Raw genomic sequence first — 72,089 nt, forward strand, 5'->3', positions numbered from 1 at the left:
TCTTTTTATATTATCAAAAATGTACAAATAAAAGGGAAGTTCTATAGTACGACATTCTTAATATATAATTTAAAAAAGTACTACCGGTTTTGTTATTATTTAAATAATAATAAAATTACCTAAAACATTATTATTTCTACCTAAAACGTTAATGTTTTTTAATATTTTCGGTAAAGTGCACAACAATAACAAAATCGGTAGAAAAAATAACAAAACCGATAGTACTTTACCGATAAATAATAATATTTTCAATAATTTTTTACTGATTTTATTATAACAAAATCGATAACGTATTTTTTTAACTGTACAAATATAAAAATTTGTAACTATATCTTATGATTTGATGCTTCGTAGCATGCTATGCTATAGGTTTCGCTACTATAGTGGACGAAACAACAAATGTTTGTTTAACATTTGTCAGATTATGGTTCCTCCATCTAATAGGTAGATATATAATAATATAGGTTTGTCGTTATCTTGATATCTAATAAAATTATATTCAGAATTAAAATATCTTATAAACGAGCATGTAATATTTCATTTTGAAGATACCTTGTAATCTTGTAAGTTACTATCCAATGATTTATTCTATGGCTGCTTAAATATATGTCTAACATGCTAGTAGTGTACACAATACCTAAACGTATACATTAGACTCTCAATAACTTAAGCATATAAAATCTTGTGTATTTTTCAAATTTTAGTGTTACTTGACACTAAATATGAGTATCTTTTTTCATTTAAGCAATATGTGTGTCATCTTGTCCATAATTTTGTATTGGGGAGTTCATTCGGTTAAAAATGTGATCGACCGAACCAAATTACCATTATTGAACTTATTTTTCTTTAACCTTTAACCGAATCAAATTTTTTTTTTGAAAATATTAACCGAACCGAATAAATTTCGGTTAATTTAGTTAATTTTTGAATTAACCGATTTTTTTTAAATTTTCTAATTTATATAAAAATTGAATATTTTTAATTCAAAAAAAGTTTACAATTAATTTAAATAATATATAATTATAAAATAAAAAATTATATGGATTTTTTAATTAATTAATATTGATTTAGGTTTAAAAATTATTTGATATTAAATTATTAATTAGGTTTTAAATAGTTTAGGTTAAGCCCATATGTTATATATAATATATTTAATATTTAAAATTTAATTTCGATAAATTCGGTTAATTAACCGATTTCGAACCGAATTAACCGTTAACCGAATTCTAAAAAATTTATTAACCGTTTCCCGATCGAACTAATTCAGTGACCGACCGAACTAACCGAATTAATTCAGTTCAGTCGGTTAATTCGGTTAAAACCGAAAAATGAACACCCCTAACTTTGTATGTCAAATATTTACATGTTTTATTGATATAACTTTTTAAGACAAAAAATATTCCAAAATTGATTTTAATTTATTTGAATTCCTAAAATCCCCAAAAAAATTTATCCTAAAATATTAAGAAAAAAATCTCTTAATTTCGTGTTATAATCCTTAAATAAACTTTAAAAAAAATACTATCATAAGTTGTAGTAGATCCCCTCATAATGTCCTTATAATGTCAATATTTATTGTAATGATCATTACAAGTAATTTTACAAAAAATGATCAAATTAATAAGTTGTTTGAATTTGATTCAGGGTGGATATTTTATTTTTATAATTTTTAATTTTTAAAATTAATTAATAAAACAGATTCCTTTTAGTTATGAAAAGCATTTAGGGTCTCTGTTTTTTTTAAAAGAATTCATTTTCTTGAAAACATTTTCTCCATTTTTAAGCATTTAGGCCTTACATTATTGTACTTTTTTTAGTATAGTCTATATGTTTGTCAAAAACCTTTGATGAATTTATCATTGCTTTCCATCTTTATAATATTGTATCTCGGTGAAAATTACCTATTTTATGACTCTAATTACAGTGAAACAAACATACCCTTATTATATTTGTTTAATTGAAATAATTTTTTGAACAATGACTCATTAATAAAAAACAATGTAAAGAATCAGAATTACAACACAACCAAATATAGAGAGAGAATTGGAGACGGAGTCACCCAAATACTCATACAAAAACAAAATATTAAACCTAAAGATAATGACGACCAACATTAAAAATACCACGTGGCCTACTTAAAAACTCATTGTCTCTGTCGAATGAGATGTTTTACGAAGTGAAAAAAGAGTGGTGAGTGAACTCACCGATGAACCTAACAAATAATAAATATCGTGATGATTTTTATGTAAGCACCAAAACGACCACAAAAGGTATGCAAAAAGTGTAAAAAAATTATAAGGATCGTGTCATAAGAGTAAAGAAAACACGTGTCATAAGAGTAAAGAAAACACGTGTCACAAGAACAAAAAAAGTATCACAAGAACAAAGACTTTTATTCAAAATTAAAAAAACTAAAAAAAAGTAAATAAAAAAAATAAGGGAATTGATAATCAATCAATAATTAACATTAAGATTTATGCCATTATCGATTAAAAATTTAAAAACAAAGACAAAGACAAAGACAAAGACGACAGGTAAATGTTAAGAGAAAACTAAGTTAGAAAGAATTATTTAACTGAAATAATTTTTATAAATAACGAATTAAAACTGTAAAATACGAAAATGACTAGGATAAAATGGAGTCGGATTAGTTTACCCTATAATAAAATTGTAAAAAACGAAAATGACTGGGATAAAAAGGAGGTAAATAAACAAAACGGTAAACTCACAAATGAAATCTCCACTTTGACCTCATAAAATCAAGAAAAAGAAAACACCGAAAAAAATCCTCATCTCTCTCTCCAACCTCATAAATTTTTCATACGATCCGCCCTCCACTTCTAAGCCCTTACCCTTCAAAACCCTAAATCATTTCCCCTTTCTTCACAATTCCCACCAAAAGTCAATCAAAATTCTTTTGGGGGAAAGACAAATGCCATGATCGTTGTAGATTCCAGAGACCAAGCCCTCTCTCTCCTCACCGCCGCTATCAACCACTCCGATTTGGCCGTGAAGCTTTCCTCTCTTAAACAGGCCAGGGACATTCTTTCCTCTCTCGATTCTTCATCCACCGCCGATCTCTTCCCCTACGTCGCCGACCTCCAGCGTTCTCCTCATACTCTCGTCAGGAAATTTCTTCTCGAGTGAGTTTCAAACCCTATTTCTTTATTTTTCTATATATAAAAGTGTATTTTAAATGTTTTATATTCTATCACTTTATGCTTAACTGCTTCTTAGTTTTGATATTTCGGTGATTAATGAGCCTGCATTTTTTTCGAAATGTTTAGTCTTAAGATTAAAAAAATTACTGATCCAATTGCGTAAGAAGAATTGCTTTTATTTGTTCTCTGATGTTACATTTATAATGTCTTTTGTAATTTTTTTGGTCAATGGTTTGCAGGATAATTGAAGATATTGCATTGAGGACGATAGAGCATTCTGCTGTACTTGTACCAGTTTTAGTAGCGTTCTTGAGGGATGTTGACTCAGATGTTGTTAAACAATCTATTGTTACTGGCACGCACTTCTTCTGCAGTGTTCTGGAAGAAATGACACTACAGGTTACTTTCTCCCTTTTTAAATAAACCTGTAGTCCAAACCTAATCAGATATCATTTTAGCGATTTTCCCTTCTGTGATTGGATTTTATGCCACCATGTACAATTGGAGCACAATACTTTTAAAATTTCAATGTATGTGCTATGAATCATTAAAGTTTGCTGCTGGTTTTTAGTTACTGTTCTATCTGATTGAGTGCTTGGTGATATTTTAACCACTTGATGATAGCTTCTTTGCATTAGTTTTGGACTACTATAGAAATTTATGATTCAGCCCTATTATCTTGCCTTTTCTTTTTTATGTCAAAATATTTGGTTTTCTTACCTAGGCTTAAATTTCTTTTCCTGGAAATTATCGTTTCAGCAGTATGGAAAAGTTGACCAGTGGGTTCAGGAACTATGGATGTGGATGATTAGGTTCAAGGAAGGTGTGTTTTCCATTGCATTGCAGGTATGGCATATTTACTTTGGCTTTCCAAACACTTAACAAATTTGGGCTAATTTTCAATGGTTGACTATTTTGACGAAGGTAGGTGCTGTTTGATAAATTAAAATACTAAATTAAATGCTGACCTTCTGCGATTGAGATAATTCTAGGAGATCTCGTTGGTTGATGGTTGAAAATGTATATACCAAATAGCTTTCGGTTGATTTTCTAAAAGAAAGAGATATATCTTTTAATAGAGTTTTCTCATCTAACAATAATTAAAAAATGTCATATAGGAAAAATTAGCTGAAGCATATGGCCATATAAAAAAAGTGATACTTAAAAAGTTGCAGATAGATGACACTGGTAGGTTTTAACTACTTAATATGTTTCATAAGTTTCATGTAGTACTTTTGAGGAAGTGGTGCGTTGAATGATTGACCAAACAAAGTTGAATTCTTAAAAGGCCAAAAACTAAAAAATTTCAATTAATTGAAAATTGTTACTGATTTATCAAGTCTTCTCTGTCTGTCTGTCTCTTCCTTCCTTCCTTTGGGGAAGGCTGGTTGATTGGTGGACATGTAAAAAGGAGTAGCTTCTTAATGTTAACTATAAGAAACATTTATGGGATATTAGGTTTCATTTATGTCCATCTTTACTCCATAGAGAAACTGTGTTACAAAGCTTTTTATTTCAATGTGATATGTGATCATAATAACACAGGATAAGTTTTGGGTAACTCTTTTATGACAATTATCAGATGAGATTTAAACAAATACTTGTCTTATCTTGAGGTGGTGATTGATCCTAGAGTAAAGTTTTGTGTGCTAAAATATATATCTGGGGCAACCTTTATGCACCAAAGTATCAGCGGTAAATGGATAAGGCTCTTAACTTGATACCTTGATGTGAGCAATTGGCTCTGAAAATTCTTGTGGGAGATTGTTCTTTTGAGACAGAAAAAAGTGAAAATTTGCTATTCTGGATCCCTTATTTTTTCCCTTAAAGAGGCGAGGTGCACGGTCTAATGTTGTATTGGGTAGTGGTATTTGTTTGATATTTTTTATACTTATTTATGTTCTTTTCTTCTCCGTCACTATTGTTACTCATAAATTATTTAGTTGTCTTTTGAGAATTATTTAATTTTACAGTGATTTGATATTATTAACTCGCTAATCATTTCTAATCTATGTTTTTTTTATCATATTTGTAGCCTGGTCCAGTTGGGATAAAGTTGCTGGCGCTGAAATTTTTGGAGACATACATCTTACTTTTTACACCCGACAACGTTTATTATGAAAAGTTTGAAGGTATTGCATTCCAATTGTGAAGGGCTCCACGAGGACATGGTTTGGTTTAAGGGTCATATAGCCATGTTTGGAAGTTTGACTTTTTTGGGTTTGCATAGGTCTTCTGTTTTGTTTGTCATTCACAGTATCTCTATATTTATATATTCTATAGTTACTGATATATATGGAAACTTATCCCTTTTAATGTTTCTATAGCTACCAGAGGAAGTAGACGGACTTTTAATATATCATGGCTAAGTGGTAGTCATCCTATTTTGGATCCAATTGCTCTAACATCAGATGCGAACAGGAATCTTTTTGTTTTACTTGAAATGTTGCAATCAGCCAGTAGTCTACCTGGAGCTGTAACAATCAATATTGTCAATTGGTGAGTTTTTTTGAAACTAGTAGTGAGTTGTTTTTATTTGAAATTTATGGTATTCTATCTTTTCCTCCTTCTTGTGTCATTTTTCTGGGCCATATCATCATAAAATCTAGACATGTGGAGTTTAAAATCATGAGGGGATTATAAAGCTGTACATGTTTGCTCCCCTCTCCTAATCTCCATATTAGGACTTATAATTGTTTGTGAGGATGTGGAAAAAGTTTTTTTTATTTTTTTTTATTTTGGGGTTGATCAGCGTTGGTGTTAAGTCTAACTTGTTCAAGAATGCTACACATTGCCCTTTGCTTTTCCCATTGTAGGCGTTTTATTTGCATCTTCACCTTTTCCCTTTTTATTCTAAGGAACTATATCCTGTCATAACTGAATAGTTCTTACTTTCAAGCTAGAAGATCAGTGTTTTGTAATGGTACTTCTACTTATGCATACTTATCAATTGTGTTTACTGTCCATATGATAAATCAATATTTAAATTTTATAATATGGGAACTGCACTGTGTGTAGCATTTCCCCTCTGTTTTACCATCTTTAAAACTTTTGGAGGGATTGATGAAAGCTTGGAAGCAGGTTATAGTGCAAGTTCAAGTGCATGTTTGTGATACCATTGCAGCATGTTGTTCAGCTCTCTTTTGAGGAGTTAATGGCCCTGGATGCTGCTGCATTGCTGGAGCAGATATTGGGAGTTACAGGGTTAGATAATGTTCACATTTATCTGTACTATGGAGCACCATTGGCCAATGATAGGAATGGTTAAGCAATGGACATAATCATCAGTCAACTCATGCTGAGAAACTTGGTGATCAGGCATTGAAGTAAATTATTAGGGGGATCATATAATATTTTTGGTATCTGCTGTATAATTGTACAGCTGAAAATATACAAGCTACCTTAAAATGTATTGGTTATTTTACAACAGTTGATGCACATCAAGTATTTTAATAATCAAAATTCTTTTTAACTGGGGATTATCCTGCTACTATGTGATGTTTCCATTCTATGATTTACAATTATTTTTATGATTATGTTTGCGATGCAACCACTGAAACCACTGGAACCGTCTGTTTAACAAACGGTAATAAATGATCAGATATATATATATATATATATTATCTCTTGGTTTGAGATGTACGTTTTTTTATACTTTGGCTGGCATTGTTGGGAGTTTTTTCCCTTCCAAAAGGGAGACTGCATCATCATAAACTTTGTACCATTATCATCAGAACTTCCTAGTTTCCTCCGAGTTTTTATCTTAGCAGCTTCTTTCCTTACTATTTTAATCGCCCGCCTTTATCGTATAAGTCCAAAATGTATAGTGTTTATCACAACTTGCAGTTAGATGGAATGTTTTTGGCCAGAAACAAAAGATTTCAGAATTTTTAAGATAATACTCAATCTTTTTGCAAGCATGTCTAGAAAATTGCTCAGAACTTTTGCATGATGAGATGGTGTGTACTTCAAGCTTGTTCATTGGTCCACTGTTAATAATATACAATTTATTTCTTTGGATGTAAATACCCATATTGCAAGAACAAAGTGAAGTTAAGTTTGCAGGTTGCACCATCTTTTGTATGTTTAGCAGGTTTGCCCACATGATTGGTGGTTGTGCTAGAAGTACATTCTCTGTTTTGTTTTCATAAAGGATAGTGATGCAGGAGCATTCTCTGTCAGATAGCATCTTCATTATAATTAAGATCAAAATTGTGTATACTATAGGATATCTAGCAGCAGGGAAAAATGGGTGGTATTGTCTTATATATTGGATATCTGGTGGAGTAAACTGTCCGGAATGGTAAAGAATAAACTGGGTTTAAAATGGTCAAAGAATATTGTTTGCAATATTAAAGCCTTTATCATGTTAATATTATTAATTATAAGTAACCAAATACTGTCATTTTAAATGTTAGAAAATATTATGTCCTGAAAAGATAAATTGCTTAAACTCCGTCACTTTGTAGGATTGTTCCCTGCATGATATGTACCTAGGTTCTATGATATACTTGGGCATGACTGTCAGACTGTGTGAACTTGAAAATTTTTAAAGGCATCTTATGTGATGTCTGTTGGTTGGCCATTGTATACAAAAGACAGGTGTTGTTGGTAGGCATGCCTAGTTGCTATATTGACTTGGGTTCATAAAGGCTATTCTTCCTGGTTTCAGTGGTTGCATTCATTGAGGAACCTTTTTCGTTAATCAGAGTAATACATACGGTTATCTGATTTCTTAGTAATACTTTTTTTATCTGACTCTCTTGAGGGAGTAGATGCAATGGTTCGCTGCATTCTTGACAGCTGTATGCATGATATTTTCCCCCCATAATATTGTGTATGTATGTTTCAACAGTGATCACTGCTGACCTGACATCATTTAGATTACTTTTATTTTGGTCATAGTTCAAGGTCTGAAGTTGCTTGAGTAACTGATGTTTTGAGTGGCATTCCATAAAAGATTTCTCTCTGGGAAGTGATTTTAACTATTGTACACTTGATCTATTTGAAAAATCAACAGTGCTCTTAAAATGTAAGCCTTGTTGAATATGTTGAACTGATCTCAATAACAAGATAGGAGCCATCCTTTAGTGATTGAAACATTCATATTATATTTGTTTTACTGCTAACGAAGGGTTGTTGTTTAAGGATTTAGTCTTATTTTTCTCACTTTAGAACTTCTTGAATAAATTCTTCCAGCAGGATCATATTGACTTTAGTTACCTGTAAAATATAGGGAACGTTTGTGAGGCAGATTTTGTTCAGAGTTTTATCTTCGCCTGCCTAGTTAGAGCATGTTTAATTTGAATTATTGGTTGGCATCTTTAGTTAACTTGAATTGTTTTCTCTCTATATACAGAATATATGGAGAAAAACTGAATGTGTTAATTTTTTTAAATCCATTTTTTTTGGAATTTGTAATTAAAAGGGCGTCTTGTGTGGAAGCACTTATATTACTTAATGTTCTTTTCTGGTAATACTGTTGGGTGGAGTATCACCTTCTTATGCATGTTATTTAATTGTCTTTAACGTGCATGTGTCTTGAGTCCTGCTATAGTTTCAATTGACCTAGAATGTGGATTTTGAATGGAGACATTTGACTAATTTTTATGAGATATAGGTGTGTCCATGAGTCATAAGATATTCTCAAGTTCTACTATTGAATTGTTTTATGTTTGAAACCAAAAGTGGTTGAAAGTGCAGCTTTCTTGTAGAGTCAAGTTTTCGCTGTTTATTGTTCCTGGGTATCCTGCTTAATAGTTAAGAAATTGTTGCCAAATTGTTGGTTCATTGATGATAGTTAAAAAGATTCTAGATAAATTTTGACTCTGCTTTTGGAATGTGGGAATTAGCTTGATCTATAGAAAGCTTCGTTGGAAATATTGGTAACATCTGTAGAAAGTTCGGTTTGACTACAGTGCCGAGCAAATTACAGAAGTCTTGGAGAGATAGGGAGCATTAGTTGATTTCAGGGAAGATTATTTTTCTCTTGGGTAAAAGCTAGTGATCAAACAGAGACTAATGTCAATGATGGATGGTTGATCTAGGGTTTTTCTCTTGTTTGCTTTGAAGGTCTTTGTATACTTGTTGAGTCCTTGCTTAGAAATATTGTTCTGGCATTTCAATGTGTTGCTTAAGTTTTGCTTATGCTATGCAACTGCATTTTTTGTTTTCTTTTGGGTTCATCTGATTACGTACTGCTTTAAAGCTTTATCAGTAATTGAGAAAGGGTGTTGGGTTGGGGGAGGGGGTCGCTAAATTATTTTGGGGCTGTTAGGATAAGGAATCAGAAATGAGCTTCTTCTAATTGTTCTATCGTGCCACTCTCATCTTTAGTATCTGAATGAAAAGCTAACCTTTATCTTTTTTTTTTTTATAAGAATAGGAGGCCTCATTAAAAACCTCCCTAATAGTTGCCTCTTGAACAGAGGCAGCTGACGAAGGAGGAAAAGAGTACCCCATTATATTAATAACCCAACTAACATAAGATTACATAAAACAAAACACCACCAGAAAAAAAACACCAAAGTAAAAGACTACTAAAACCTATCAACCAATCCCCTCCTTGGCTAATTTGTCAGCCTCCCAATTACAAGACCTAGGAATCTGCCTAACCAAAATATCTCTAACAGAAACTAAAGCACCAATCTCCCCAACTAGAGACGAAAAGAACGACGGGGCAACATCAATCCTCGAAATCCAGTCCACTGCTTTTTTGCAATCAGTCTCTAAAATTAATCTTCCCTTCAGGACCCATTCAGAAGAAAGGAATAAATCAATTCCTTGTTTAATAGCTTTCAATTCAGCATACACAGGAGGGCCTGGTCCCGTAGCATTAGAAAAGGAAATTAGAGTAGAGCCATGAGAATCTTTCAACAATCCACCGATTCCACCCTGCAGACCATCTCTTGTAACCGCCCCATCTACATTGAATTTAAAAAAGTCAGGAGGAGGTGGAACCCAACACTGACCCATCTGCTTGTTGAGAGGCTTAACTGAAACCCTATCTGCCAACACAGGATCCCCAATTAAAAGATCCACCTGAAAATTTACCTTCGGAAATTTGGCTAAGAACTATTTGGCCAGCCTGAACCTGCAAATGAAGAACAACAAAGAACTATCCACAGTCCCGTTATCAAACACCACTGAATTCCTCGCCTTCCAAACCGACCACAACACCACTCCCGGGATAAAATTCCAAATAGTAGAAAATGGCCGTAGAGAGGACCAAGAGGATAATAACGACCTGGGATCATTAGGCAAAACAAAAGACAGCTCCCAAATCCTAGCGAACCTATTCCACAAATCCCAAGCCACAGGACAAAGTAAAAAAGATGTTGAATTGTTTCATCCTCTTTAAGACAAAGAGGGCATAGTACACCCTCCAATGAAATGCCTCTTTTCTTCAATTCCACTATAACAGCCAACTTTAAGTGAGATACCTGCCATAGAAATGTCTCGACTTTTGGAGGTTCCAAACTAGACCAAACCCACTTGTTCCATGGAAAAGTCCCCCCTGAACTACACGATAGAGCTTCTCTACAAGATTTAACCGAGAAAATGCCATCACCCTTCCCTGACCAAGACAGAAAATCATCAACAGAATCCTTCAGATCAATGTTATCAATCAGTGACATCAAGGAGATCCATTGGTCCAATTCCCAGTCACATAAATTCCTCCTAAGATTAATATTCCAAATCCAACGACCGTTAACATAACTGCCAAACTCCGCAGCTCTACCCCATTTATTGGTCGATAAGGCAAAGATACTAGGGAACTGATCTTTTAAGGTAGAATTATTTACCCAAATATCATTCTAGAAAACAATGGATCTTCCATTCCCCACTTGTATCTTAGAATTCGACCTCAGACCGACCCCTATACCATCATTTTTCTCATAATTCTTCACAATTCCTCTCCAAATCCACGAATCTTGCGAATTGACAGCCTCATTAACCGATAAAGATAAGGTAGAGGTGCTATGTTTAGAACAAATCATCTTCTTCCACTGTGAGTCTTTTTCATTCACAAACTTCCAAACCCATTTCCCAAGTAACGCTCTATTCACCAAAGTCAAATCCAAGACTCCCAATCCGCCATTCTCATAAGGTTGACACACCGTTTTCCAATTAACCCAATGAATCTGTCTCTTAGTGAAACTATCTCCCCAAAGGAAATTAGCCATCATAGAGTTTAGTTTGTTACTTACCTTAAGTGGAATTTTGAACAAAGATAGGTAAAAGATCGGCAATGAAGACAGAACTGCCTTTACTAACACCAGCCTTCCTGCCATCGATAAAGTAGAAACCTTCCAGCCAGCTAATTTGGAGTAAAACTTCTGGATTACTGGTTCCCACAAAAGTTCAGAATTTTTGCTAGTGCCTATCGGTAAGCCGAGGTACGTCATTGGTAGAGACCCCACCCCATAGCCTGCAACGAAAGCCCAGTTCTTGAGAATATACTCCTCCAAATTGACACCAAACAGTTTGCTCTTAGATAAATTAAGATGCAACCCTGACATAAGACTGAAAACTCTCAAGACTCTCCTAATATTAAGGATCTGAGTAGAAGAGTCCTTGCAGAATAAAATTAAATCATCTGCAAACTGCAGGTGAGATAAACGAAAAGGATTTGCCTCCCTACCAACACTAAACCCTTTGAGAGGGAATCTGGTTTGAGGAGAGCAATTGATATGTTAAATGATTCACTGATAGATGGGAGAAGGATTTCAGTTGGTGTTGCAAAATACAATGAAGTTCGTCCAAGGAATGTGGCCAAGAATAGTCCAGTTCAGTTGGGTCCAGTTTCGATTACAGCAGGTCCTTCAAAGTTGAAAGAGGCTGATTTTTCCAGTAGGAGTGTTAGGGATGACAGATCATACAAAGAGGCTTTACTGACTGAGGATATGAGGAACAATACTTTGGGGTATAGGGAGACACATTCTGTTGGGAATCAAAGGGAGAAAGCATTGAAGAATGTTATGGAAATGCATATTCCCTCTGAGAATCGGAACTGGGTCAAAAGAACTTTAACAGGGATTTTTAAGCTCTCTTTAGATATTAAGTCAGTTCAGGAGTTCTTCATTACTAATGGTTACGAAGTTCAGATTGTTGGTTGGGGTTATGCCCATAATTCCTGTGTTATCATTTTCAAATCTCTCGAAGAAATGATGGAGGCATGGACAAAGAAGAGAGATGTAATAAACTTTTGTTTTGATAGATTAGCACCTTTACTGAATGAAGAAGGTGTTCCAATGGCTTATTGTCAGCTTGAGTTAAGTGGGGTTCCTCTGTTATGTTGGGATGAATCCTTCTTGGAACGAGCTGCTGGAAGATGGGGAAGTATGGTAGAAATCCATGAGTCCACTAAGAACAGGGAGGATCTCTCGTCTGTGAGGATTCTTTTGCGAGTTGCAAGTCCTTTCGATGTTCCAGAATTCACTAATTTTGGATCCTATGGCAGATCGTATCGGATCAAGATCAAAGTTGGAGAGGGCTGGGAAGATGCAAATCCTTTCTTCAAATTTTTTCCGGTGATCGGTGCAGATGGGAAACAGTATAGCGAGTTGGGGTCTGAGGAAGGTAGAGTCAGGGAGAAGTCAGAATATGAGGAAAGTTCAGTCAAATCAGCAGAGATGTTCAGACAGAAGGTTGACTTGTGGAATGATGATGGTGTCTCTTTCGGAACAGCACAGTCTGATGGGGAAATGCACTTTCCAAGACTTTCTAAACATGGGAAAGGCATTAAAAGAGGGTTGTCAGGTGTTCAGAATGGTGGGAATACCATAGTAGGTGAGTTTGCAGGTTTGGGCATCAGAAATTCAAATATTTCGGCTAATGGGCCGGAGGCCCTATCTGTTGACAATGAGCTGACTGGATCGGAGGCTTCAAAGTTTTTTCCTTCTGGGCCAGGATATACAATTAACAAGTTTGGTAAACTGGTTAAAAACAGGGGAATTATAGAGGCTAGCAGTGTTAAAAACAAGAATAAAGGGACCAGTTGCATTTCAGCTTCGTCTGCCAGTGTAGATATTGAGGTTCCTGATCCTAATTTTTCGCTGATAGTTCCTAACTCGAATTGTTTGAAGAGCCAGTTAAGAAAGAAAGCGATGGTGGTGCATAGAAGCTCGCTATCCACAAAAAGTGAGCCTCTACAGAGAAGGAGAATGGCCAGTTACAGCAAAGTTTATAGAAGGAGGGAGAGAAAACAATGGCATGGGGAGATTCATAAGGAAACTAATGGTACAGAGGTTGTTCCAGTTCAAAACAAAGTATGTGATCAGGTCTGCACGCCAATACAAAAGATTTCTATAGCAGCAGAGCTTAATTTTCCAGGCAGAGAGGAGACAAATTTAGTAGAGAAAGCTGGGAGTAGTAGTCTCGATGGAGAGCCAGAGGGTTGTGTTAAGGACAGTCATTTGATTAATTCCAAATCAGGATTATGCAAAAGAAGGGCAAGAAGATCATTGGTAAGAGAAGCTCTAGAACATGTAGATATTTCTACAGCCTCTTCTACAGAATTTTCAGAGCTTTTAGATGAAGCAGTAGCCACATGGCAAGTGAGTCAGATTTTGGGGGTCTCTTTTACTAAGGGGAAGGAAGCTTTTCTGGACAAAATAATTAAATTAGAACAGGGCTTGAATTTGGCCAGTTGAGTTGCCATAGTGGGGAAGTCAGGTTCTCAAGAAATTTTAATGAAAGACAAATTAGCAATAATTTCATGGAATGTTAGGGGCTTGGGGAAAATAGAGAAACATAAAGCAGTCCAGAGATTGGTCTCTACCTCATATCCTTCTTTTCTTTGGTTACAAGAAACTAAAGTAGAGAAGGTTCAAAGGTCTTTTCTGAGAAGGAATGGACTGAATAATCTTCAGAGTGTTATTGAATCTCCAGCTATTGGTTCTTCAGGGGGCTTATTATGTTGTTGGGATGACAATGTGTTTGAGATGGAAAATCACTACATTAACAGAAGATTCATTGCTGTTGTAGGGAAATTCAGGCTGCATCAATTCAGAAGTGTCCTCATTAATGTTTATGGGCCTTCAGTGGAGGAAGAAAAAGAGAGTTTTTTTGAAGAACTCAGTGTGTTCATCTCTGGACAGAACCTGCCGGTTTGTGTTGGAGGAGATTTTAATGTTTATTTGTGTGAAGATGAGAAGGTGGGTAAAGCACAGAATAGGTTCTCTATGAGGATTTTCTCTCAGTTTATTCAGTCTTTAGGTTTGATTAATCTGCCTTTGAATGGGGGAAGGTTCACTTGGTGTAATAACCAAGATGATCCAACTTTTGTTAGATTGGACAGATTTTTGGTGGATGGTCAATTTTTAGCTACTTTTCCTGAGATTTCTCAGTCTCTTATTCCTAAATCCCTTTCAGATCACAATGCTATTTTATTGAAAGATGAAGATATTGATTGGGGGAAAAGACCGTTTAGACTCTTTAATTATCTGATGGAGGAAGACGGCTTTGAGGATATGGTCAGACATTCTATCACAGATTGTAAGAAGACTGGGAGAAAAGGTGGGATCTTAAGTATTTTGAAGAACTCTAAAGCTGCCATCAAGAAATGGTCAGGGAAGAAGAATCAATTTCCGGGAGTAGAAATATCAGATTTGGAAAAGAAAATTCAGAAGCTTGAGGAAGACGCCCAGCAGCTGAATAACAACTCTGTTCAGGGGATTGTTAAAGAGCTTAGTGTTTGTAGAGCAGAGTTATGGAGACTTCACAGAATTGAGGAGCAGATTTGGCTTCAAAATTCTAGGAAGAAGTGGCTTAATGATGGGGACCGAAACACAAGATTCTTTCATACTTGTGCTTCAGTTAGGAGGAAACGAAATGCTCTGAATGCTTTAATTGTTGATGGGAATACTACTCACGATCCAACTGTTATCAAAGCCAAGGTCAAAGATTATTTTTTCAAAATTTATAATGATCGGTCTACTTTAGAAGTTGAAGATATTGGTTTGGTTTTCCCCAGAATTTCTTTCGAACAGAATATGCTTTTAGAGAAGGAGTTTTCCGAGGAGGAGGTTTGGGAAACTCTAAAGTCTTGTGATAGTAATAAAGCTCCGGGGCCCGATGGATTGAATTTGGGTTTTTTTAAAAGGTTTTGGTCTGTTCTTAAGGGGAATATTATGCAGTTTTTTCACAGATTTTTTGTGGGGAAAGAATGGGAACATGGTATTAACCATACTTTTATTACCCTTATTCCTAAGGAATCTAACATTGGAAGTCTTGATGATTATAGACCTATAAGCCTAGTAGGAGGAGTGTATAAGATATTATCCAAGTGTCTTTCAAGGAGGCTTAGAAGTTGTATAGGAGATCTTATAATCCCGACTCAATTCGCTTTTATTCCCGGTAGACAAATTTTGGACTGCTCACTCATTGCTAACGAGGGTGTTGATTATTGGAGGAAGAAAGGGCTAAAGGGTTGTGTGTTTAAAGTTGATTTCAAAAAGGCATACGATACGGTTGACTGGCCTATCTTGTTCAAGGTGATGGAAAAAATGGGTTTCGGTTTCACATGGATAAGTTGGATTAGGAGATGTGTTTCTACAGCTTCAATCTCAGTGTTAGTTAATGGGGTTCCATCCGAGGAGTTTCCAATGGCCAAGGGTCTTAGACAGGGATGTTCACTCTCGCCTTTACTTTTTAACCTAGTGGGGGAATTATTGAATCTTTTAATTCGAAGAGCTGTTTCGGAGGGTTTATTTGCTGGTTTGACAGTTGGCAAGGAGGAGGGGTCTTTTAATCTTTCACACTTGCAGTTTGCGGATGACCTAATTATTTTCTGTGGAGCTTCGAAGACTCAAATTATGAATGTGAAGAGGGTGCTTAGAGTATTCGAGGTTATGTCAGGGCTGCAACTAAACCTGAAGAAAAGCAGACTCTTCGGGATTAATATATCCCAACAGGAGGTTAAAACTTGGGCAGATTCTATTGGTTGTTTGGTGGGAAACTTCCCATCTAATTATCTAGGACTCCCTCTAGGTGCTACTAGGAATTCCTCTGTTATCTGGGAACCAGTGGTACAGAATTTTCACTCTAAATTAGCAGGTTGGAAGGCTGCTACTCTTTCTTTAGCAGGGAGACTGGTTTTGATCAAATCCGTTCTGTCCTCACTACCTACGTATTTTTTGTCTATTTTTAAGATTCCAGCTTCTATCCTCAAGACTCTCAATTCTATTATGTCTAATTTCTTATGGGGAGGGGGCAATGGTATTAAGAAGATACACTGGGTTAAATGGGATGATGTCTGCAAATCAAAGACTGAGGGAGGCTTGGGAGTTCGGAATCTGATTTTTATGAACAGAGCATTGCTAGGGAAATGGTCTTGGAGGTTTGCAAATGAGAGAAATTCTGTTTGGAGGAATTTTATTTGTAGCAAATACAACATTGACTCTTCTAGACTATTGTTTGATAGCAAGATTCCTTCTCAATCCTCCTGGTTGTGGAGATCAGTGGTTAATAACCATTTCAAACAAGACTCATTTGGTTGTAAGTTCCGTAGTTTGTGCAAGTTTTATGTCGGAAATGGTAAGCATGTTCGATTTTGGCAAGATAGTTGGGCTGCTGATTTTCCATTTCAGATTCTATTTCCTAGACTGTTTTCACTGTCAACTAATAAATTCGGTAAACTTTGTGAGTTCGGGGAATTTCTTTCTTCGGGTTGGATTTGGGATGTTAAAGTTCGAAGAAATTTAAACGATTGGGAGCTTGAACAATGGTGCAATTTGGTGAGCATCATTTCTTCTTTCTCTCTATCTATTGATTCTAGCGATGGATTGATCTGGAAAGGCAGTGGGGATGGGGTTTATACAGTCGGTTCTTGTGTTAAGAGTTGTGCTTCAATTTCAGAAGAGTCTCATTTCTGGAACAAGATTGTTTGGAGAGGATTGGTTCCCCCTAGAGTTGAAACATTAGTTTGGCAAATTGTGCTTCAAAAAATTGCAGTTAAATCTGAATTGGTTAAAAGAGGAGTTCAAGGTATTGAGGATGGCTTATGCCCTCTTTGTAAAATGGTTGAAGAATCTTCTTCGCATCTATTCTTCTCCTGTTCGGTTGCGTGGTCTTTGTGGAATAAATTTCTAAATTTTTGGAGATTTAGTTCTGTGTTTTCTGCAGAAGCAAAAAATTTTCTTCTTGCTTGGGATGAGTTGAAATCTAATTCGGTAATTTGGACTTTCATTCCTGGGGCTGTTATTTGGACAATCTGGAAATTCAGGAATTACATAGTTTTTGAAGGGGGGAAGCTCGATCAGACTGAATTATTCTTCTTAACAAGAGTTAGGCTGGCCTCTTGGTATTTAGCAAAGAATAAGGATGTTTCTATTCCTAAGGACTCCTTAATCTCTGATCCTTCTATAGGGGATTCTTACTCGTCCTACAATTTCTTGAAGTCTTCCATAACCCCTTGGTTACCTCCCCCTACGGGTTTCATCAAGTTGAATGTGGATGCAACAATTAGTTGTGATTGGGAAAAATCAGGTCTGGGTGGTCTTATGAGGGATCATTCTGGTGCAATCATTGGTTCTTTTCAGGAACCGGATGGTTCTGGACCTCCAACATTGAAGGAACTTAAAGCTATCCAAAGGGGTATCTCTTTCTTTACCTCTGTCCTAGGGAGGGTTAAAGATAGGTTGATCATAGAGAGTGATAGCAGAGTTGCAGTAGACTGGATTAATAAGGTTGTCCCATGTCCAGCTGTTTATGATTTCATTGTTAGAGATATTGTTGAGTGTCTTAAAACCGTCGGGGGGGTTGTTAGATGGATTGCAAGGACAGCTAATATGGATGCCGATGCTCTAGCAAAGGCTTGTATAGGATGATTATTATGTTGTTGACTTCTATAGTTCGGTTTTAAGGCTCAAGAATTGTTGTAAGGGTACTACTTGGATTTCTCTTTCCAAGGTTGTAATTTTTATTTTCTTCAATGAAATTATAAGGCACTCTTTTCCTCCTTCCCATGATTAAGAAGCTTCTTTACAAGCTCCATTAATCAAGAAGGAGGTTTTTAAAGAGACCTTCAAATCTTATAAAAAAAAAACAGACCACAATCCACAGCCTTAACAAGCATTAAGTTCAGTAACTCCCCTACTAAATTAAACAGCAAAGGAGACAGACTACAACCTTGTCTCAGCCCTTTGCCCAACTTAAATTCTGTTGAAGGAGAGCCATTCACAAGAACCGAGATAGAGGCAGAAGAGATGCACAAATTAATCCAAGAAATCCACTTATCTCCAAACCCCATCAGTTTCAACAGTCTCAATAAAATCGGCCATTCCACCGAGTCATAAGCTCTACGAAAGTCAACCTTGAAAACAACACCTTTCCTCTTCATTTTCCTCCAGAAATCAATGGCATCATTAGCTAAGAAAGCACAATCAATTAACTGCCTTCCAGGAACAAAGGCAAACTGCGATGGACTCACAATATCTTTAATGACAAAGCTCAACCTTCTAGAAAGCACCTTGGAAATTATTTTATACAAATTGCCTACAAGGCTAATGGGTCTGTAGTCTTCAATAACTTCCGGATTAACAACCTTAGGAATCAGCGTAATGAACGCATGATTGACTCCATGTTCCCAATTCCTTCCCTTGTGAAAGTCGTCAACAAATTTCCCTTCAAGGAACTTCCTTTGGTCATCAGTCAATTTAGCGAAATTGAGATTTATTTCGTCCACCTCTAACGTAGATTTAGAGTTGTAATTGACCTTGAAATATTAAAAAATAAAGCGTTTCAACTGCTCCGGGTCTGTAACAACATCATCATCCACCTTCAGAGCTGAAATGGAGTTGAATCTATTTCTATTAAGCGCACACAAATGAAAAAACTTAGTATTCCTATCCCCATCATTAATCCACTTCGCTCTTGACTTCTGAAACCAAACACTCTCCTCCTTCCTATATAAATCCCACAGTTCCTTCCTCGTCAAAACAAGAAGGTCCCTATCTTGACTAGAGAGGCCCCCAACTTGAGACTTCAACTCCAGGATATTTATTCTGGCTTCCAGATCAGCAATAGCCTCCGAAAACCCCCTCTGGTTGCTGCTTGGCCAGGACCGAATAGCCTTCTTAGTTCCTTAAAGAATGGAGAACAAGCCCCTACACCCCATACCATTACTAACATTTAATAAGGAATTCTCAACCACCCCAGAGAACCCTTCCTCCTCGAGCATGTAGTTAAAAAAACGAAACGGCTTAGGACCCCAATTATTGTAGTTAAAAGCTAACCTTTATCTGAACTTTAGTTTGATTGTGACAACTTATAAGATTGTCTCAAAAAAATTATTCTTTCTTTTTTTATCTTGTCCAGAAATAGGTGTAAGTTTCAGCAATTATTTTTTCATTCTTGTAGTTGTTTGATTGTGTGGACTTAGAATATTTTTCCCAATGCTAGAGATACTTTATGTTATCTTTCTGTAATTAATACCCTTTTTTGTTTGTCAGTCTTGCTGCCATAGCGAGGAAGAGACCCCAACACTATGCCACTGTTCTTTCTGCACTGCTTGATTTTAATCCAAACTTTGAGACGGTGAGGGAATTTCATAAAGCCAGTATTCAGTATTCCTTGAGAACTTCATTTTTGGGATTCCTGAGGTGTACTTATCCAGGCATTGTAGAGGTAACTTCTTTTTTTCTTTTGTGTGTGTGAGGTGGGGTGGGGTGCAATTCATATACCGAATCTAGAGTTAAATGATGTTTTTTGTTGTAACTAATATGTACATTAATCAGTTAGAATTTGGCTGCTGATTATCAATGTCTTCTAGTGCTTTTTAGCTTTTTATTTTTTAAATTTATCTTTATTATTCTCTCCCTAAATGACTGATGACTGATCGCTTTCTTGGTGGAATTATTATTCAAAGGCCGAAAGGTCAAAGGATTTATGTATCACAAATGCTTTGTTGACAACTCCTGGCTTGTTGAATGTAAAAATGGAACATAGCCCTTGCAACTAGTAATTTTGACTTTTAGGTGTTATTCAATGCTTTTCCACCTGACAAGTTGGGTATTTTATTTTAAATACCAGTCGAGAGAGAGATTGCTTAGAGCTCTACAAGCAATGAATGCAGGGGATGCTTCTGATCAAGTCATCAGACAGGTTGAAAAGATGATAAAAAATAGCGAGCGTGAGCGCGTTTCCAGGGAAATTCAGTCAGTCAGGGTAATGATTTTTGTTAAGAAAACTGTTCAGTACATAATTTGCGTAACATGTTTCAATGCTTGGTAGCTTTCTTACCAGTTTCTCATGGTAAATAGAACATGTTTTCAGGATGTTAAAGCATCAAGCCAAGCATATATTTTAGGGGATGTGTCAAAGAAAAGATCTATGCCTCAAGATAATGAAGAACTAACAAATAGTTTTGAGATAGCTTCCAAGCGTATTCGCTCTGGTCCCAATTCCCACTCGACACCACCCACTCAAATTAGCGATTCCGGGCAGGATTTTTCTTCTGTTAATGGAGCATCTCCTAGTTTTCCACTTTTGGATGATAATTTAACTCCCGTTGAGCAAATGATTGCAATGATTGGTGCTTTACTTGCAGAAGGAGAAAGAGCTGCTGAATCTCTTGAAATTCTTATTTCAAAAATCCATCCTGATCTGCTGGCTGAGATTGTCATCACAAATATGAGGCACTTGCCAAAAAGTCCTCCATTATCGAAGGTTGGGACATTGCCTACAACTCAGCAAGCCGTTAACATAAATAGTCGGGTTCAAGTTTTTCCACCTGTTCCAACAAATCCTTTGCACACTCCACTTTCAACTCCCCAATTGCCTGTTACTTCAGCTGCTACAACCGGTTCATCCATATCTGATACATCTACAGTCAATAATTTTGCTGCAGATTCAAAACGTGACCCAAGAAGGGTAACTGCCTTTGTCTGTCATCATATGTTTTTTCCAAAATGTTTAAACCTTCCCAGGTTAGGATCTTTATAAATGCATTTCGTCAAATGGAAGTTAACGCTAACTTTTTCAGGATCCCCGTCGCCTAGATCCACGACGGGCTGCTGTATCTGTTGGAATGTCATCCACACCTGTTCTGGAGGACAGTGTAACTGCAATATTTGAATTTGATGGTTCTATTTCTAATAAGCCTCTTTCAGTGCCAGTTGTCGAAACCCCTCCTGTGCATTCTATGCATAACATTCAAAGCAATGATAAGATAATAGAAGGTTCATCGATTGTTGGTGTTGAGCAACCATCTCCCGAAGGGGATGTTGTGGGAGGTGAGGAAGACATTGCTCCCATTCTAGAGGTCAATAGTCCTTCCAATCGCACAGTTTCTCCTTATATGGATGATGTAGAATCAGCTGAATTGAAAGCAGATGCCGAAGTGAAACATGATACCGATGAATCATTGTCTCCAGAGTCTGATCAGAATTTCCCAGGTTCCATAACCGTATCTTCTTTGGATGAGACTGGTCGTGATTTACCTGTGCTACCATTATATGTTGAGCTAACTGAAGAGCAGAAAAGAAGTGTGAGAAAATCAGCAGTTCAACAGATCGCTGAATCATACCTGCATCTTTATTGGTCAGACTGTAACGAAATGTGCATGGCATTATTTTCCCGGTTGGTTGGTCAGGTGACATGCTACATATATTTGTATATGTATACATTATGATTTGTCTTTATTCTCTGAATGTTTGCTGCTGCCTTTTCTCTTTCCTGACTTAACATTGTACTGTTTTAAATCTTGGCATTTGTTATCATGGAAAGTGCTGCCGATTGAATCAAGAGTAATGCCTTAACATCAGTTCAGAGCTTACATACCACATAATAGCTATAGATTTTTAGATGAATGCCAAAAGTTTTTTTTCTGAACTCACCCCGTTGGTTATGTGCCTTAAAAGCTCTTCTAGCACCATCTAATTGCTTGAGAACAGAGGCAACCACCTCTTTTAGAGCAATAGAGTCCAATATGAATGATAGTGTGTCGGTGGTTCTGCTGAAAAGCAGTCTGCTTCAAAGGCCAGTAGGCAAAATTTTTCAGGTTATAGTATAAGCTTTTTCATTTTTTTTAATGAATTGCTGTTGAAGTGCTTGGCAAATATGCTATGCACTGGGCATTGACAACTAATACATTGGACAGAGGGAAAATCTATCGGTGTTACTTTTTTTTTGGGGGGGGGGGGGGAGACAAACCACCATAGATCTGAGAAAATATGGTTGTGGATAAATGGGTTTGATTTAATCTATTTATGAAGGGGAAAAGGTAGACAGATCCATGTCTTGGTTACATGAAACAAATTTGTTTCATGTTTAAGAGTCTTCTTTAGAAGGTATAGCTTTTCTCAAACTGAAAGTCTTTAGTTTCCTTTATGGGTTACTGAAGTAATGTTCTATTCCTTTTCTCAATGTGTGGGAGTCTTCTTTTCCCCTTGCATATCCTGGACTTGACTAGTTTGCAAAATGGTTCTGCCTCGTATTTTACTAAATTGCATACTTAAATCTAGAATTATGTTGGATGATTTCTCAAATTTTTTGACCTTTAGACTATTAGCATTCAATTCTTTGTTCTATTAAGTGCCTATGCTAGATGACATTCAAATATCATGTGGTTATGTTTCCTATCAGATTGATGCCGATGATGACATTATCGTCATGTTGGGGAAACAAATTGTCGTGGATTACCAACAACAAAAGGTATTCAAGTTGTAATTTTTTCTTTGCTGCTTTTGATTTTTGACTCTCTTTTGTTTAGTTCTGCTCAGCTGTACTCTTCTGTTTATAACATGGTTTACATTTCATTTGGTCAATTCTAATGTTATGCTTCTTTGGTGTCTGCGACAATATTTTCTTTAGCCAAATAGTTTTCTTTTGATTAATTTGACAATGGTTTACAGTATGGCTTAATCTCAGGTCTTCATTACTTCCATTTGATTGTTTTTCTTGTTTATTTGGTCAAGAAGGGAAATGTGAAACCATTTTCTTGTTTATTCAATTTCTAACTTGATGGATTCCAGTGCCTACTGTAGTAGATGTTTTCTGTGTGACCTAATTTCATGGATTGTTGTTGACATTCAAAGATAGATTTGCAAGTTGTATAAAGTTGTGTTATATTGATGTTTCTCAGGGTCACGAGATTGTATTGCAAGTTCTCTACCATCTTTATTCTCACACAGTTACAAATTCAGTTGACAACTCTTCATATGCAGCTGTTCTTTATGAAAAATTCCTCCTAGAAGTGGTAAGCTAAGTATTTAAGTGAACTAACTTCATATTCAACCCCCCCCCCCAAAAAAAAAAAAGAAGAAAAAAATAATGGATTTATCTTGTTTACTTTTCTGCAGTCCAAATCATTGCTGGACACTCTTCCAGCCTCGGATAAGTCATTTAGCAGACTTCTTGGTGAAGTTCCTTTTCTGCCTGACTCTGCCTTGAAACTATTAGATGATCTCTGTTTTTCTGATGTGTTTGATATTACTGGGAAAGAGATTCGTGATGCTGAACGTGTGACACAGGGCCTTGGTGTGGTCTGGAGTTTAATTTTGGGACGTCCAAATAATCGGCAAGCCTGCTTAGGTATAGTACTGAAGGTAAGTTCGCTACGACAATTTTAATTAGGAATTGTTTGTTGGTATCATGCATAAATATACATTTGTTGAATTCTTGTCTAATAATTATCCCATAATATTATTGATGTTTAGTTTACCTGTGAGAAAGCCCATTGTTACATGACAAACATCTTTCAGTTTTCCTAGGCTATTATTTTCAACATGGGGTGGAGAAACATCATAATGCTTTTAGTCCCATTCTATCTTTCTTGTTGTGTTTTGTGCATGATTTATTTTTGTTACTCTTCCCGGACGGCAGTGTGCTGTTCATTCTCAAGATGATATTCGAGGGAAAGCTATCCGGCTGGTAATCAACTTGTTCCTTTATAACATCTTTTTCCGTTATCAAGCCATCAAAGATTTTGGCTCACTGTTGCAAAGACTTGGTCTTTTCTCACTTTCCTGAATTATACTGTACAGGTAGCAAACAAACTTTATCAACTAAACTACATATCTGGGGAAATTGAGAAATTTGCAACAAATATGATGCTGTCGGCTGTGGGTCAGCGTGCTGCAGGTGCTGAGTTTATGCAGTCTGTATCCATTGATGAAAGAGTTGAAAGGGAGGTTAGGGATATTTTCTAAAGGCCCCTGCTTGTTTGTTTTTAAAAGTTTGTCAAACGTCAATATTTAGGTTTGTTAGATTAATATATTTGGGCTTTTGTTGGTATTTGCATATGATTGAAAACTGTATTCACTGTATTTTGTCAAGTTTTATTGTGAGTTCTCTTGTATGCCTTGCCAGAGAACCCGAGCCATATTCAGTGTATATCACCTTTTGTCAGTCTAGTACAAGTAGCTACACAGCTTGCATTTCAGCATGTCCTGATTGATAAAAGTGAAGACTGTTGCCAGTCTTTAATTTGTTTCAAAATTTTATCTTAATTTTTCTTGCTGAAAATTCTTCAGGTTGGAAGTGGGGACACATCTACTAGTGGATCTCAACTTTCAGAGCCCAGAGCTTCTGGAATTGACCCCGAAAATACAGAATCAGCAAGTAGTAGTTCTTCAGTAGTGTCATTGCCTGAAGCTCAACGATTCCTTTCTCTGTTTTTTGCTTTATGCACAAAGGTTTGCTTCTGTTGGTTGTTCCTTTGTTTCTTTTTGTGTGTATTTGTGGCCTATAATTGATTGACTCTCCCTCCTTTTTCAGAAGCCTAGTCTTCTTCAACTCTTATTTGATATTTATGGGCGAGCACCAAAAGTTGTAAAGCAGGTATGTCTTGTCTGTTTCTGACTTTCTGTATTGTTCATCTTTTAATTATTAGGAATAGATTAGATTAGGCTGCATGTCCTTGTAACATGTTTTCTGGTGTATGGGAGGTTGATGTAGCTCCACAGAGATATTGCATGGTTTGCAACTTGTCATCTGTTCCAGTGATTGAAATAAAATAAGAGCATATGTTTCCTGGGAAAAAACACAAGTTGTAGAGTGATTTGGTTTTAATGATATACCTAACTTCTGAAAGCCTAAGGTCACTCTTGTCGGGTATTCATAATGTATGTGTTTTCTAAGCTGCCTGCGGTTAGGTTGATTTAAAGCTTGAATGTGATCTTCTAGTATGTATCATACATATATGAAAATAAATTGTGTAGATAAGAACAAGGTCTAAAGCTAATATTGGTTACTTGGTTTAGTTTATCTTATTTGACTAAACCACAAATCTTGATCGATCTGTTATCTATTACTTGTTTTCATTAGGTTAGCACTTTGGTTTTAAGTCAAGGCTGAGTTTAGTTTTGATCAAAGTTATCATGAGATTCTATCTTTTTGTTTATGGCCCTTGGTTGATGGAAGTTTTACATCCTTACCAAATATAGTCCCAATTCCCAGCCGAGTAAAATTGCAGGGTGCACTGTGGAATTCTCTTTTCTTTCAGCACATAATTGTGAACAATTTGTGAGAATCAATGGCTTCCTTTGCATGGGAATTGTGAGCCATTGATAATTACCAACCCATACGTGCAGTAATGTAAGAAAATTTGAGAAATTCTGCCAGATGACATCTAGATTGTCCCACTTCCACTTTTTAAACCTTTTTTGGATACAGTTCTTGACCAAGAACCTTCTTGTTGGATGCTTGAACTTTCATCTTTACTATTGTTGCTACTTGTTACCTTGTATTATCGTATATGTAACTTTTATTGGTACCTTGATACCTTCATTTTTACTCTATTTGTTGTTGGTGTAGGCTTTTCATCGCCATATACCTATTGTAATTAGAGCCTTGGGTCAGTCTTATTCTCAGTTGCTCCGAATAATATCTGACCCACCCCAAGGAAGTGAAAATCTGTTAACTCTGGTGGGCTCTATCTCCATTTGTATTCTTAAATTTATTTCAGCTTTGGAACTCTATTTCTTCTGTTTATTCTTGAACTACACTGATAGTGGTTTTGTTTTCTATCAAGGTGCTGCAAGTATTGACCCAAGAGGCAACTCCTTCTCCTGATTTAGTAGCCACTGTGAAGCATTTATATGAGACTAAGCTGAAGGTTTCTTTTTTAGCTCATATGATTTCTGCCTCTTACAATCTTTCCTAATGATTATGATTTTGCCTTATGAACACCCTTATCGCTGTTTACTTGCAGGATGCTACTATTCTCATTCCAATGCTATCTTCACTCTCCAAGAATGAGGTTTGTTCTGAATTTTCCTTTGTTAAATCTCTTAGCCTGACTATTTACATTCATTGCATTTAGAAAAACAAACAAACGGTGAATTATTAGTGGTGCTGATCTGATTTGAACCATTAACCGTTCTCAGGTGTTACCTATTTTTCCTCGGCTTGTTGACCTTCCATTGGAAAAGTTCCAGCTTGCACTTGCTCACATATTGCAGGTACATGTGAATGCTATTCTTTTTCAATTTTACGGTCCGTTTGTTTCCCTGTAATTGGTTTTCCGGAAAATGTTTTCCTCATTTTCCAGTGTTTGGTTGGCGGAAAAGAGATGGTCAATGTAATTCATTTTCCTTGTCAACTGAATTTCATTTGCATTTTCTGAAAAATGACTTGCAGACTGGTTTTTTTAAGTCATTTTACGAACTTTCCACTTCAAAGCATAAACATTCAAAACATTATTATTTTTATATATTTAATATTAATATATTATTTTTAATATCATTTTTTTTTTATTTTAATAATATATAATAAATTATTAACAAAACTAATATTATTTATTAATTTCATAAAAATAATATTATTGAATTGTTAAATATTTACAATATATTCCTTAAAATATAATATAATTTTTTATATTATTATTTTAATAAGTAATTAATATAATTAATAATATATTATTTTATTTTAATAAACATTTAATATATTTATAATGTTTTTATTTTAATAAAATATAATAATATTAGTCTTCTTATTTAAAATTGTAGATATAATATTCTAATAATAATATTAACATAAATAATATTAGTTAAATTATTCTAATATTTGAAAAATAATAAAAAATAATATTATTTATTGCATTTAATGTTTATAATAAAGATTTTTTAAAAAAATTACCAACCAATGGAAAATGAATTACACAAAATCATCGAAATACTGTAAAATGATTTCCAAAAAATATTTTTCAGGAAATGTAATTCATTTTACGAAATTCATTTTTCGGAATCTATTTTTTATGAAACAAATGGACCCTTAATATATATTTTTTTGCCTTGAATAGGATAATGTTTACCCTGAAACTCCTAGATATGAAATTTCGGGATGAGTTTGCTCTATTTATTTGTGTACTCTTAGAAGTTGCTTCATGTCACTACCCTACTTTATCATTCCGAAGGAAGAAACAAGGCACTTTTAGAATCAATAAATCCCGAGGATAGTGATTTTATGATCTTTGATTTATGGTCTTGCGGTTGTATTTTGCTTTGCCTTAACCAAATATTACAATAAATAAAATAAAATCATATTTCATTAATAAAAATGAGAAAGAATGTCAATACTGAAACATAATAGATGTGCATTAAAGAGAACCTATCCATACAAGTTAGTTCTAAAGTTAAAATATTTCACAATGTTGTTGCATCTGCACCCAGATGCCACTATTCAGTCTCTTCTTTAGATTGGAAGCAAAAGAACTTGTATAGGTAGCCTACAAGTTGTCTTGTTTTATGGCTGCTTTTTCAATGTATTTTCTTATCTTTAAAGAATTTTGATTGATGGAACAAAACTGTAATTCGAAGTGTTTCCCTTTCCTTTGTTCATGCAGGGTTCAGCCCACACTGGTCCTGCCTTGACCCCCGCTGAAGTATTGGTAGCCATCCATGACATCCTTCCTGAAAAAGGTGGTCCTCCACTCAAAAAGGTGCGTTGTTTATATAACTGAATCTTATAATTTCCCAGATCAAAGAAATCTATTCTCTCCTGCTGTACGAGCTATTTTGATTTTATTGTATGCTCCACCCGTTCCCATATAAATTAATTTAGTATTTAACCAAGTAGGATGTAATCAAACCTTGGGGCACCATTTTTCCCCTTTTGCTAAGCAAACTTTGGAGCACTACATTCTGCAAAGCAATTTTCATTTTGAGAGGTTAATAGCTGGTTGTATTTTCTTCTACACGGTCCCCCTCTAGCTGATATGTCTGTGGTTCTTTTAAAATTTTTCCAGATAACAGATGCTTGCTCAGCTTGTTTCGAGCAGCGCACAGTTTTCACCCAGCAGGTCTTAGCAAAGGCCTTGAATCAGTTGGTATGTTATGCTCTATTTTATATGGTGTTAATACCGTTCTTTGCATATGTAGTAATGCTTTCCTTTCCTTTTTTATTCAGGTTGACCAGGTCCCTCTTCCGTTACTTTTCATGAGAACTGTTATTCAGGCAATTGATGCTTTCCCTACCCTGGTAAGTAACCATATTTTCATCTCATTCACATTTTGCTGCTAAAGCTGTTTGACTTCTGGGTAACAAACTTGGCTGTCTGTTTCAATTGTTTTTGGATGTTCGTGCAAGTTTTACCTTCTTGACTTAATTGGAAACCATATCTTCTGAGCCCTATTTTCTGTTGTATCTAGGTCGATTTTGTCATGGAAATCCTATCCAAACTTGTGAGTAAACAGGTTAGTGACTCAACCCGTCTAATTAAGAACTTGCCTCCCGCACAAGAACTGCATACAGTACACATGCTGGTTGCCGGGCAAGACAACTAAAATTATTCTGTTTGTTGAGTGTAGATCTGGAGAATGCCGAAGTTGTGGGTTGGGTTCTTGAAGTGTGTGGTTCAGACACAACCGCATTCATTTCCTGTATTATTACAGGTAAAATAGGATCTACTACATATGAACTCCCTCTTTTCCCTGGCGCATTTGAAAGAACCTTTGGCTCTTTGGTCATAATGTTTAGGCTTACAGCTTTCATTTTGTGTTTGGGTGATTGCAGTTGCCGCCGCCACAACTCGAGAGCACGCTGAATAAATTTGGCAGTCTCAGGAGTTCCCTAGCTTCTTATGCAAGCCAACCAAATATAAAAGGTTCACTGCCTAGGTATAGTTCTCTGGATTCTAATCGAGAACCTTCCCTGTGCCGAAAACTGGGAAGGGGGGGGGGGGGGAAGAAAACACCAGCTTCTATTTTTCTTTTTGATTCAACTAGTATTTCAGAAATTCGATCTACTGTTAACAAGGCGTTGTGGACAATGCTTCAGTAAAAAATAAGAAACATAAGTATCTTTTGCATATAGTTCAAGCTTTTATAAAAGTATCTTTTATTTCCATAACATGAGTTCATATGTCTTTTTATGCTGGCATGCTTTAATGATTTATAATTTGCTTAATACATTTTGGTAGATCAACGCTTGCGATTCTCGGTCTTGCAAATGAGCAGCATATGCAGCCGCAGCAGCAACCGCATATGTCAAACTTGCATTCGTCAGATGCTTCTTCTGTTCAGGGAGCAACTACGACATAATATTTCAAAGTTGATCCGATTCTAATTGACCAGCTGAACACCGAGTCCAGATGCAATGGTTTTTGGGATGATCGTAACAATGAACCTCGCATGTGAGCTTTGCTTGATTCGGTATGAGAACACGTATACCTAGTTGGTCGTGAAATAAGCATTTCTAGAGAAGGCATAAGCAACGAAGAAGATTGATGAGTTACCTCCAGCTTTGTGCAATTTTCTGGCATCTGTAAATTGAATGTGTATCATATAAACCGCATAAGGTTTCTCTTATGTATCAAGGGGTTTACTTGTGTTGGCTCAGGGGTCCTGTTTCAATGAGTTTTAGGTCACGGGGCATTTTGATTTTAAAGGCAAAAGAGAATTAAATGTCAAATATATCAGTTGGCTCAAGCCTACATGGAAGCGTTGTGCCTTAAAGCTAATATTTTTAATCTTTGTTTGTTGTTTAATTTTTCAAAATACAAAAAAAAGTACTATGGGATATTGATTTTGATTTCCCTTGCAGTACATGAATGAAAATGAACTTCTCTGAAATTCAAAATATTTACTAGGGGATATACATTTTTAAATAGAAATATTAGAATTAATCATTACATTCATAGAATACGAACAACTAATTGAACTTAAAATAGCGAACTATGTAATACTTGAAAAATTAGTCAAACCAATTCAGTTTGAATTCGTGCATGATTCGTTGGAGACATGTAATATAAAAATCACATACATAGGTTTAATACTCTCAACATTCGAAATTGAAGGTGATGCCATTTGTCATGGAGTTGAAATGGATTTTCTAGTGTTATCGTGGAGAGTAGAGGTGTACAAAAAATCCGAATATTCGATTTTGTGAAAAAAATATCCAAAATCGGATTTGAGAAAAATAGGTTTTTTTAAAACCGGATCGGATATTTTAAAACTAGATAGTATAACATGTTTGAGAAAAAATTGGACGACCGGATTTTTTACCGGATTAAAAACTGGTTTGAAAAAAACCGGGTAAAAAACCAGTTTTTTATCCGGAAAAAAATCTGGTCTGGGGTTTAAAAAATTGGATGACCGGATTTTTTACTGGATTAAAAATCGGTTTTTTTAAAAAACCAGTTTTTTTAAACCGAAACCGGTTACATCGGTTACATCATCCGGCCCTCCAAATCGGTTATGATCCGAATCGATTTTTTTATAAACCGGTTTTTTAGCTCAATGAACTGGGGAATCATGATGCGGATCAAGTCGTGCTTACTTGAATTGCATCCACATAATGACATTATTGTTTCACTGATGGGGCATCTTTGTCTTTATTTTTTGTTAATGTTGTGCCTAATTGAATTGTTTCTGTAATAGCTACTGATGTTGATTTATGAAGACATCTGTAATTGCTATTGATGTTAATTTCGGTTGATGAAGGTATGGTTTCATTTCAATAATAATAATAATAATTGAAATGCTAATAGTTGATTAGTACGCTGTAAAGAATATATATATATATATATATATATATATAAAGATTTGGTTTGCCCCACCATAATAATTTTTTACAGTACTTAGAATTAAACAGCTAATAGGTTAAATAGTAGTAAAAACAAAAATTGACCAAAATAATATAGTTAATACACTTTTTAGTACCTAAATTATACTTTAAAATACGATTTGGTATCTAGAGATTTTTTTTACTAATAATAGGTGCTTAATGTTCTCTCCGTTACACTTTTATGTGCTTACCGTTATATATATATAACTTTTTAGTAATAAAAAAATTAAAAAAATTAAAAAAATCAAATCCTCTTGTGACGTCCCTCTCCCTCTCATCCCCCACTACTGACGGCAAAGGGTCACCACCGATCAGATTTTATTCGAAGTAGGATGAGGAACTCAATGGTGACGACCGTGTAACGTACGAACAGTTGTAGTCGTTGAATCATCGAAAAATGGCAACATAAAACCTAGAGGTTTAATTTTGCAATATCTATGGGCATACTTTTAAAATTCAATTTCTTTTCTAACATTCGATTGTTATTAAGATTCCAATTTTTTTAGTAACTTTTATTAGAGGTTTAATTTTTTTTCATAATCTGTTATTGTGAGTATACTATTAAAATTTACATTTTAGGGTAAATTGCTTATTTAGTACTTAAATTATTAGTTTTGATCCGTTTTAGTTTATAAACTTTCAAAATTTTTAAAATCATACCTAAAGTTTAGTTTTTATTTCATTTTACTACCCCCATTCAAAATTTAACGATAAGTTTTGAAAAACTTTTGAAAGTTTATGTACTAAAACGGGCTAAAACTGATAGTTTAGGTAATAAACGCATTAAGGTTTTAACAACATGGTACTAAAACGAAACAAAAGCTAAACATTAAGTATGATTTTGAAAACATTGAAAGTTTAAGACTAAAAAGGACCAAAATTGATAGTTTAGGTATTAAATGTGTAATTTACTCTCATTTTTTTAATATTTGTTATTAGGAACCTATTTTTTTTAATAATTGTTATTATAGAGTTGCTCTTAAAATTTATTTTTTTCAACACTTGTTATTAGGAAAAATACCGGATGAATCACCATAACCTAAACTTTTATTAGCCAAAAAAAAACTTAAATGACGGTATGTAACCACAATAATGACCGTAATAGAGTGATAACGTCATCTACAATAGTTATATCCACAATAACATATATTATTAAAATTTCACAATCACGATAGTTACAGTGATCACAATATCATCTGTTATATCCGCAATAACAATAAACGTAAAGTGACCGAAGATACAAATACAAAATTTTCAAACTCCTTTACTTTCCAACCACACTTCTTCCATCAAACTTTTAAAACTTCTATTTTTTAAAAATTCGATAGCATATTTAGATTCGTTAGATATAAAAGTTCAAATGCCAGGAATATTGCGAAGATGATTGAAACACATATGACTATTCAACCAAATAAACAAGAAAACGTGGATGTATTAAGTTCTATTCAATAAGGTTTACTTATCGTTGTCCCTAAATAATTTAAGCTCAAATAATTGTATCTACACAATACGTGCGTGAGTGTTGTCAAAACATATTAATAAAAGAACTTTGGTAGAGTGAAAGGGAGCATGATAACGTAAGCCTGGCGTACGTTTGCATATAAGAAAGCCAGCATATCACACTGCAAAAACCAGGTCACGATCTATAATGGTGAAATGTAAAAGCTGGGCATTATGAAAGAAGAAAGAAATGGAATATAATATAATTTAATATAATGTCCCATTATAAGCACGGTTCGCGGTGGTGATACAAGGTGGCCAAATTCCATGGCCACCTATGCCACTGCATATTTGGAGAAGAGACTTCAATCATAATATTAATGGAACAAAAGATATTGGATCCAATAAGTATGAAAAGGCACGCATCGTTTTCTCCTACAGCAGTAATAATACTAAGAATGCACCACTAAATATCACTTGTTTAAGTCGTTAGACTCCGTATTTTTGTTGTTGTTGGTAGTTGGAGAGAGACGCGTGGAATTTAATGATGATTGTATGGTTTTATTGCATTAAATTTTGGGTTTCTTACTGATCAATTTGAAGGTCAGATGAATCTTAAGTTGGAGGTGAAGGATGACAAAACATTCTCCTTAAAATAAGCTAATCTAGACCAACACATTGATTAAACTCTAGTTTTCGACAACTTTGTATGGTCGTGTAACACAGAAGCTTACTATAATTATCATCACCACATTACTTGGAAGTGAAAGGATTCACCAAAAGCCTCATCGAATCCAGGAGGACCATTACATTGAAAAATATTAGCCGACCCTTATTCCCATATGTAATGGGATAAGGGGAGGTAGGATAGTAGGCTGCCCCCAACACCAGGTTAACAGTAACTTCCGTGTGAAACCTCCGAATTATGAATTGCCCACCATGGGATTCGATCCCACGGCCACTATGTTAAGAGCTTTGTGAGCACTACTTAAAAGGCTATAAATAAAAAAAGAAGAGAGAAATTGATGTTTGTCTGCATTTGATACTCATCTCCAATTTCTCATGTGGAGGGCTCAATCAATTCTTTTTACTTAAGTGTTCCTGGGTGTCTTAAGGACAAAAAGATACCATTATCCCCAAGCCTTAATCAGGGAACGACTTACCAAGAAGTGGCTTAGTCAATGCCAGATTTACTGCGTTTTATTATTGATTATACAAATATAATTATTAAAGGTGATATTTAATATATGTTGGTGGAATGTTTTAGATTTACAAGAATATTTTGTTGTATTTCCTTTAAAATCTAAACTCTAAACATGTACCTCTAAAATACAATTCAATATTTTAAGTACATCCATGGAGCATCATTTCTCCGCGGGAAGGCCCATATAATATTCTTACAATTATGTATACTTTTGAGAGATATCACAATGGATGGTTCCTATGCGATACACAAAATGTGGGGACCCCTCGTATGAGAAGACCCCCCCACAAGCACAAACGACGACCATCGATTGTGCCCAAATCATTGTTAATAATTTCACTCCCCCAACCTCCAATCAACCCCTTTATATGCTTTGCAATCTCTTACACAAACCTCAAACCAAACCCCAGTTCTGTTCTTGCCTTTGCCTTTGTTTTTCCTCGTCTAAACATATCTCCATATCGCTCCATTTGGACACATAACTTGACACACACCCATTTCATCAAAGAGAAGCATAGTAGATGTCTAAAGTCTAAATATGCAAAAGAGCAGCATGTTCATCGAGCAAAACACCGGCGATTACGAGAATGGTGGTATCCAGAAGACTTGGATGATGATGGTCGACCCAAAAGAACGGTAAATGATAATTACTACTTTTGCTAATGATCCTATTATTTGTATGTCATTTTTGTTATTTGATATGGCTGTGGGTTGTTTCTGAAGGGACTTGGCTTACTGCGAGTGCTCATATTATCACTGCTGTGATCGGCTCGGCGTGTTATCTCTAGCATGGGGCTATCGCACACTGGGATGGGTGGCCGGACCGGCTGTTCTCATGGCCTTCTCCTTCATCACCTACTTCGCCTCCACTCTTCTTGCCGACTGCTATAGAGCTCCTGATCCTGTCCATGGAAAGAGAACTATCCGTACATGGAAGTATGCGAATATTGTTGGAATAACCATTGGATACACAATCACAGCATCAATCAGTATGGTGTAAGTATATACAGATAATCATATTATCATTGCTTTTAACAAATTAATCTCTTAATTACCTTGTAATACAGGGCCGTGAAACGGTCAAATTGCTTCCACAAGCATGGACATCGAGTGAAGTGCCAAACATCGAACTACCCATTCATGGTGATCTTCGCTTGCATTCAGCTCCTTCTGAGCCAAATCCCCAACTTCGACAAGCTTTCGTGGCTGTCCATTGTGGCCGCCGTCATGTCGTTCGCTTATCGTCCATCGGCCTTGGTCTCTCCATTGCCAAAGTTGCAGGTAATAAAATCATGAATATATTTCGTTCGAGTGGCTTGAATTAATACATATCTAGTTGTTTCATTTGATATCAAGGTGGGGGACATGCAAGGACAGCCTTAACGGTGTAACAGTAGGGTTGACGTGTCGGGATCGGAAAAAATTTGGAGGACCTTCCAAGCTATCGGTGACATTGCCTTTGCCTACGCTTACTCCACTGTCCTCATTGAGATTCAGGCAAGTATATATACTTCTACCTATACGTATACATTCATATAGATACATATACGTACGCAATTAGGGATAACAACAACTCGATTTAAATTAATTTTCTCAATTTTGTTATATTCGTATGTTGTGTTGGTAAATAGGTACGTATGAATTATGGGATACTTTGTTAAACCATATGAATGCATGTATGGTAGGTGAGGAAAAAAACCCTTAAATATAAGTGATTGGTAGGCCGTAATCCATGATATAAGTATGGTTTGAAATAATTACTCGTAAGAATATTAAAAAGAAACGGCAATGACTGTGAAAGAAAAACACACTTGAAAGTGGCTTTCGACGATGGTTATGAACTATGGGTCTGGGATTAGGTGTTAGGAAGAACATGTTGAATGGCTTTCGACGATGGTTATGAAACTATGGGTCAGTGGGATTAGGTGTTAGGAAGAACATGTTGAATTTTCTGAGCTGGGAAATTATTTATTATGTCTAATGATTTTATAGAGAGAAAATAAATCAAACCAGTTTGACAAATAATAACATACGTTATATTATGTTATAATATATATATATAATATATATTGCATAGATTTTACCAAGATTCCTACAGACTAAAAGCAAGTGGGCCGACCATAATATTGTAGAGTTTGAGCCACTCTTTTGAACTGAGAGCTCAAATTTGTACTCCTTTCTTTGTGGACCAAGCTGTTTCTTTCACGTGTTCTCAATTCACATGACTTTATTAGCGACGATTGTGACATCCATTTAAGATGGATTGAAAGATTCTAATTGATTCCATCAATTTTTTTATTTTAGAAATTTAAATTTAGATAAATGAATTTAGATTTAGAATAAAATTTTAACTCAACATAAATTATAATTATCTCTGACATATTAAAAATAATTATAATAATTTTTATATTATTTTTCAAATAATATTTTATTTTATTTAATAAAACAAACTAGATATGTTTCAGTCGAATCTGATTAGATTTAGGTTTAACCTAAAAATATAGTTAAATTTCAGGTCGCATGAGACATTCCTAAACTCGAATCGGATTGAATATGAATGGAGAGATTTAATCTTTGCATCAAGTTCGGGTGATCTAAAATCTAACTCGACCCGATGCATGACCAACTCTAAAATTCCACTCTACTTGTGCAGTGACAGAACTTCGTCTCATGGAGGAGACGTGTCATTCTGAAATTCGAATTTTCTTTGATTTCTTATTTATCGATTGTTTCCGCTCTAAAATTTTATTTATAGATATCCAATTCATATAAAATTTTATATTATTTATGAACGTATTTCCATCCTAAAAGAATATTTCCATATAATTACTGTTGTAGTGTGTTTTAACTTTTAATTGTCTTTTGCCTTGCACCAAAAGAAAGAATCAATTTCTAAGTGCAACCTCAGGAACAATCCGCCATGCCCCCCGCCCCTTCCTTCTAAGAAATATGATTTTTTAATTCCAGGACACGATCAAATCGAGCCCACCGGAGAACAAATCTATGAAAAGAGCAACCACCGTCGGTGTTTCAACGACCACTTTGTTTTATGTACTCTGTGGTCTGTTTGGATACGCGGCATTCGGCAACGATGCGCCTGGGAATTTTCTTACAGGCTTTGGTTTCTATGAACCCTTTTGGTTGATCGACTTTGCCAACATCTGCATTGCTATCCATCTCATCGGTGCATATCAGGTACAATCTCATATCCTCACAACACATAATGGACACAGTTTTATATTAAAAAATAAATTTACAAAATTATAAAAACTTACTGCAACATGATATATATTCAGGTTTTCGCGCAACCGTTATTTAGCTTCGTCGAGGGCTGGTGTTCCAGGAACTGGTCGGACAACAAGTTCATCACCGGCGAACACGCAGTTGACGTTCCGTTCTACGGTATTACTACGTCAATTTCTTCAGGTTGGTGTGGAGGACGGCATACGTTATTGTTACGGCGGTCATAGCCATGTATTTCCTTTCTTCAACGATTTCTTGGGTCTCATCGGAGCCGGCTCGTTTGGCCGTTAACGGTGTTTCCGATAGAGATGCACATAGCGCAAACCAAAATTCCTAAATACTCCTTCAGATGGATATGGCTAAAAATACTGAGCTGGGTTTGCTTGGTGGTTTCACTCATTGCGGCAGCGGGATCCGTTCAAGGATTGATTCAAAGCCTCAAGACATATAAACCCTTTCAGACTCAAGAATGATCATTTGCCAGCACTTTAATCTGAAACATTGTTCAATAAGTCCGATATTCGTAGAAACTGTAATTTGTTCCCTTTTTCTGTATTCGAAATCCGAATCTGCTTGTAGCGTGTTACCTTGTGAAAGACAGTTTCTGCAATGTTCTTCGCAACGAACAGACCAATTATAACCACCATACAATCACCAACTGTCAACGGCCGACATCATTTATTCCTATGGACATTTCTAAAAGAAAGAAGGAAAAAAGTCACTCACTCACTCACTCACCAAGATTTGAGATTCTGCAAATTCTACATCACTTGTTAACCAACAGAAAAATGATTTTTACAACGTCATGAATCAGAATATTCTTATCATCACTGCCTAAATAATAATAAAATTATAATTTAGGCATGTGTTTTAACAAAAAATAAATAAATACTTAAAAAGATAAAGATAATATAATTTAAAGATAATAATAAAATTATAATTTAGGCATTAATCTAACTGTGTTTGTAATTATTTTAATTTTTTTACATTAATCTAAGTGAAAAATCAAGCTAACATAATGGTCCTGGTGATTAAAGGTGGTATGTAATTTTTAGTAATCTGCATTTGAACAATTAATATATAAATGTATGCAATTTTTATATTTAAAATTAAACTCATACTATTTATAATTAGATTATAATAAAAAAAGTACTTAACCAACCCATTAGTTGGCGCAACTTCCCTCATTCGAGGTGTGTGAAAAGTATGAGTCTAAATGAATCGAGGTTAGACGAATGAAATTGTATTTATGTTTGGTTCGCATATAAATTTTTAATATTATATTTATGTTCATTTTTATATTTTAAAGTGCTTGTGTTTGATTCGTTTAACGTTCGCAAATATATTCATTTAGAATTGGTCAATATGTTGATTTAGCGTTCAAAAACATGTTTTAATTTGTTTGCTCTGTTTAGAATTTGCCAATATATTGGTTTATTTCATATGTTCATTACCATGTTCGTTTAGAATTCATCAATATATTGGTTTAGCGTTCGCGAACATGTTCAAAAAAACTATGGAATGATGTCACTAGTCCTTAAACTCTTGGGCTTCATGTTTGAACTCCAAAAATTTACTATGTATTCAACTTAGTCTCTATCTTTATTAATTTTTAAAATATAAAAAATAAAATAAAAATCGAATAAATGAGTTGATAAAATTCGTGAATATAAATGAATTTATTTTTATTTATTAAATAAACATAAAAAATTTATTTATTTTTATTTAACTTAATAATTAGTAATTTTATTTCGTTTTTTTTCTTTAGTTTTAAAGTTTTGTGAGTCTCCCAAAGGAGAATTTATGCATATATAAAAATAAATTTGAAATTTTATTTAAGTAATTTCAAGCTACTTATTATTTAAACAAATCCGTTGATAAAAAATTTATTTCATTATTGGACGCCATCATTGCCTTTATTACTTCACAATGTTTTGTTAAATAATGCAAAAAGGCGGGAGAACCTTCCAATATATTATTGACGGAATTTCAAATGTTTGTAGATTCTTTTTCCACCACATAATCTGAAAAGCCCATGAGTTGACCTGTATAATGTCTAGTTATTTTAAGATCTTAAAACGATGAAAAATGAAAATTAAAATGAAAAATGGCGTTTACTCTCGTCTATTTTTTTTCAAAAACGAACTTTTATTATTTCTGTATTAATTTAATCGATTTAATTTTTGCTTAATTAATCAATGGTAGTAAAATAACTAAAATTTCAGTAACATGAAGACCAAAATCTTCTCAGATTTTGCTAAGTATATACAAATGTCTGATTTTGTATATAATATGTTAATTAATAAACATGAAACGATATATATATATATATAGGTGATACGTAACCCATATTGAACAAAGTTGCAGCAGTGTTTTCATGGCCTCAACCGGTTTGCCTCAGCTGCAGGCAGCAGAAGGGTGAGTGAACAAGTGAGTTTTCGTTCTGATCTTAAAACCCGAACTGTCTTCGCCGCCGTTGGCAACTCTCTCGCAGGAAGGGCACACGGTGAGGACGGCCGCCCCAGGCGGCTGCATACAATAAGATGCTGTTTGTTTCCATAATTTAAGCTCTTGTAGTTCCTTGTGCAACCTCTTGTTCTCTTCTGTTAGCGTTTCACAACTTTTTTTCAGCAACTCACAATCCACTTCGGTCTGTTTCACCTTCGTCCTGTATAAAAATATGTTAAATCCATAGTTTAAAATTTTCAACACGTAAAATTTAAAAAATAAATAAAATCACCTGGCTCTCCTATTTTGGAACCACACTTCCACTTGTCGTGGCCTTAGATTCAACTGATCTGCTAAAGCTTCCTTTTTTCTGTTCAACACAAGAAAGAAAGAAGCATTGAATACTCTCTCTCTCTATCTCTCTCTCTCTATATATATATTGAATAGAATAAAGATAAATAAAATACAGGATTGAGAGTGGAGTGCTCTTTGAAGCTATCTTCTAAAATCGCAGACTGTCGTTTGCTAAGCCTAAGTTTCTTTCTATGGCTTCCTTCGTCATCTTCATAACTGAACCTTGAAGAAACCTTCTCGATTTCCACCTCCGCGCCACCACCAAAACCTCTCTTTTCTTGACACCGGAGTTTGGAAACGAAGATGCCGCGGAGACGGAAGATGGTTGCCGGTGCAAATCGATCAACTCGTTATTGGCATGTGCTTTACTAGCATCATCCGATGGACCTGATGTCAGGGACGGGCAGAAAAGGTCATTTCCCATCCACGATTTCTTCTTCCGTCGATGAGGAAAGTTTTCTTGCTTAACAAGGCAACCTAAACCTAGACTTAGACCAAGACCAAGGCCAGTGTTGCAAATATCATCAAACCCATTGTTGTTTTAAGCTTGATGTCGCTCCGAGCTGCTAGGGTTTTGTTTAAAGAGAAAGAGAGGAGATGAAGTGTTACTTCTAGGGGAGATTTGAACCAATTATATTATTAATCAAAGGGAAGGAGTAGATTAACGAATCTAGTTATGAATCATCTCCTCTTAGGTTCATAATATAATTAATAATAAAATCTACGGTTTGAAAATATCATTATTCGAACATAAAATGATATTCAAATGTGAGAATAAATTACAGTGATTAATTAAAGGGGAGAAGAGTGAGATGGACAAGCAATTATTAAGAGGCAATGGATGTTGATATTTAGGGAGGTTAAATGAAAGGTGACAACATTTTTCATAAGAATAGAAATGAAGATAAAGACATGTGATCAGATTGTGTGTTTGTTTATGTATACCTAGTCGCAGACCACACAATATGTCCCCACTATTTACATATGCCTTACTTCTCTAACAAGATTATGCACTCTCTCTAAACTAGACTTTGCCCCCTAATTCCCTATATTCTTCTATAATTTTCTTCGGGTTTAATTCATTTAGATAGATCGAAATTAAATTATAATTTTTATAAAAAAATCAAATAGTAATTTTATCAATATTTTAAAAGAGTCAAATAATATTTTTTATCAATATCTAAAGTAGTGCACGAATTAAGCGACTTCAACGATAAAAAAATTTGCTGTTATTTCTTGAGATCTTAGATTCGAGTATCACATATATAGGGATATAAACGCTTATTATTAAACAGTTGAAAGTTTTTAAACATATATTATTTTATATTTTCTCAGATTTATCTTAAAAAAATATATAAGGTAGTGTTTGAGTAGACGAGAGCCAACCCAATTGTTTTTTTTTCCTATAAAGGAGAATGGGAGGTCGTAATTGAACCTAGTTCCTAACATCAACCAAAACTTTATTTCAATGAAGATTTTGTTATTATTATGTCACATACTTAATTTACAATTAATATTTTTCAAAATCAAATATAAATATTTTATGATAAATGATCATCAATGTTAACTCAGGTCTTGTGCTGCAACACTTTTCAAAGGTGTTTATGGAATAAAAAGCATTTTTGAAATCAAAAGCATTGCAAAATAAATGTATTTTTACTCACATCTAGGTCATTATCGGCCAGAAGAAAGATAAAACGACATTTGGTACATGAACTTGAAAATTTTCTCTCAATTAGATCCATGAATTTGTATTTTTAATTATTTCAATGATACAACATTGAGATTATGTCATGTCACCACTTAAAAAAGAAAATTATATTTAAAATGGTCAAATAATGATGTGATATAATACCAGAGTATCACATTATTGAAAGGACTAAACGTCTAAATTCAAGATCAAATTTAAAAAAATAAAAAGTGATAAAACCATGTGACTAATGTGAAAAAGGAAAGATAATTAGAGACTAAATTAAGAGAAGTTATTAAGTTTAGGCAACAAGTGTTGATTTATCCCATATTAACTCAAGCTTAAAACTCCCTATCTGACCTCGTCCAATGTTTGATTATTTTTTCAATAATCAAAATGATGGAGGAAACATATTCTACACCTTTATTAATTGTAATAAGAAAATAATACACCAAATATAAGGGTGTTAATGGCAATTTAACACTTGGTATACGGATAGATAACCTATTTAAGATTCTATATTATAAATTTCAAAGATGATATAATTATACGAATATCTTTACTATTTTTCAAAGCCTTAGATTAAGATTATGTTAAATTAAAATTAATTGTGGTTCACCCTTTTTATTCGAGACGAAACTAATGATGTGAAATCCTACTTTATGATAACCATTTTCGTGTATGAAAGGAAGAAACAAGAAACGATTCCAAGGGATAGAAGATGCATACATCATTATGGAATTTTATGCAATTTGATGGTTACATTTTTATAGGTTTCAAACACACAATAGTTTCTTAATTTAATAAATCTATTGATTTGTTATTTTTAAGGTCTCGGGTTTAACCACCAAGAATACTATGAGTATGAGTGTTGAATGTCAAAAACATTGCCTTGTAATGTATAACCGCAACGAACTAGTTTCGTGAACGATTCTATGATTGAATTTTAATTTCTAGTTTAGTCTCTAATTTTTCGGATAGTGGTTAGGTATATAAAAAAGGGTTAGGCACCAAGTAATATAGGTTTCTCCCCAACCCCCCATTGATATGCATTGTGTCCAAACATTAAAAAAGGAATTTTTGATGAGATGATGTTAATCTCGCATAGTAATTACGTCTTAAATTTGTATCTCTCGCATGTTTAAAGAAAGATTTTGGAAATACAAAATTATTATATTGTGATATTTATCTTTAAAACGAATTTAAATGTCTTTTTCGTATTAATATATATGTTCATCCATAAAAATATATAAATATAGAAAAATTATTTTTTATTCAATCTAATTCAAAAAAATTATAAAGAGGGATATCGTAGCAATTATCTCTAAATATACAAGAAAAATATATTATTATTTTGAATTGAGTCTAAATTTTTTTAACTCTAAATCTGATCCAATCTCACCTTTAATAAATTCTAATTCAACAGACTTAGTTTTAATTTTTTAACACATAACCATATCAAATTAAAATTTAGTGTATTTTTTTTAACACATAATCATATCAAATTAAAATTTATCAGCTCTAAATTAAATTATAATTGAACCTATTAGTGATGGGTGGTCTATTTGGATTCTCTACCGACGACGAGAAATAAACAAGAAGGGCCCACAAATGATTTAGTAGGATGGAGCATTGGATTCTAAAAGGATATGATGATTGTAACTGTGGTGTTGGAGATAAGATGTTCCACCCTTTAGGGCTTTCCCCTTGTCTGCATGCATTTCTACAACTTTCTTTTATGTACAACCCACTTTTCTCATTGCTTTTTTTTATTTATTTATTAATCTAATGGTGGTTATAAAGTGATATTAATTAAAAGATTTTCAATTCATTAACGATTAATGTTCAAACACTTCTGATATACGATATGTTCAAACTATCATCCTTTAACCACATCTATAATTTATATTAACTCAACTCCTCAAACTTTATATCTTATATAGGTAGTTATTATCTTTTAAAAAAATTTATCCTTATACTCCTTTTATAATTTATGGTTAATGGATGCGATCAATTTTCTTTAATAATGTAATTTTTAAGATCTAAATTTAAATTATTTTCATCACACTTTACGTAAAAATTATAAAGTATATATTCATGTTTGTTCATATTTAAAACAATAATATTAAAAAACCATATATTAATAAAATTATAAATATAGTGTAATAATAATTCTTTGCCTCGATATTGTAATAGTCATTTACATTTCCGTCTCACTAATACTGCTATTTTTGGTTTCACATTATCCTTCCAAATAGGTCTTGACTAATATAAATAACTAAATTAACTAATTCGAAAAAAATTAAATTTTTACTTTTTAGTATTAATATACTTATGATTGTTTATTTCATTGTTAGGTATAATATATTTTTATTTAAATTGTCAAATAAAATTTAATTAAAATATTTTATGTTATCATCACTGATATTTAATTTATTGGCCGATTATTTCAAATTAATACTCTAAATATTCGCTATAAGAAAAAAATCTTCTAATTTGATTTGTTCCATTCACAATATCAATTCTCAAATATTTAATATTACTTAAGAGAACCATCTTACTAGACGAACTAATGATTAATAAAATAATTAAAATATTTGTTATATTTTGACATAAATTATAATTGATAATTAGGTTTATTTAATAAATTAAACATTTATTTTAGGTTTACTTGGAATAAGAATTCTTTGCCAACAAGAATTTTTTGTAAGTATTTGATTCTATAAATAGAGATTATGTCTTATTCTTTAGAATTATGTGAGAGAGAATTATTTTGGAGAGATGCAATCCTTTTGAAATCTCTAAACTTTTGGGGTTTATGTTACAAATATAGTTTTATAAGGATATTAAGAGCTTTTGGGATCCACCGGGTTATAATATATATACTAAGTTTTGAGATATATGTGATATCATGTACTTGTACTCTTTGTGTTCTCTACGTATATAGTGAATCATTGTTCATCTCAATGGTGGAGATAGGCAAGAACAAACCACGTTAAATATTCTCTTTTGTACGTTTCTTATTTTATGTTGATATCGATTTGGTTATTTTTTTGCTCTCAAATTCCTAACAAGGGATATCATGAGCTATGATTCGAGTTGTGGTGTTTTGAAGAAAATTATTATTGCAGATTTTGTTAGCGATTTTGGAGATAAATTTGCTACAATAAGTTTTCAATTGCAAAGGAGCAAAAATGAAGTTGTTGAAGACTTGAAGACCAATTTTTGATGAGATTTAGATTAAATGGAATATTTGTTATATTTTGGCCTAAATTATAATTGGTCATTAACCTGAGTTTTATTATAATTACTTGGTAATTAGATTTATTTAATAAATTAAATATTTATTTTAGGCATAAGAATTTTTGGTAATAAAGTTTTGACTCTATAAATAGAGATTATGTCTTAACCTTTAAAATTATGTGATAGAGAATTATTTTGGAGATGTGTAATTTCTTTCGGGGTCTTTACAATTTTTTGGGGTTTATGTTACAGAGATAGTTTTGTAAGCATATTGAGAGTTTTAGGGATCAACCAAGTTCTAGTAGATATCGTGTACTTGTATTCTTTGTGTTCTCTATGTTTATAGTGAATTATTGATCATATCAACTGTGGAGGTAGACAAGATCAAACCACGTTAAATATTGTCTCTTGTACATATCTTATTTTATGTTGATATCATTTTAGTTCTTTTTCACTCTCAAATTCCCAACAATATTATAAATCAGATAATTGAACAGAAAGATCATGAAAATCAAATAAATAACATGATTATACAAGTTTTGTTTTCTCACGGCCCTCTTCAATTAGTTGGCCCATCATTTCATAGGTCCATTGAGATTTGCTTATTGACAATATTAAATCTAAACTGCTTCTTTGGTCTGGAAAAATGCTCAGTTATGCTGGAAGATTTGAATTGATCAAATATGTTCTGTTTAATGTTTCAAACTATTGGTGCAGACAGTTCATGCTTCCTCAGTCTGTTATTAATAGAATTGACCAACTATGTACACGTTTTCTTTGGAGGGGATCTGATCAAGCGGCTGCTGGAGCTAGAATCAGTTGGAAAAATATTTGCTATCCCAAATCTGAAGGTGGTCTCGGTTTTAAAAATATCAAAATATGGAACAAGGCTTGCATGATTCAGTTAATTCGGAACATTCTTGCTAGAGAAGGTTCACTTTGGGTTGCTTGGATTAAGTTGTATGTGATCAAGAACAAAGATTTTATTAACTTAAGTGAAAGTCCTACTCACAGCTGGGGCATTAAAAACTGTTAAAGCTAAGGAAAGAAGCCATTCCCATTCTCAATGCAGGTGTTTTGAAGACTAAGGAAATATGGGAAGAAATTAGGGAAAACCATATCAAGGTCCCATGGCACAAAGTGGTTTGGTTTCCTCTCCATATTCCAAAAACAAGTATGATAACTTGGATGGCTATTCATGATAAACTTCCAACTCGTGCCCGATTATCTCGGATGGGAATTCAAACTGATGAGTTATGTGTCTTCTGTAAAGAGGAAATTGAAACTAGAAACCATTTGTTTGCTGACTGCCACTTTGCTAAAGCTCTCTGGAACTCCATATTGCAGCTCACTCACTTGCGTAAACCCCACATATCTTGGGAAACACGGCTTGATTGGTCTTGTAGAGAATGGAAAGGTAAATCCCTCATCTCCACTATTTTGAGGATTGCATGGAATGCTTACAGTTATTTCATTTGGGAAGAAAGGAATATAAGAATCTTTCAAAATATAAATAGAGAAATGGAGCAGCTTTTGAAGAACATCAAGGAGCAAGTTAGAATCCAACTAATGGACAAGAAAATCAATAGACTTGATGATGTTAATTCTATTCTCTGTAATTATTGGAGTATTGACTAATTTTTGTTGTAAATAACTGGTATACTCCCTCTTGGGATGTTTCTTGTTTCATGTAATGTTCCTTTGGATAATAAAATTCAATTTATCCAAAAAAAATATTTTTTACATTTTATGGAATTAATGAAATAATAATAATCTCATGAATGAAAATACATCTTTCAAAATACAGGGGACAATAAAGAAGCAAATTTTTACAGAAAGACTAAATACACAAGAAAAGTATAGTACAAGGACTTTTAATACAATTTAACCCAAAGAAACGATTAATTCAAAGTCGATTGGTGTCGATTGCATAACCAATGAGGTGGATATTCTATAACAAGGTGGGAAAAGAACTCGTCGGCTTTCGTAGGGCTCAGCCACTTTTAAAAGAGGCGAAACAGGCAAAAGAAAAGAAACATAAAGTTAAAAGGTTAAAGAGGAAGAAGAGAGCAAAGATGTGTTCTGAAGCGAAGTGCTCAACATGCGGGAAGACAACCTGGGCCGGTTGCGGAAGACATGTTCCGTCTGTTTATAATCGGGTGCCGGAAAATCAACGATGCAACTGCCGGGAATGGCCAGGTGTCAACTGTTCCGCCGCCGCCGCTCAAAATAATGAGCAGACTTCCAGTTATTGCACTGTTTTGTAACAAAATCTTGCACTTTTTTGTTTTTCATGTTGTCTTCCAGATCTATTTTAATGTTTCGTTTTGCTTATGTTGTTCGTTCTTGATTGATATCAGATGGGTTTGTTGTTGACTTGTTACAAGGGTAAATTACAAATTTAGTAACTAAATTTTCATAGAATTTCTACTTACTCACCGTATTTTTAAATTTTTTAATTTACTCATTCAACTTTTTTTTGTCACTATGATGTATCACTAACAGCTTGATGTGAAATATTTTAATATTAAACCTGTCAAATTGGATTTCGTCATAATAATAATAATTAAAATATCTAAAATACCTAAATCCCCATTCTAACCCCCAATTCTCACCCAGCTCCATTTAGCTTCTGGACTGAGTTGTGCCACTCCATTTTTCGACTATATGCAAGCCGAAAACCTTCCCTTGCCTCGCTCGTTTTGAAGCCGGTGAGAGAAACCGAAAAGCATGCCTTGGAAGCTCCTTGCTGTTGACAAAAGGCTGAATCATGGATAAAAATTAATCAATCGGCATCGGTGAACTCTTCGTCGAAGGCATTGTCGGTGGGAGCCATGAAATCGAAAATTAAAGAACTAAGATCTCTTATCACTTTTTTGAGTTTTCATGCGAATCAAATAACCCGAAACATATTTTGATTTTTTTTATCAATGCCAAATGTTTGATTTTATGCTGCTTTGGTCTTTAACAACTTGAAAATTGTTGTTGAAAGTTTATATATTTGTCAATCTCTATCAAAAAGCTCCATGGAAGACTCCGAACTCCCAAAAGCCAACAACATGTAAGAATACGAAGAAGAGATTTGGGGGAAAATAGGTTGAAGAAGGTAAAGGGTTGGAGCTGTGATTAGACCTGGGTATACAGGCTATCCGCCCGTTTAACCCGCGGGTTTTGATGGTGCGGGCTTAAACGGAGCGGTTTAAAAAGCCCGTAATCATAAACGGTCTTGAATTCTAAGACCCGCGGCCCGTACCAACCGCATTAATGGATATGATGAATTGAGTCTTCCAACCATATTTAGATCAGTTTGTTGTTGTCTTTATCGATGACATTTTGGTCTATTCTAAGTTTGAAATTAAGCATGAGGAACATCTGAGGATTGTGTTGCAAACATTAAGGAGAATCAGTTGTATGCAAAGTTCAACAAGTGCGAGTTCTGGCTTTCATATGTTGGGTCATATAGTCTTTGCAAAAGGTATTCAAGTGGATCCAAAGAAGATTGAGGCAATTATGGGTTAGAAGCAACTGAAGAATGTATCTGAGGTTCGGAGTTTCTTGGGTCTAACTAGTTACTATCAGAGGTTTGTGGAGGAATTTTCTATCATCGCTACCCCTCTAACTAAGCTTATTCCGGAGAACGTTCCTTTTGTCTGGACTAAGGACCAACAGTCCAATTTTGAGAGGTTGAAAATCGTGTTGACTAAAGCACCGATTTTGATTCAGCTCGAGTCTAGTAAGGCTTATATTGTGTACAGTGAAGTGTCTCATATCGTGTTGGGATATATACTTATGCAGGATGGGAAGGTTGTGGCATATCTATCTTGGTAGTTAAAGACGCATGTGTGTAACTACCCTACTCACGATCTCGAATTGACAGCTGTGATCTTTGCCCTTAAAATTTGGTGACACTATGTTTATGGTGAGAAGTGTTACATCTACATTGATCACAAGAGCTTGAAATATCTCCTCACTCAGAATGAACTTAACTTGAGACAATGCTAGTGGTTGGAATTGCTTAATTATTACGACTGTGAAATCGAATATCACCCGAGATAAGATAATGTGGTTACCGATACGTTGAATGAGAATGCTATTACGAATTTAAGGGCCTTATTTTCTTGGATGAGTTTATATGAGGATGGTGGTCTCTTGGCTGAGTTACGTGTGATACCTACTTTTGTTTTTGAGATTTGGGTGGAACAACATAAGATCCATTCTCAATTAATCGGATTAAAGAGGTTGAAAGTGGCGCATCATATGATTCTACAGTTGATCAAGACGGTGTTTTGTGTTTTAGAGGTCGATATTGTATTCCGAAGTATTCTGGTCTGAAGTAAGTAATTCTCCTTGAAGCTCACGACAACAAGTATTTTATGCATCATGGTGGGTACAAGATGTATAGGAATCTCCGAGAGAGGTATTTGTGGAATGGACTTGAGAGGGATATAATCGGTTAAGGTGAAAGCGGAGCATCAACGTCCATTGGGTTGATTTAGCGTATTGAGATTCCGTAATGGAAGTGGGAGAGTGTACTGCGGACATTGTTTCAGGTCTTCCTCAAACTCTTTTGAAGAAGGATTCTATATGGGTCATTGTTGATCGGCTTACTAAATCCGTTCACTTTATTCTAGTTCTGGTCGATTATTTCTTGAATAAGTTAGCACGACTTTATATTATTGAGATTGTCTGCTTTATAGAGTGTCGTTGCCTATCATCTCAGATTGTGATTCGAGGTTTACCTCAAAGTTATGGAAGTCTCTGCATAGTGCTCTTGATACTCGATTGAATTTCAATACTGCTTATCATCCTCACACCCGAAGGTCAATCTGAATGGATGATTTAGATTCTGGAAGAATGTTGAGAGGTTGTGTTGTTGACTATAGTGGCAGTTGGGAGGAGTTTCTACCGTTGGTGGAGTTTGCTTACAACAACAGCTTTCAGGCCAGTATTAAGATAGCTCCATATGAGGCTATGTACATGCGTAAGTGTCAGAATCCGATTGATTGGATTAAGTTGGTTGAGCATAGACTATTGGGTACGAATTTGGTTTTGGGGGTGTAGTAGACTGTCAGGATGATTCGGGATAAATTGAAGGCATCTTTCGATAGACATAAATCTTATGTTGATATGAAACGTCAGGATATTGAGTATGATGGGGATGATGAGGTTTTCTTGAAAGTATCTCCGTAGAATAAGGTACTTCGTTTCGATCGAAAAGGGAAGCTGAGTCATCGTTTCATTACGCCTTATCGGATTGTACTTCGTGTTGGACCAGTGACCTACCAACTTGAGTTACCACCTGAGCTTGCTCGCATCCATGATGTTTTCTATGTTTCTGTGTTGAGACGTTATCGAGCTGAAATGTCTCATGTGTTGGATGTGGATAAGGTAGATATTTGACCTAATTAGAGATAAAGAGGAGCCAGTTGAAATTCTCGAGAGAGATGATAAAGTTCTTCGGAAAAGGATCACTAATATAGTCAAAGTCTTATGGAATAAACAAGGTCATTACGAGTCCACGTGGGACACCGACGAGGCCATAAAGGCTTATTATCCGCATCTTTTTCCTCCAGGTAAATTTTGAGGCTGAAATTTTCTTTAAAGTAGGGAGAATTGTAACACCAAAAAATTTCCCAAATTAAAACCCTAAAGTTTAGAAAATTTTAACCTAAATTCCTAATTCGAAAATAAGGACTAAATTATAATTTTTGGAAACCCCGGGAGATAATTTCGTAAACCCTAAGAGAATTCAATGGCTTAACAACGCCTTTTTTCCCCCAAAAGCCCTAGCAGCCACCTTTATTTCTCTTTAGACTGCCGCTGCTAACCGTTCTGTCACCGTTCAAACGATCAGGTAAGCTCATCGGCCTTTTCCCTTGATTCTAATGTGACCACTTGCGAAGTCGACGTTTTTGGAGCATGCCATCGCAAAACTCGCAAGCCACGGCTCATTTTTAATCACTGTCGTGACCCGTGGTGGTCTTCCTAGGCTATAAGAAGGTTGGGTTCTCGCCGGGGAAGGCGTAGTTGGTCTGGGTCATGGTTGAACGACCTCGATTGGCTGTGAAAACGCCTCTTCGACTCTATTAATGATATTGTCGTTGCTCTGGCCTAATCCGACCTCTGTTTCCTACTATTGGAGGTCACGACTGGCATGGTCGTGAGGTTGCCCGACCCTTGTGACCACTGTCGTCAAGTTTAAATGCTAACAACCTTTATTTCCCATACTAGCAAATGATTTTATTCGAACCAAATATGCGTTACCAGTTCAATTTTCGAATTAGAAAATCATTTGTTGTCGTTAAAATTATTATGGAATGTTTGGGGTTATTTGAGTATTGATTTGAGCGACGAAAATCTTTGCAAGTGTAACAGAATCGAGAACCGAGTTACCGCCACCGCCTCCGTTACCCGCGAACTTCGAACTAACTCGGGTTGCTCATGTTGACTGTGAGCAAAAATATAGTAACTTTTATACGTTTAGTTATGTAGTTAACTTTAGAATATTTTAGTGATAATTTAAATTATTTTCGTAGGATTTGATACGGGTTGACCTACCGTTCGGGGTGACTGTGGTAGATAGTATTACAGACGATAGTTTGTTTGTAACACCCTTAACCCGTATATGTCTCGATATACAAGTTAACGATGTCACATCAACTTGAAAACATTACTGAACTGAAATTTTCCTAAAAAATTGTTTCCTTTTAAAACACTCTTGTTCTAAAAAAATCTATTTCAAAGTATATCTCAACTATAATTTATTTCTTTGTCACCGGAAAATAAATTCCTTTGTTAATCAGTAAATTTTACTAAACTATGTCTTTTCGTGAAATCTTTTAAAAACATAATAATGTAATATATTATTTTCAGGCATAGATACCGATAAAACTAGACTAAGTAAAATAAACTGAAATAGTTTTAGTTTACTATTACAGATTTTTTAAAATAAATACGATAAATAGAAATTACTGCCATAATTATACATGTCACTATAAGTCAAAAGAAACATCATATATGTCTTACTGATACTAAGATATGTATGCCTTTCCAAAAAGATGCTCCGATAGCTCCTTACTGAACGTACTTATCCTTATTAGAACCTACGCATGAAAATCATCACGCGCTAAATATAACTTAGTGAGGCAGTAATAATTTAAGGTGAGAAAAATCTGAAAATATCATAAACATAAATAAAATAATTCAACTTAAAACATTAAACTAGCAAACCAACTTATCCAAGTCGATTTCTTCACTGAGACCTGAATTTTTTTAAATCATGAACTCATGAAAATTCTTATAAATCATATCTGATAAAATAAGCATATCTTGCTTTCTGTCAACTAATAATCATTCACAACTTGCATATTCATTTTCATAGCCCAATGCATATTTACGAGAACATAAGATACATGAGTAAGGTACAAATCGTAACTGATATTGAGATATGATGGACTTCAGTGCCATCATAACCTGAATAAGCACCAACGGTGCTGGATATTGATACACGAATGTACCAAAGCTGATATGATAACATTGATACACGAATGTACCAAAGCTGATATGATAATATTGATACACGAATGTATCAAAGCTGATAATACTCAACTAATGGCATGCTAAGTGTACCAATAATTCTCATTACACATATAATGAGCTTATGTATCATAATTAAATTCATAATCAAAATATCATGCTTGGGCAGTTCATACCCTAAATCATTCATAAAACTAATATAAAATATTATAAAAATATTCTTTATAAATCATGCTATAAATTGGAATGAGGTTGACTTATCGCAAGTCGTCCTCGATCAAAATAATTAACTAAATAACTGCACTCACCTTTGCCTCACTATAGATTCTTTTAAATGATATTTCTAATCACGTGCTTTTTCTTTTCCTTTCCAATTGTCCCGATTGCTAGATTTGTCGTGGTCTCACAATACCAAATAATAACACAAAGATTGTTCTAACTACATATTAGTATCGTACTAATATAAGCTCATTTTAACATTTAAAAATCTATAAAATAAAATCGATAACTAAATCGATATCAACCAAACTCATAACTCCGTTATAACTTCAAACTTATCAAAACACTTATGCAATTCCATAAATAATTATTCCCAACATGATTCTTCAACTTTTACCAATTATAAATTCAAACCACATATTTTAAATTCTTTCTAGAATTCAACTCAACTTTTCCTTTAATTCATAATGGTCCTTCACCATTATGATAATTTTACATTAATTAATAAAATTCCAGCACTTGAATAAAATACTCAAATCAATTCTTCAATATTCAAAACATTATAAATTTCAACCCAACTTTCCTAAACTTTCGATTTTCAACACTTAACTTTATAAATTTGTAATTCAACCTCAAATCAATATTTAATTCAAAATTCAACACACTAATAAATTTTCCAGCATTCAATAATTTACTCAAATAATACTTCTCCATTTAAGAACTTGCAAACAAGTCCCCAAAGTTTTGGAACCTTTCGAATTCCACCATCTAACCATTAAAATGAATTCTTTTAGAATTCTTCTCAACATTTCCAATTTTTTCAAAATGGTCTCTTTCCATTTAACTTCAATTCCAAGCATCCAAAAATATACTCAACATTTAAACATTACTCTTCATCTCTAATCCATTTCAACTTAAATTCTAAAATTTCCATATTCACACAACTTGCACTACCTTTAAAGAATCCGTATTATGTATTGATACACACACTGGAATTTAATTCCGTTTCTTCCTTTGAAAACTAGGCTCGAATACGAATCTATCCATATAAAGAAATCCTTCTAATTAACTATGTACAATTTATGGTGAATTTTCAAAGTTGACCGACATAATCTGTTTTGTGCAGAATCTGCGGCCCATTTTTCTAACTTTTCCTCGGTTAAAAATTCATACTTTTTTATACACCTTTAAATTGATCCCTGTTTATTTTAAACAAAACTATATTGATATACGAACACAAATATATAAAAATCACCTCCAAATCATTTTTATATAATTTATGGTGAATTTTCAAACTCACCGCCAGATTCAAAATCTAAACTATTTTCCTTATTTTGTATCCGTAGGTTCTTCATCAATTCTTACAACCAATTCCTTAAATTTACTTAACTCTTCATAACCCCAAATAACATAGAATACTTCTAATATCATTTCTAGAGCATAGGAAATTTTCCAATATTTCCCCCTAATTTTCCTTGTTTGACCGAATATATCTAATAAAAAAGGGTAAAGATTCCATTCAATTTTGAGCATGAATTCATCTTACTTGAATCATTTTCATGCTATTTTAACCATAAAAACACCAAGTTGAATCCAAATCCTAACACTTCCATAACCCTAATTAAGCCAAACCTTATTTATTCATGTTCAATTAATTTTAATCATCATACATGCTTTGGAAATCATCACCAACATCAAAAACATAAAAATCCTTCATCAATTCTTTAAGATCACTAAATCTCCTTAAACCTTAATCATGAAATCTCATCACATAGTCATCTTCACCATGAAATATTGGTACCAAATGATAGAGAATTTCATGTAGATTAATTCTCTATCTAATAGTTAAATCCCAAAAATCAAGTATATTGCTTCAAAAATCAAAATAAAAGTCTTACCTTGAAGAACTTGGAGTTTTCAACAGCCTGCTGGAGGAGAGAAGAGTTCACGAAAATTCTCAAAAAAAAAATCTCCTGCTTTAACCTTTAAAATTCAATTAAAAACTAATTTTTATTCATTTTGGGCCAAAAGACTAAATTACCATTAATAAATTCCCAAAATTACCTCTATGCCACTCCTTTATCTCTATTTTAATATTATTAAAATAGCTGTAAAATTATCATCTCTTAATCTTTCTTTTTGACCCTTCAATTTTCCAAAATTTCATTTTAGTCACTAAAATTCCACTGTTCGGTAAAATATGAAAAATTGCACTGTTCTGAGCCAAATTTCTCTGATATGAAATATGAAAATAATACTATCAACAATTTTATAACATCCTTCAAATTTTTGTAAAATTCTGATTCGATCCGATTATCAGATTTCAATACCAACTTTACTGCTTTATAGCTTTCAACACAATTCTCGTACCAAAAATATGATTCCCACTAAAATCTCTGTTTAATCCAAATTGTTCATTTACAGGCTAAAATATATAACTTTTTAAAAATTACAAATTCTGGTCCCTAAACTTTTTCAAAGTTTATACTTTAGCCACTAAACTTTCAAAACTTATATTTTAATCACTGGTCAAAATTTGGGGAATTACAATTCCTCACCCCTTAAAGAAAATTCGTCCTCAAATTTTCTATACATATCCATATACCTGCATTAAATATATGAGGAAACGTTTTCTTCATATCTTCTTCTCGCTCCCAAGTTGCTTCATCAACTTTATGGTTTCGCCAGAGAACTTTTACTAATGGAATCGTCTTAGTTCTTAGTTCTTTGACTTCATGTGCTAAAATCTTAACTGGCTCCTCTTCGTATGATAAATCTGGCTGAATCTCAATTTCCTCTGGTGTAACTACATGTGAAATATCTGATTGATACCTTCGAAGCATCGATACATGAAATACATTATGAATCTTATTCATCTCTGGAGGTAACGCCAACTGATAAGCTACTGGTCCAACTCTCTTTTTAATCTCGTATGGCCCGATAAATCTTGGACTCAATTTCCCTTTTCGTCCAAATATCAGAATCTTTTTCCAAGGTAACACCTTAAGAAATACCTTATCACCTACTTGATATTCAATCTCTTTTCTTTTTAAATCAGCATAAGATTTCTGTCTATCTGCTGCTATCTTGAGATTATCTTGGATCACCTTCACTTTGTCTTTCACCTCTTTACTCAGATTTGGACCAATTATATCTCGATCTTTTAATTTATACCAATTCAGTGGCATTCGACATTTTCTTCCATATAATGCTTCAAAAGAAGCCCTTTTGATACTTGATTGATAGCTGTTGTTATAATCAGACTCTGATAAAGGCAAATACTTTTCTCATGATCCTTTTGAAATCAATAATACTCTCCCTTAACATGTTTCCAAGTATCTGAATAGTTCTCTCAGATTGACCATCTGTCTAAGAATGGTAAGTCGTGCTGAAATTTAGACTTGTTCCAAATGCTTTATGCAAAGACTTCCGAATTCTCGAAGTAAATCTCGGGTCTTTATCTGAAACTATCGAAATAGGTACTCCATGAAGTCATATAATTTCTCTGAAGTATAATTCATCATATTTGTTCATAGAATAATCTTCTTGAACTGGAATAAAGTGTATTGTCTTTGTCAATCTATTCACTATCACTCAGATCGAATCTTTCTTACTGGATGTCAAAGGTAAACCTGCTACGAAATCCATGGTAACTCGTTCCCATTTCCATTGTGGAATGGAGATAGGTTCCAACAATCCCGAAGGCACATGGTGTTTTACTTTTACCTGCTGACAGGTTAAACATTTAGAAACAAACTCAGTGATATCTCTTTTCATACCTTCCCACCAATACTGACTCTTTAAATCTTGATACATTTTATTTCCTCATGGATGCATAGTCAAAGGACTATAATGAGCTTCAAAAAGAATATCTTTCTTTAGTACTTCGACATCTGGTATGCAAATTCGATTGCGATAATACAAACATCCATCAGACTTAATTTCAAAATCTGTCATTTCTCCTTTCTTTGCTTGCTCCATTATATCTAGACACTTCTTATCTTTATTATGAAGATCCTTGATTCGATCTACTAGGACAGGTCTCAATCTCAGTTCTGCAACCAATGTATCATTTTCGTCTATTGATAGTCGTGCATCTAACGCTCTCATAGAAACAAAGATTTTTCAGCTAAGTGCGTCAGCTACCACATTAACCTTCCCAGGATGATAATCAATAATCACATCATAGTCTTTGAGAAGTTCAATCCATCTACTTTGCCTTAGATTTAACTATTTCTGAGTGAGCAAATATTTTAAACTCTTATGATCTGTATAAATGTCGTATCGCTCACCATATAAATAATGGCGACATATCTTCAAAGTAAACACTACAGCCGTTAGCTCTAAATCATACGTCAAATAATTTCGTTCATGCGCCTTTAACTGCCTTGAAGCATAGGCTACCACTTTACCTTCTTGCATTAAAACACATCCCAAACCATTATGGGTCGCATCACTGTAAATTACATAATCCTTTCATAACTCTGGTTGTACTAATACCAGTGCCTCTGTCGGAATCTTTTTAAGCGTCTCAAACCTTTCTTGACACTTTTCAGTCCAGACGAATGGTACATTCTTTCGAAGTAACTTAGTAAGTGGAAATGCAATTATTGAAAAAATCTTCACAAACCTCCGATAATATTCAGCTAATCTCAAGAAACTTCGAACTTCCGAAACATTTTACGGAGGTTTCCACTCCACTATCGCTTGCACCTTCTTGGGATCCACTCTAATTCCTTCTACTGAAATTACGTGGCCCAGAAAGGTGAACTCTGACAGTCAAAATTCACATTTTGATATTTAGCATATAACTTTTTATCTCGCAAAGTCTGTAGCATGATACGAAGATGTGTGTCATGCTCCTCCTTAGTCTTAGAATACACCAAAATATCATCAATGAACACAACCACAAATTAATCCAAATACGGTTAAAATACCCGATTCATCAAATCCATAAATGCTGCTGGAGCATTAGTTAGTCCAAACGGCATCATAACAAACTCATAATGACCATATCGGGTTCTAAAAGCCGTTTTTGGAATATCCTCTTCCTTTATCTTTAGTTGATGATACCCTGATCGAAGATCAATCTAGGAAAAAATTGAAGCGCCCTTGAGCTGATCAAACATATCATCGATCCTCGGAAGAGGATATTTATTCTTCACCGTCACCTTATTCAGTTTACGATAATCTATGCATAATCGCATCGATCCATCTTTCTTTTTAACAAAAAGTACAGGTGCACCCCACGGAGATACACTCGGTCTAATAAAACCTCGATCAAGTAGCTCCTGTAATTATGCCTTTAATTCTCTGAGTTCCGTTTGAGCCATCCAGTATGGAGCCATTGAAATAAGTGCAGTGCCCGGGAAAATATCAATTTTAAACTCCATTTCTCGATCAGGAGGTAATCCAGGTAATTCATCAGGAAATACATCTGGAAATTCTCGAACCGTCGGAATATCCTCCAATCGAATTTCAGATGTATGGGTATCAATCACATTTGCTAAGAAAGTTTTATAACCTTTTTCCATCATTTTCGTTGCCATCACTGCTGACATTACATTAGGCAAAGATCTCACTTTTTCTCCAATTACTATTATTTATTACTCTCCACATCCTTTATAAATAATCGCTTCATGCGAAAATCTACCCAACCATAATGCCGAGATAACCAATTCATGCCCAATATAATCTCAAACTCGTCAAACGGTAACTCCAAAAGATTCGTCGGAAATATATTCCCTTAAATCTTTAGCGGACAATTTCTACTGATCCGTGCAACTCTAGCATTATGACCTAGTGGATTTATAGCTATCATATCACCATTGATGGGTTCTAACGGAATATTCTTATTTTTTTACTAATTCCGAACTAGCATAGGAACACGTAGAACCCATATCAATCAAAACAAATGCAGGATCATTATAAAGATAGAAAGTACCTGCTATGATCTTTGGATTGTCACGATCATCATTAGTCTTGATGTTGTAAATTCTCGCTGGAGCACGAACATCAGACTGGGAGGCTATCTCTGAATATCATCTCTCTCTACCTCTGCCTCGACCACCTCTTTGAGGCATTACCACTGATCGCTCTGTCTGAACAGATCTCTCTCTTGTCATTGGGCAGTCTCTGATATAATGACCAGGGTCTCCACAACGAAAACAAACTCCTGATCCCGCTCTATATTCACTAGAATGATATTTTCCATAATGCGAACATAATAGGTGTTGTCCCTAAGACTGAGAAAATCTGCCAGCTCCTATAGCTATTGTCTGTACCTGACGCCCTTTTTCCTTAGTCTCATATCCTCTGCGTCTAGATGTACCGCCTTTTGATTTAATCTGGTACTGATATCCTGAACCTCGACCTCTTTTAGATTGACATGAGGATGATGCTCCTGATATTTTAAACAGTCGTCTCCACTCTATCTGAAAATTTTCATTTTGCGTCATTTTCAAATCTTTTGCTTTATTCACCACTTCCTGAAAAGTCATTAAGTTCACAACAACAAAAGTCCCCTGAGTCTTGGACGGAGACCTCAAATAAATTTATGACATATATCTATCTCGGTGGGAACCATATCTGAGGCATATCGAGCAAGTTTATTAAACTTACATTCATACTCGTACACAGATTTACCACCCTGGATCAAATTAAAGAAATCATGTTTCATCTGAGTAAAAGAATGCTTTCCAATATATTTCTTCTGAAACGCTTCTAAGAAAACTGCACGTGATCTGATCTGGAGGAACACGTGTCATCACGTTCGTCTACCATATACGAACCTGGCCTCATAACATTAAAACTAATCCATCTCATCTTTCATCCTCCGAACAGTGAAGACTGTCCAACATTATTTTACATCATTTAGCCACAAATCTGCCACTACTGGGCCTTCATTAGCTTCACCTTTAAATTATGCAGCTCTTAAACTTTTTAATTCTTTCAGAATCGATATTCTCGGAACTGGAGGAGGAGGTGGAGGCGGAGGAAGGGAAGGTGCTGCTACCGGCTGATATCGAGCTAAGATAGCCTCTAGAGCTTGTAAGAACGTTCCTTGATCTGGAGCAGGTACTTCCTGAGGTACATGCTCTCCCTGACGTTGGGGTACGTGTTCTACCTCGTTACTACTCCCATTACCGGTTCCCTCAGAAACCTCTTGTTCGGTGGCCCGTCTTATGCCTTTCGAACCCCACATCTAAACAAAAGTACAAATTTACGTTAGTAAGGAGCAACATCATAAATAAAATCATCAAACCATACCAGATCAGTAATTTCGACATCCTAGTGGCATGTACATATTTATGATATAATATAGGCTCAGTTTAGGTCAAGAATCGGCTAAATCTGTAGCTTTGATACCAATATATGTAACACCCTTAACCCGTATACGTCTCGATCTATGAGTCAAAAATGTCACATCAACTTAAAAATATTTACTTAACTGAAATTGGCCTAAAAATTTGTTTCATTTGAAAACAATCGTATTCTAACTTAAAAAAATCTATTTCAAAGTATATCTCAACTATAATTTATTTTTTTGTCATCGGAAAATAAATTCCTTTGTTAATCAGTAAATTTTACTAAACCATGTCTTTTCGTGAAATCTTTTAAAAACATAATAACATAATATATTCTTTTCAGGCATAGATACCGATAAAACTAGACTAAGTAAAATAAACTAAAATAGTTCTAGTTTACTATTACAAATTATTTAAAATAAATACAATAAATAGAAATTACTGACATAATTATACATGCCACTATAAGTCAAAAGAAACATCATAGATGTCTTACTGATATTGAGATATGTATGCCTATTCAAAAAGATTCTCTGATATCTCCTTACTTATCGTACTTATCCTTATTAGAACATACGCTTGAAAATCATCACACGCTAAGTATAACTTAATGAGGCAGTAATAATTTAAGGTGAGAAAAATCTGAAAATATCATAAACATAAATAAAATAATTCAATTTAAAACATTAAACTGGCAAACCAACTTATCCAAGTTGATTTCTTCACTGAAACCTGAAATTTCTTTTTAAACCATGAACTCATAAAAATTCTTATAAATCATATATGATAAAATAAGCATATCATGCTTTCTGTCAACTGATAATCATTCACAACTTGCATATTCATTTTCATAGCCCAATGCATATTAATGAGAATAAAAGATACATGAGTAAGGTGCGCACTTTGCACAACACGGTGCAAATCGTAACTGATATTGAGATATGATGCACTTCAGTGCCATCATAACCTGAATAAGCATCAACGGTGCTGGGCAGTGATACACGAATGTACCAATGTTGATATGATAACATTGATACACGAATGTACCAAAGATGATATGATAACATTAATACATGAATATATCAAAGCTTATAATACTCAACTAATGGCATGCCAAGTGTACCAATAATTATCATTACACATACAATAGGCTTATGTATCATAATTAAATTCATAATCAAAATATCATGCTTGAGCAGTTCATACCCTAAATCATTCATAAAACTGATATAGAATATTATAAAAATATTCTTTATAAACTTTATAAATCATGCTGTAAATTGGAATGAGGTTGACTTATCACAAGTCGTCCTCGATCAAAATAATTACCTAAATAACAACACTCACCTTTGCTTCACTATAGATTCCTTTAAACGATATTTCTAATCATGTGCTTTTTCTTTTCCTTTCCAATTGTCCCGATTGCTAGATTTTTCGTGGTCTGACAATACCAAATAATAACATAAAGATTGTTCGAACTACATATTAGTATTGTACTAATATAAGCTCATTTTAACATTTAAATATATATAAAATAAAATCAATAACTAAATCGATATCAACCAAACTCATAACTCCGTTATAACTTCAAACTTATCAAAACACTTATGCAATTCCATAAATAATTATTCCCAACATGATTCTTCAACTTTTACCAATTATAAATTCAAACCACATATTTTAAATTCTTTCTAGAATTCAACTCAACTTTTCCTTTAATTCATAATGGTCCTTCACCATTATGATAATTGTACATCAATTAATAAAATTCCAGCACTTGAATAAAATACTCAAATCAATTCTTCAATATTCAAATCATTATAAATTTCAACCCAACTTTCCTAAACTTTCGATTTTCAACACTTAACTTTATAAATTTGTAATTCAACCTCAACTCAATATTTAATTCAAAATTCAGCACACTAATAAATTTTCCAGCATTCGATAATTTACTCAAATAATACTTCTCCATTTAAGAACTTGCAAACAAGTCCCCAAAGTTTTGGAACCTTTCGAATTCCATCATCTAACCATTAAAATGAATTCTTTTAGAATTCTTCTCAACATTTCCAACTTATTCAAAATGGTCTCTTGACGTTTAACTTCAATTCCAAGCATCCAAAAACATACTCAGCATTTAAACATTACTCTTCATCTCTAATCCATTTCAACTTAAATTCTAAAATTTTCATATTAACACAACTTGCACTACCTTTAAAGAATCCGTATTCTGTATTGATACACACACTGGAATTTAATTCCATTTCTTCCTTTGAAAACTAGACTCGAATACGAATATATCCATATAAAGAACCCATTCTAATTAATTCTGTACAATTTATGGTGAATTTTCAAAGTTGACTGACATAATCTGTTTTGTTCAGAATTTGCGGCCCGTTTTTCTGACCTTTCCTCAGTTAAAAATTTGTACATTTTTTATACACCTTTAAATTGATCCCTGTTGGTTTTAAAAAAAAATAGATTTATATACGAACACAAATATATAAAAATTACCTCCAAATCATTTTTATATAATTTCTGGTGAATTTTTAAACTCAGCGCCAGATTCAAAATCTAAACTATTTTCCTTAATTTGTATCATTAGGTTCTTCATCAATTCTTACAACCAATTCCTTAAATTCACTTAACTCTTCATATCCCCAAATCACATAGAATACTTCTAATATCATTTATAGACCATAGGAAATTTTCCAATATTTTCTCCTAATTTTCCTTGTTTAACCGAATATATCTAATGAAAAAGGGTAAAGATTCCATTCAATTTCAAGCATGAATTCATCTTCCTTCCATCATTTTCATGCTATTTTAACCATAAAAACACCAAGTTGAATCCAAATCCTAACACTTCCATAACCCTAATTAAGCCAAACCTTATTTATGCATGTACAATTAATTTTAATCATCATACATGCTTTAGAAATCATCACCAACATCAAAAACATAAAATTCCTTCATCAATTCTTTAAGATCACTAAACCTCCTTAAACCTTAATCATAAAATCTCATCACATAATCATCTTCACCATGAAATATTGGTACCAAATGATAGAGAATTTCATTTAAATTAATTCTCTATCTAATAGCAAAATCCCAAAAATCAAGTATATTGCTTCAAAAATCAAAATAAAAATCTTACCTTGAAGAACTTGGAGTTTTCAGCAGCCTGCTGGAGGAGAGAAGAGTTCACGAAAATTCTCAAAAAAAAATTATCATACTTTAACCTTTAAAAATCAATTAAAAACTAATTTTTTATTCATTTTGGGCCAAAAGACTAAATTACCAATAATCAATTCCCAAAATTACCTCCATGCCACTCCTTTATCTCTATTTTAATATTATTAAAATAGCTGTAAAATTCTCATCTCTTAATCTTTCTCTTTAACCCTTCAATTTTCCAAAATTTCATTTTAGTCACTAAAATGACACTATTTGGTAAAATCTGAAAAAATTGCATTGTTCTGAGCGAAATTTCTCTGATATGAAATATGAAAATAATACTATCAACCATTTTATAACATCCTTCAAATTTTTGTAAAATTCTAATTTGATCCGATTATCAGATTTCAATACCAACTTTACTGCTTTATAGCTTTCAACACAATTCTCGTACCAAAAATCTGATTCCCACTAAAATCTCTGTTTTAATCCAAATTGTTCATTTACCTGCTAAAATATATAACTTTTAAAAATTACAAATTCTGGTCCCTAAACTTTTTAGAAGTTTATACTTTAGCCACTAAACTTTCAAAACTTATATTTTAGTCACTGGTCAAAATTTGGGGTATTACAATTCCTCCCCCTTAAAGAAAATTCGTCCTCAAATTTGCTATACGTATCTATATACCTGCATTAAATAGATGAGGAAACTTTTCCTTCATATCTTCTTCTCGCTCCCAGGTTGCTTCGTCAACTTTATGGTTTCGCCAGAGAACTTTTACTAATGGAATCGTCTTAGTTATTAGTTCTTTGACTTCATGTGCTAAAATCTTTACTGGCTCCTCTTCGTATGATAAATCTGGCTGAATCTCAATTTCCTCTGGTGTAACTACATGTGAAGGATCTGATTAATACCTTCGAAGCATCGATACATGAAATACATTATGGAATGTTTGGGGTTATTTGAGCATTGATTCGAGCGACGAAAATCTTTGCAGGTGTAACAGAATCGAGAACCGAGTTACCGCCACCACCTCCGTTACCCGCGAACTTCGAACTAACTCGGGTTTCTCATGTTGATTGTGAGCAAAAATTTAGTAACTTTTATACGTTTAGTTATGTCGTTAACTTTAGAATATTTTAGTGATCATTTAAATTATTTTCGTAGGATTTGATACGGGTTGACCTACCGTTCAGGGTGACTGTGGTAGATAGTGTTACAGACGATAGCTTTTCTGTAACACCCTTAATCCGTATATGTCTCGATATACAAGTCAAAGATGTCATATCAACTTGAAAACATTACTGAACTGAAATTTCCCTAAAAATTTGTTTCGTTTGAAAACACTCTTGTTCTAAAAATAATCTATTTCAAAGTATATCTCAACTATAATTTATTTCTTTGTCACCGGAAAATAAATTCCTTTGTTAATCAGTAAATTTTACTAAACCATGTCTTTTCGTGAAATCTTTTAAAAACATAATAACGTAATATATTCTTTTCAGGCATAGATATCGATAAAACTAGACTAAGTAAAATAAACTAAAATAGTTCTAGTTTACTATTACAGATTATTTAAAATAAATACGATAAATAGAAATTACTGCCATAATTATACATGCCACTATAAGTCAAAAGAAACATCATAGATGTCTTACTGATACTAAGATATGTATGACATTCCAAAAAGATGCTCCGATAGCTCATTACTGATCGTACTTATCTTTATTAGAACCTATGCATAAAAATCATCACGCGCTATGTATAACTTAATGAGGCAATAATAATTTAAGGTGAGAAAAATCTGAAAATATCATAAACATAAATAAAATAATTCAACTTAAAACATTAAACTGGCAAACCAACTTATCCAAGTCGATTTCTTCACTGAGACCTGAATTTTTTTTTAAATCATGAACTCACGAAAATTCTGATAAATCATATTTGATAAAATAAGCATATCATGCTTTTTGTCAACTGATAATCATTCACAACTTGCATATTCATTTTCATAGCCCAATGCATATTTACGAGAACATAAGATACATGAGTAAGGTGCACACACTACACAACACGGTGCAAATCGTAACTGATATTGAGATATGATGCACTTCAGTGCCATCATAACCTGAATAAGCACCAACGATGCTGGACATTGATACACAAATGTACCAAAGCTGATATGATAACATCGATACACGAATGTACCAAAGCTGATATGATAACATTGATACACGAATGTACCAAAGATGATATGATAACATTGATACACGAATGTATCAAAGGTGATAATACTCAACTAATGGCATGCCAAGTGTACCAATAATTCTCATTACACATACAATGGGCTTATGTATCATAATTAAATTCATAATCAAAATATCATGCTTGGACAGTTCATACCCTGAATCATTCATAAAACTGATATATAATATTATAAAAATATTCTTTATAAACTTTATAAATCATGCTATAAATTGGAATGAGGTTGACTTATCGCAAGTCGTCCTCGATCAAAATAATTAACTAAATAACTGCACTCACCTTTGCCTCACTATAGATTCCTTTAAATGATATTTCTAATCACATGCTTTTTCTTTTCCTTTCCAATTGTCCCGATTTCTAGATTTGTCGTGGTTTTACAATACCAAATAATAACACAAAGATTGTTCGAACTACATATTAGTATCGTACTAATATAAGCTCATTTTAACATTTAAAAATCTATAAAATAAAATCGATAACTAAATCGATATCAACCAAACTCATAACTCCGTTATAACTTCAAACTTATCAAAACACTTATGCAATTCCATAAATAATTATTCCCAACATGATTCTTCAACTTTTACCAATTATAAATTCAAACCACATATTTTAAATTCTTTCTAGAATTCAACTCAACTTTTCCTTTAATTCATAATGGTCCTTCACCATTATGATAATTTTACATTAATTAATAAAATTCCAGCACTTGAATAAAATACTCAAATCAATTCTTCAATATTCAAAACGTTATAAATTTCAACCCAACTTTCCTAAACTTTCGATTTTCAACACTTAACTTTATAAATTTGTAATTCAACCTCAACTCAATATTTAATTCAAAATTCAACACACTAATAAATTTTCCAGCATTCGATAATTTACTCAAATAATACTTCTCCATTTAAGAACTTGCAAACAAGTCCCCAAAGTTTTGGAACCTTTCGAATTCCACCATCTAACCATTAAAATGAATTCTTTTAGAATTCTTCTCAACATTTCCAATTTTTTCAAAATGGTCTCTTTCCATTTAACTTCAATTCCAAGCATCCAAAAATATACTCAACATTTAAACATTACTCTTCATCTCTAATCCATTTCAACTTAAATTCTAAAATTTCCATATTCACACAACTTGCACTACCTTTAAAGAATCCATATTATGTATTGATACACACACTGGAATTTAATTCCGTTTCTTCCTTTGAAAACTAGGCTCGAATACGAATCTATCCATATAAAGAAATACTTCTAATTAACTATGTACAATTTATGGTGAATTTTCAAAGTTGACCGACATAATCTGTTTTGTGCAGAATCTGCGGCCCATTTTTCTAACTTTTCCTCGGTTAAAAATTCATACTTTTTTATACACCTTTAAATTGATCCCCATTTATTTTAAACAAAACTATATTGATATACGAACACAAATATATAAAAATCACCTCCAAATCATTTTTATATAATTTATGGTGAATTTTCAAACTCACCGCCAGATTCAAAATCTAAACTATTTTCCTTATTTTGTATCTGTAGGTTCTTCATCAATTCTTACAACCAATTCCTTAAATTTACTTAACTCTTCATAACCCCAAATCACATAGAATACTTCTAATATCATTTCTAGAGCATAGGAAATTTTCCAATATTTCCCCCTAATTTTCCTTGTTTGACCGAATATATCTAATAAAAAAGGGTAAAGATTCCATTCAGTTTTGAGCATGAATTCATCTTACTTGAATCATTTTCATGCTATTTTAACCATAAAAACACCAAGTTGAATCCAAATCCTAACACTTCCATAACCCTAATTAAGCCAAACCTTATTTATTCATGTTCAATTAATTTTAATCATCATACATGCTTTGGAAATCATCACCAACATCAAAAACATAAAAATCCTTCATCAATTCTTTAAGATCACTAAATCTCCTTAAACCTTAATCATGAAATCTCATCGCATAATCATCTTCACCATGAAATATTGGTACCAAATGATAGAGAATTTCATGTAGATTAATTCTCTATAAAATTAGCTGACCCTCTTATTCCTATATGTAATGGGGTGAGGGGGAGGTAAGATAGTAGGCTGCCCCCTACACCAGGTTGAGAGCAACTATCGTGGAAGACCTCCAAATTATGAAATGCCCTCCGTGGGACTCGATCCCATGACCTCAAGGTTAAGAACCTTATGCTCTACCAACTGAGCTGGATGGTTATTTGGTATATTGCTTCAAAAATCAAAATAAAAATCTTACCTTGAAAAACTTGGAGTTTTCAACTGCCTGCTGGAGGAGAGAAGAGTTCAAGAAAATTCTCAAAAAAAAATCTCCTACTTTAACCTTTAAAAAACAATTAAAAAATATTTTTTTATTCATATTGGGCCAAAAGACTAAATTACCATTAAATTCCTAAAATTACCTCCATGCCACTCTTTTATCTCTATTTTAATATTATTAAAATAACTGTAAAATTTTCATCTCTTAATATTTCTTTTTGACTCTTCAATTTTCCAAAATTTCATTTTAGTCACTAAAATTCCACTGTTCGGTAAAATCTGAAAAATTGCACTGTTCTGAGCCAAATTTCTCTGATATGAAATATGAAAATAATACTTTCAACCGTTTTATAACATCCTTCAAATTTTTGTAAAATTATGATTCGATCTGATTATCAGATTTCAATACCAACTTTACTGCTTTATAACTTTCAACACAATTCCCGTACCAAAAATCTAATCTTACTAAAATCTCTGTTTTAATCCAAATTGTTCAGGCTAAAATATATAACTTTTAAAATTACAAATTCTGGTCTCTAAACTTTTTTAAAGTTTATACTTTAGCCACTAAACTTTCAAAACTTACATTGTTGAATTGCTTGCTTTGTTTGGATGATTGAAAATTTATTTGTGAACATGTATGACTGTGAATTTTTTAGTGTAACCGTATTCAGGGAATAGTGTCGTTTGATTCATGTGAATCGGTCAGGTTTGAATTATATGCTGTGCTTACTAATTATGTGTTTGCGTTGGATTATTGTAATTGGAATACATGTTTCGAAATATATATATATATATATATGCTTCGGAATAAATACATGTTTTAGGATAAATACATTTTTTTAGAAATATTACTATTCAGATCAGATCAAATATCAGATGTCATGTTATTTTGCATATCATGTTGGGACGATTTCTGATAGTGGAAGTTCAGTGCATACACTCGACGGGGTGAATGACAATTTTTCAGATTCAGTGGTCTTTGCCTTTATGGCGGACTCCACTTACATGGTGTGTGAGTTGGATTTAATGTAGTTTTGGGGAAGAGAAAATAACCTCACTGACCGAAAATTCCTTATAATATACGATTTTGACCAACTTTTTTTCGATTTGCCAAAATACAAAATCGCAATGCGATCTCTAAATCGCAACGCGATCTCCAGTATCGCAAATCAGTTTCCAAATTCGCAACGCGATTTTGACTATCGCATTGCGATTTTCCAAATTCGCGTTGCGATTTTAGAAAATTGCAATGCGAATATGTAAATCGCAACGCGATAATACATAATCGCAACGCGATTCTGACTATCGCGTTACGATAATAAAAAATCGCAATGCGATTTTCAAAGCGCCATTAGTATCGCAACGAATATTTTATTTTCAAATTCCAAACATGAATATTAATACATCCCGTAATCGCAACTCTTAACCTAAAACCCTAAATCACAACTCAGTCCCATCTCCAGTCTCACTCTCTACGGTGACATCCGTCCCCATCTCCGGCGAAATCCGTCTATCTCCATCTCTTAGAGCCACCCTCACAATCATTCACGATCAGAAATGGAAAATCAACCAAATCAACCACCGAGGGTTAGTTTTTTTTTAATTTTTTTTTAATTTGAAAATTTTGCATTATTATTAGGTTTTTCATATTGAAATTGATGATAAGTTTACTGGTAATTTCAATAATAGATTAACCATTTCACTTAGATTGCTTATTAAATTAATTCGATTGCTGCCAATACTACTAAACTGTTTAGTATTTAACCTTTTAAAGTTAGTATTTGTATTTGTTTTATCTTTTGGTTGAAGTAATGCAATTCATTCAAGTTTCAGTTTTAGACAATGACTATTTGAAACCGAGGATTGCAACGCGAAATGAAAATCGCAACGATAGTCAAATTCGCGTTGCGATAGTCATTTTCGTGTTGCGATTTTCATTTCACGTTGCGATTATCTCGTTGCGATAGTCAAATTTGCATTGCGATAGTCATTTTCGTGTTGCGCTTTTCATTTTCGTGTTGCGATTTTAAGTTTCAGAAACTATTATTCTTCTGCAAATTGAAACTTGAATGAATTGCATTACTTCAACCAAAAAACAAAGACAAATACGAAATTCACAGTGTTGCAAATTTAAGTTTGAAGAATAAACTACTACTACTCTTTATGTTTATTAATGTTTTTGGTATATCTTCACAGTGTAGTTTTTAATCTAACTTGGTATGTTTATTGTTTTTGTAGAACTTTTTTTCGGCTCAATTGACCTTAAGGAATAAAATAAGCCTAGTCACTACAATTGCGTCGAAGCTTTCACCTGTACAAAGAAAATTGTTTGAGGATACTTGCTTCGGGCCATGGCTGAAAGTACAATATCCGGGTGGAGATGTTATGTTAATTTGTGGCTTCAGACCATGACTAGCGATCTACCCGAGAGTATAAAATGTGGTAATGAAGAGATATGGTTTTATTTTCCACCGGCGTATACGTGTTTTGGGCGGGAGAAGTTTTGCTTAATCACTGGTCTACACTTCGGACACGATGATGTAGGTCGATACACTAGTCATATTACCCGCCCATCATGGTTATCCCGGGTTTTTCCTGAGCTGTCAATGGAGAAGTCGAATTTACACGTCAATGACTTGACGAGATTATTGAATAAGAAAGATGGTTTTACTCGGATGGATGACGTCGATGTTGTCCGAGTATGCCTTTTAGTACTATTGCATGCCGACTTTTTAGGCAGAGAGGCCAAACAACCTATTCATAAGGACCTAATATTATTGGTAGAGGACCTAAATGTATGGAACCTGTTTCCGTGGGGTTCGTATCTATGGAAAGCTACCTGGAATAAGTTGTCGTCTGCCTTTTATGACCGCAAAAGTTTGCATGGCGATGGTTCCAAATACACTTTGTCAGGCTTTATTTGGGCCTTTAAGGTAAGAATTTCTATATAATGTTTCCAAAATTATAATTAATTATTCAACAATTATTAATGTTTGTGTATTATATTGTTTTTGTAGATTTGGATATTTGAGGCTTTTCCCGACATGCAGACATATGTATTAAAAACTTCAAATGATATTCCTAGAGCTATTTCCTGGAAGAGGAAACAGAGGCTATTGATTTGGGAAGAGTTACTACGGTATACGACAATAAATGATGTAAGTTAACACAAATACTACCATATATAAACAAGTTATTACTAGTACACGTTTAACTTTGTTTGAGTTTTTATATTGTTAGGAGGCCAACACTCTATTACAGAGGCTGACACCCACGGAGGCTGAGCTTGCCCCTGATTGGTGGCAAGCTAGTAAGCGTTTTTTTGATGGCACGGGTGATGAGCAGCCTCCACTTCGATAGCCATCACCTCACCCAGAGCCATCACCTGATCGACCACACTATATACCTCTACAACGAGAGCCATCACCTATTTCGTCACATCATTGAGCATCTTCTCCACCATCACCTCATGATAGGCGACCAGCAAAGATGCCACGACATTTATCTCCCTGTTCTCCACCTCCACGAGATGCGTTAGGGGAGTTACGTGATGAGGTCAATGCCTTGCGTGAGGAGGTCGGTACTTTACGCGATGACAATGGTGTATGGCGTGACGAGGTATATACTTTACGTGGTGAGGTAGCGGCTCTATGTGAGATGGTAGTATCGTTGCAGAATGAGGTTCATACTCTACGCAACGAGGTAAGTTTAAGATTTTTCATATTTAACTTGATTTACTCGTAATTTCACTTAGATTAACCATTTCACTTAGATTGCTTAGTAAATTCATTCGGTTGCTACCAATACTGCTAAACAGTTCTAAAATAACCCTGTGAAGTTAGTATTTATCTTTGTTTTATCTTTTGGTTGAAGTAATGCAATCCATTCAAGTTTCAATTTGCAGAAGAATAGTCGCAACACGAAACTTAAAAATCGCAATGCGAATATGACTATCGCAACGCGGAAATGACTATCGCAACACGAATTTGACTATCGCAACGGGATAATCGCAATGCGAAACAAAAATCGCAACGTGAAAATCGCAATGCGAAAATGAAAATTGCAACGCAAATTTAGTTTCGCGTTGCGATTTTCTCGTTGCGATTTTTATTTCGCATTGCGATTATCCCGTTGCGATAGTCAAATTCGCGTTGCGATAGTCATTTCCGCATTGCGATAGTCATTTTCGTGTTACGATTTAAGTTTCGTGTTGCGATTTTAAGTTTCAAAAACTATTCTTCTTCTGCAAATTGAAACTTGAATGGATTGCATTACTTCAACCAAAAGACAAAGACAAATACTAACTTCACAGTGTTGCAAATTTAAGTTTCAAGAATAAACTACTACTCTTTATGTTGTCCTTGAACATGCACTAAACCTATATGATGTCCTTTTAAATGTTTATATATATATAAGTGCTTACTTCCGGAATGTTATCTGATGCATTTTGTGAACTATGATAGAATAATGACTTAGGTGAATACCGTGCAAGTTTGAAACATATTTGTATTT

General features: G+C 34.0%; 1 protein-coding gene and 2 pseudogenes across 3 annotated transcripts; 2 read left to right on the plus strand and 1 right to left on the minus strand.

Annotated features, from left to right (window-relative positions):
* The first annotated feature begins 2,785 nt into the window (after window positions 1-2,785).
* LOC120195227 (symplekin-like) lies at window positions 2,786-30,042 on the plus strand. 3 transcript variants are annotated; one of them, XM_039197297.1, is made up of 27 exons: window positions 2,786-3,143; window positions 3,401-3,560; window positions 3,921-4,007; window positions 5,197-5,293; window positions 5,489-5,660; window positions 19,616-19,790; window positions 20,196-20,330; window positions 20,439-21,035; window positions 21,148-21,756; window positions 22,749-22,817; window positions 23,248-23,361; window positions 23,465-23,710; window positions 23,988-24,035; window positions 24,149-24,295; window positions 24,638-24,799; window positions 24,882-24,944; window positions 25,920-26,030; window positions 26,137-26,220; window positions 26,317-26,364; window positions 26,492-26,566; window positions 27,949-28,044; window positions 28,351-28,431; window positions 28,512-28,583; window positions 28,754-28,798; window positions 28,913-28,996; window positions 29,118-29,221; window positions 29,524-30,042. In XM_039197297.1, the coding sequence occupies exons 1-27, from the start codon at window positions 2,938-2,940 to the stop codon at window positions 29,642-29,644; spliced, it is 4,008 nt and encodes a 1,335-aa protein (XP_039053228.1). In that variant the 5' UTR covers window positions 2,786-2,937; the 3' UTR covers window positions 29,645-30,042. The 3 variants fall into 3 exon arrangements, with proteins under 3 accessions (XP_039053228.1, XP_039053229.1, XP_039053230.1); XM_039197298.1 differs by having other exon boundaries at window positions 3,924-4,007; window positions 29,524-30,041; XM_039197299.1 differs by lacking the exon at window positions 21,148-21,756 and having other exon boundaries at window positions 3,401-3,559; window positions 3,914-4,007.
* A 4,155-nt stretch (window positions 30,043-34,197) lies between these two features.
* Window positions 34,198-37,649, plus strand: LOC120195193 (annotated as a pseudogene).
* A 1,639-nt stretch (window positions 37,650-39,288) lies between these two features.
* On the minus strand, window positions 39,289-40,399 carry LOC120195219 (annotated as a pseudogene).
* Window positions 40,400-72,089: the final 31,690 nt, after the last annotated feature.

Source organism: Hibiscus syriacus, unplaced genomic scaffold (genome assembly GCF_006381635.1).
Source record: "Hibiscus syriacus cultivar Baekdansim isolate YM2019G1 unplaced genomic scaffold, ASM638163v2 tig00117010_pilon, whole genome shotgun sequence".
Classification (NCBI taxonomy): Eukaryota; Viridiplantae; Streptophyta; class Magnoliopsida; order Malvales; family Malvaceae; genus Hibiscus; species Hibiscus syriacus.

Coding starts and splice junctions, on each gene's coding strand:
- LOC120195227 (XM_039197297.1), top strand. CDS start 2,938: ATGATCGTTGTAGATTCCAGAGACCAAGCCCTCTCTCTCCTCACCGCC. Junction 21,036..21,147: donor CAAAACGTGACCCAAGAAGG/GTAACTGCCTTT, acceptor TAACTTTTTCAG/GATCCCCGTCGCCTAGATCC. Junction 24,800..24,881: donor TTTTTGCTTTATGCACAAAG/GTTTGCTTCTGT, acceptor CTCCTTTTTCAG/AAGCCTAGTCTTCTTCAACT.